This window comes from Suncus etruscus, chromosome 4, assembly GCF_024139225.1.
Source record: "Suncus etruscus isolate mSunEtr1 chromosome 4, mSunEtr1.pri.cur, whole genome shotgun sequence".
In the NCBI taxonomy this organism is placed as follows: Eukaryota; Metazoa; Chordata; class Mammalia; order Eulipotyphla; family Soricidae; genus Suncus; species Suncus etruscus.
The window spans coordinates 6,971,023-7,040,754 of NC_064851.1; the positions used below are offsets into that span (position 1 = coordinate 6,971,023).

Sequence of the window (69,732 nt, forward strand, 5' to 3'; positions counted from 1 at the left end):
TCAGCTTCGAGAATCTGAAACATAAAACTATATGGGACCCAAACTCATTAGAAAGGAGAATGATTTTAAACAAGACCAATGCTGTGGTTCAACCAAACACAAATCCTGACCATCATTCTGAAGTTAGAAGAACTTCATGTCACCATGCCTTGAGTGGAAGGAACTAGCAGTATCCTTCTGGTATTGTTGGCAACTTTGGGGTTAATGGGTTGACTTGAAATAGAAAAATGTACTGAGGCCAGAGCAATAGTACGATCCCCAGCACCACCCCAAATGGTACCCCAAGCCCACCAGGAGTGATCCCTGAGCACAGAGCACATCTGGGTGTAGCCCAGAACCAAAAGATCAAAGAAAAAAATATGTAAGTAATTCCAGTTTTTCAGGAATAGACTTATGGAACAAAGTAGAGCAAATCAATACCTATATTGGCAAGCTCAGAGATGGGTTAGGTGCAAAGGGTTACCATCCACCCTAATTTGGGTTTGGGTAGGGAAGAAAAACTGGCCTCAAAGCCCAATGCCACAGTGATCAGGCAGTGGCCCACTTCACATATTTGTCCTCTGCCAAGGATTCAGGTACAGAAAGAACAGAGGAGGAGAAAAGGGAGAGGAGACACAGCAAACACTGGAACGTTCTGGATGACCAGACACCCTGAGCACCCAGGAGGAGGAGGCCTTTCAGATGTAAACATGAGGGAGTAGGAGGGGAGAGGGAAGAGGAGAGAGAATAGGAAGGGGCCATAAAACCGGGGTTCTGGAGGGGAGACAATAATGTGTAAAGGAAACAGAAAGTCAAAAGCAGAGCTGGGGAGTCGGGAACTGTCCGTCTGTCTGCCTCCCTCCTGCCTCTGCTCCCATCCTCCACGGCACCTCCCCAGAGGTTCTGGCTCTGGATGGGTGGTTTTTACTGCTTCGTTCCTGTTTGGGTTCTGCCGGCAGCAGGATTCATGGGGCTTCTGGAAACGACTGTTCCTACTTTAGGAAGCAATCAGGATAAAAGGAGCACGTCGAAGGCAAGTCATAGATCCGGGTGCTTCCAGAGGGGGAGCGGGGCTCTTTGACCCTCCTGTCCGATGTCTTCCTGTCAGTGTGGTGGCTTGGAATTGATGTCACCAGGCCTTCCTGATGTGAGAGGTGCAACCCTGAAGAACAAAATTGTTTTAGAGACACTTTCCCTAACCAGACTCATGGCAAGTGACTGAGGCTGAATTCAAGGAACCACTCAAGAAAGAAAAACAATATACAGCAGAGTATATTGGTGGGTGGGGGTTGATGGTTGAGAAAGAGGGAGGGAAGAAGAGAGAAAAAGAGAGTGTGGGAGAAAGGAATAGTACCTTTTAAGTTTATTAACTGAAATTTCCGTCTCTGTGATTGCTTGGTCTGGGGTCAGACCACTTTATTGCAGTCTTGGCCTTCCTGGCCAAAAGATAATGGGCTAGAATTTTGTGGGGTTGTGAAAATTGCTCCTGTGGATTCTGGGCTGAAGAGCCTCCAGCTGGGATTCCGGACCTCAGCTTGTCAGTCATTACCCCGAGCAGGTGGTCTTTGGCACCTTGCCACGGAGGCTGTTTTGGTGAAGGGATGCCAACAGAGATGAAGAGTAATGCACGACCTGGGGTAAGCACTTCGGAAGCCTTGGCATGCAGTGGCCTGGGAGGTAGGACCAGGGTTAAGGTTCTTGCCTTGCATGTGGTTTAATCCTGGTCCCCTGTACACTGCCCAGTCAGTCTAAACCACCCCCCGCAAGTGCAGAGTTGGAAGTAGCCTCCAGAACCTTTGGACGTGGTTCAAAAATGACAGAGAGAGAGAGAGAGAGAGAGAGAGAGGAGAGAGAGAGAGAGAGAGAGAGAGAGAGAGAGAGAGAGAGAGAGAGAGAGAGAAATTGAGATTTGAGTGAGAGTAAGCCAGATCTGTTGTGGGGGGGCTTGGGTCCCTCCTAGCAGTGCCAGGGCCTGAACCTAGTGCCTGAGCCCAGGCCTCATTAGAATGATCACAGGCTGCCCCCTAACCCAGACCCACCCCCACCCCCAAAATAGCTGGAGCCTCACCTTCACCCTGCAGGTTGGAAAAAAAGAGAATTTTCTAGAGTTTGCAGGAAAAACACATACTACCCTTCAACAGTGATGTGTTTATTATGAACAAGTTTGAGACAAATAAGATCGTCTTTGAACTAAAAAAAAAAAAAAAGTTGTGTTTTTCTGTGCTGATTAAGGCTGAGTAATGCCAAGGGCTCTTTGTCTTGGGTCTCAAGAAACCCCAAGGCAGGGAGGGGAAGGGGGGGGGGGGCTCCAGATTTGTCTCTTTCCCCTCTTGCTTCCTTCCCCTTGACATCTTCCTCTTCCCTATTCCAGAGAGAGAGAGAGAGAGAGAGAGAGAGAGAGAGAGAGAGAGAGAGAGAGAGAGAGAGAGACCTCCCAAACCTGCAGCAGGTATAGAGGAGCTATTAAAAGGGAGAAAAGTGTCCTTGAGATGTCCATAATCCCAGAGGGGGCTGGGGTGGGCGTGTGGAGGGGGGCAGGCCTCGGAGGGTTTGGTTAAATAAGGATCCAGAGGATTTAGCTGCCTCTCGGATGTGTGTGTTGGTCTGTGCATCTCACACAGGCCTACTTGGCTTCCAACCCTGGAAACTAAGCTGCTTTCTAACCTTCTGACCTAGAGATGCACCTTCCCCTCAGGAGAGCAGAAAAAAAAAAAAATAGCTGGGCAGGCTATAGGGTCTTGTAAAGCTGGACTCAGGCTGTAGTCAGCAGAGTCTGTGGGTCTTTGGGGGCACCCTGGTGGGAAATCAGGCAGAGCCTGGTGTTTCCTGGGGTGGGAGACACCAGAACAGCATCCTCCCTCCTTCCCTGGGTGGCTGTTGTCCCTGGTGGAGCCTGAGAGGAATCAGCAGTGAAGCAGCTGGCTCAGGGATGGGAGCCCTGATGGTTCAACTTGGGAGACGCTTCCTGGTGTTTGACAAGTTGGGATCCCACAGTCCTACCCACTCCCTTGCCCTCCACACCAGGGGCTATGACTCTCTAGTCTAGGGTTTCCTAAAAAAGGGGAGAGAATAAGAAACTGGGGTCAAAAGAAGAAGAGAGTGTCCCTGCCTGAAAGAAGCTTTGAAAAGGCTTGTATCTGGGGGGGGGCGCATGTTGCCCCAAAGTACCCCCTGCCTTGTGTGTTTGATGCTCAGAGTTCTATCCTAGCATGGGGGAACAGGAGTGAAGCAGGTCTTTGGGGAGCAGTAAAATGGCAGCCACCAGGCAGAATGGGTTGATAGGCAGTTACTGTTGTCCTTATCTGGAGGCAATGAGATCATAAATGTCTGGAAGCACCCCTGGGGGGACAGGACAGGTGCCCTCCGAGAAAGCTGTGTGCTCCCCCGGGAGGCTGGATCTCATGGGGATGGAGGTTCTGAGCCTTGAGCCTTTGCTTTGGGAGGCTCAGGGAGAACAGGAGGTGTGGAATGAGAGTCTTGACAAGCAGAGGCTCTGCTGGGCTCTGCCAAGTTCATGGACTCCCACAGGCTTGGCCGGAGCTATGCTGCACCCAAGTCTGCCCTCAGTACTAGCCACAGAGCTCATCTCTTGAGCAACCAGTGGGCATAACTTGGTTGGCCTTTTTTTTTCACTGTTACTTATTGCTGTGGGGCCACATCCAGCCCTTCATCATTCGGTGTTAGCAACAGAATCCAGGCCCTCCACATGCTGTGTGGGGTGTCTATATTGGGAAGATTCAGGGGGTGAGGAGGAAGGAAATACCTAACCTGATTGAACTCAGCCAGAGGGTTGACCCAGGCCAAGGGCAGCCGATGAAGGCAGCCTGTGAGAAGGTTCCAGTTCTTCCCGCTAGAGGCCTGACAAGGAAAAGACTCCTCTCTAGGTTACTGCCAGCCTCAGAACCCTATAGCTTGTCCAAAATGGACTGGCTTGGGTTTCTAGAAGGATCTAGAAGCTGCAAGTGACAGGAAGACCAGAAAGGCAGGAGTCCAGCCGATGAATATTCACAAGCCTCTGTGGTCTTCCTCAGGGTTCTGTTCCTATATCCCTGGCCAGGAAAAGGAACATAGGACTAGGATTTTATGTTCCAGTGTTTACCCTATGATAAATTATGATTGAAAAGGTGGCTTAGATAATGGAAAAACACACAGTAGGATTTCGACATGGATCATGAAGCAAGACCCAGAAGCAGGAGGGAGGGCCCCTCACTTTGGGATGATGGGATAAGGCCACCTTTCCTGATTGTTTGGTGGAAATGAGAGTCCCTGAAAAGGCAGAGGAGCAATACTCGACTGTCTGGGCTTTAGACTTTCAAAAAGGAAGGTTTAAATGCCTTAAAAACACACAAAAGACGATACGGACCGCTGCAAATCCTGTCTAGGTGAAGGTGACTAACTCTAGGCACAGAGGAAAATTTCCAGGCAGAAAGAACAGTTTGGGGTGCACCATTGCCCTCTATCGGATGAAAGAAATCAGAAAATTCGAAATCAGCTCCAAAGTGAGGGCATTGCTTCACTGTCTCCAGCCAGCACCTCAGAGAAGCCTGGGTCCCTGGGTGCAACATTCACTGATTCTTATTCGAGGGGCCTTCTGCCCGAGGCCCCTTCCTTGAGGAAAGTCACAGCTGTGACTCAGACTGAGTCTTCTTCCGTGTTTTTATTCCTGCCCACAAGCATTGATGATGTGGAAGAGGGCCGAGTAGTAGAGGGCAATCCAAGAGCAAGGAACAGCCACGTGGACTACTCAGGGGTTGCCTGGCATATGCTCAGCTCCCATTGCAGGAGGGAAGTGTGGGGACGTTCATGAGGAGGAAACGGGCACATGGAAAGCAAAGAGCATATGTTAGATTCAAATTCATCTACTGAGAAGACCATGCTATGAGTCTCCAGAAGTTCACACGCTCGGAGAGGAAGGTTTGGGGAGACAGGCATCGGGGAGAGTGCTTGCCTGGCACCAGGCCCACCAGAAACTCTGACAGGAGGGGCCGGGCGGTGGCGCTGGAGGTAAGGTGCCTGCCTTGCCTGCGCTAGCCTAGGACGGACCGCGGTTCGATCCCCCGGCGTCCCATATGGTCCCCCAAGAAGCCAGGAGCAACTTCTGAGCGCATAGCCAGGAGTAACCCCTGAGCGTCACAGGGTGTGGCCCAAAAACCAAAAAAAAAAAAAAAAAAAAAAAGAAACTCTGACAGGAGAAACAGGATAGATCTAAAAGGCTAAAAGGCGAGGCCAGCAATTCTCCAGCTACTGATTAGGCTGGATCCCTGTACATTGAGCATCTAGCTGAGATGGGTTTTTACATTTTCAAATGGTTGGGTGAAAGGAATTCTCATAATACCCCGTGGTTTGTCAAAGTCACGTGAAATTTAAATGTCAGTGTCCACAGAGACCCTGGGAAACAAACCAGTTACTACCCCTGACCACTTTCTGGTATCCTAGGCAGCTTTCCAGACTGCCAGAAATGGGCCCACAAAGCCAAAGACACTGTCTCTGTCTGGCACTTTCCGAAAAGGTTTGAGGCTTTAGTAGTCCCTACGGCACAGCAGAATGTTAGAGGTTTTTTAAAAAGCACTTGGGGGGTTAAAAAAAAGAAAAACACATTTATTTAACCCAAGGTGTGAGGCACTAGGAGAGACTACAGGTGCACTCATGAAAACTCAGGCTTTAAAACAAATAAATGAAAGGTAGTTATTTGCATAACAAATTCTCCTCTTTTTTTTTCTTTTTTTTTTTTTTTTGCTTTGGGATGGGTTTCACTGCAGGGTTTCTTTATAGAATGAGCCTCCATAATGCATGCTAATATGACGGCATTTACAAATACTCTTATTCCTCATAACCTCTCTCCAGAACCGATCTATTGTGTGTTTGGGGGAGGTGGGCTGAACAAGAAGCAACTTTGCTGTTCCTGAAAAGTAACTTGCCTGACCTTGAGGCAGGAAGGAAGCCCTGTCTCTCAGGGTGGTGGTGAAACCTTGGTCTGTGTGTAAGGGAAGGAGGTGGCTGCCCCAACTTTACATTCATAGCTCAAGGCCTCTGGCCAGCTACAGCCAATGTCCCCAAACATCTACCCCACCCACCCACCCACCTCATTTCACAAGGGAAACAGAGAAATAGCATGTGTTGCTGAGGGACTAGAAACAGCAAAGTGGTGCCAGAAACAGCAGAGAGTGCAGGGCAATGTTGCTCTCCCTGCCTCCACCCCCAAAAATGCATCATCTTCGCTGAATTAAAAACAGAAAGGGCACAGCCATGGAACATTCACCATAGAGCTCTGCCCAGCAAGAGAGGAGATGGTTCCACATATTTCCATTTCGGACCCAGTGCCCCTCTTTTCATGGGGCCCGAAGTCTGAATCTTTCTCCAGCTCCGTGCTGTTATGTAATCGCTCTTTTTAAGCATCGCAGAAAAGGCACAACCTTGCCTATTCACAGCCCATTCCGGAGGAGCCCAGGCAGTTGGAGCCGTTTCTGCTCCAGTACCATTTTGATGGGAAGGAACTGGGGTGCCTGAACATAGCCTGCATGCAGGCACTTCAGTGGAGGTTATTTTCAAGAACCGTCTTGTGGGTTTTTGTCTCTGTGGTGACTCTATTTTGGAAGTTAATAAGGCATTCCCGGTAGAGATAGCCCAGGCGTGTTTCGGGGCTTGGGGTGGCAGAAGGAACATCCCTGAAAATGCAGAAATGGAGCGTGTTATGCTGGGGTGATTGGGGGTGGGGACACTTCCAAGTCGTTTTTGTTTTGTTTTTAGGCCACATCCGGCAGCACTCAGGGATTACTCCTGGCTCTGTGCTCAGAAATCACTGGCAGGCTCAGGGACCCTATGAGACACCAGGGATTGAACCTGGGCCTGCTGTGTATAAGGCAAACACTCTGCCCACTGTGCTATCGCTCTGGCCCCTTCCATGCCCCTCTTAAATGGGAGAAAGAAGAGAGTACCTAGGGGCTAAGTGCAGAAGGGAAGGCTCCTCGGGCTTCTGAGGTGAGATTCTGGGGTCCCAAGCATGGCCAGCGAGACTGGAATGGCCTGGGAGGCTGTGGAAGGGGCTCAGGCCCAGATGCTGTTACATCTCCTCCACAGGCCCTGGCAGGTTAGTACTGGAGCCCTCGTGATGCTGGTCACTCAGTGGCAGGGGCAGCAGATTCCCTCCATCTGTATGTTCTCTGAAAAGGGGTCTCTGCTCCCCCCCCTGCTGGGCTGAGCCTCCCCTCCTCCTCATCCCTCTCTCCCTCCCCTCTCTCAGGTGTTACTACTGTCTTTTATCTCCATCATGGTTTTAATTTCCCAGATACAGTATACAGGGTGGCATTAGGAGCAGATTATCCAGCAAATTAAACATGACTGAATAAGCACTGTTACTTTGATTTTCTTTTTCCCCGTTGGTAATTCCCAATTTTTCAAAATTCAAATAAAAGGATACCAAGGAACAGCGCATGTGTTTGCATGCATTTTTTTTGCAACAGAACAGAGGACCCGACCCCCCAGGGGTGCCCATTTACCACGTTGCCATTCTCTGCCCTTAGGAAGCATTCAAGGGAAGAATTCGCAGAGCCCTGTGATTTAGAGAAGACGCCAGACTCCACCCTCCTACTAAACAGCAGCTGAACAGATTTTATTTCACAAATGAAAATGGGATGCAAACCATTTTTTTTCCAAGTGATTTCATGACGAGTGGGCCTGCTTAATTGGTTTCTCTCTCCCCTTTATTTTTTGGAGTCAGGATTAATATTATCAACTGGGGAGCTCTGTGACGTGCTGGCGTAGCCGGGTTTGCCACACCACCTTCCTCCTGGGGGCAGGCGGAGAAAGGTGTTTGCTATTCCCAAGAACAATTGCACTTCTGTCTCCGTCTTTTCACCTGAGTTATAGGTCACTCGGGGAAGCTTTTCCCCCAAACTCAAGGTCGTGTTTGGAGTGAGCGGGGACGTATTTGCATCCGACTGTAGGTGGCTTTCTAATGTGTTTAGCATTTGCCCTACCCTTGTCTCCATCCTGCTTATTAAGGCCCATTTGCATAGAAATGGGAACTTGGCTTTCAGAGCCGCTCACCTAACACTTGATCTCCTGAGGTGACCGGTGTCTCTCGCTGCTTTCCTGAGGGTGACCCGCAGAAGCCTGCATTGCCTGCAAACATGAGGCCAGGCCTTAATGAGAGCAGCGTTGCATTGTCCAAATAACGGGTGGATGGAATCAGCAGCGGCACTGTGCCTTTCCCACAGAGAACGCAAAGACTATAATTCCTCTAGACTGGTCTGGTCATCTGAGGTCAAGACATTCTCCTTCGCTTTTGATGGACAAATCTTGAAGAAAATGCTCTTTTTTGTTTGTTTGTTTGTTTGTTTTGGTTTGGTTTGGGGCCACACCCGGAGGTGTTCAGGGGTTACTCCTGGCTATCTGCTCAGAAATAGCCCCTGGCAGGCATGGGGGACCATATGGGATTCAAACCAACCACCTTAGGTCCTGGATCGGCTGCTTGCAAGGCAAACACCGCTGTGCTATCTCTCTGGCCCCGAAAATGCTCTTTTGTTTTTAAAAATAATGCACAACTTTTGAAAAGGCATGCATTTTTTGGTTTGGAAATAGGTTTGGACTGAGAGATGGTTGAGAGGGTTAACTGACCTTGAATTATTTCGGCACCTGAAATGCATTTCATCCTAATATTTATCTTTAGGATGGGAAATAATCATCTCTGCAAGTTAGCTTTGGGAAACTGAGCAAATGTGGAAAATCAGAGCATTCGTCCCGGGATGTCGATAAGGTGGCACAGGCTTTAACCCACCCCCTTGCCCTCCACCATGCCTCCTTCTCTGCCCAAATCTTGTGACAAAAACGTCCAAGGAGAGGACACCTGTGACTACTTCTCTGGCCACTGAGAATGGAATGGACCCTCCCTGCTACACTAGGGTTCTAGGCCCAATAAGCACCAAATTTCAATGAGAAAAGTGTTCTGGAGAGGAGAGAACCCTGCAGAAAAGTTTGTGCTACAGTTCAGTTTCATTGGCTGAGGACAGGTTCAATTATTAGGAGAGGAATAATGCAATTATCCTCTTGTAATAAATAGTACTTAGCTCATCCTCATGCTGTGTTTGGCCCCTACTCCGGAATTCCATCTCACGGCCTTGTTCGTTGGGTACTTTGACCCCGTTTTACAGAAGAGGCCATGGAGACTTTAAGAGGTAGAGTTACCTACTCAGCCAAGACCATTAACAAGCTAATATTTTTAACTCAATATTAACACCTCCAATATTTTTTATTAATGTGCTGGACTGGCACAGTAACAGAAAAATAAGCATCTGGTCGCTCATCTCCCAACTGTGCAGGACTCCAAGTTCCCCACTGACCAGTGCTGTCTAATTCTCTTAAATGATTCAGATGTACAAGAGAAATGGCATCTGCCTAATTAACACTGCCTGATTCAACAGAGCTGCCAAGGGACAGCCTGGGACAGTGTTTCCCGAAGCTTTTCCAGCCCCTCGGGCCTCAAGTCCATGATAGCAGGGTTCCCCCCTTATCCACCGGAAACAGAAACTCCAGAAACAGGCCCTGGAGGAGGAGAGAGGGGTGGGGGGAGAGGCCGCCTTGGGCCTACATTTCCTGCTCTGGGGGTTCCTGGAATGACCCTGGAACTGGATCCTAACAGTTCTGCCAATTCTAGCCCAGAAAAGCTACAACCCTGAACTGGGCCCGAGGCTTGCTGCCCTTCCCTGGGCAGAAAGGCACCATGACAAGTTCCTGTCTCTTCCCGCAGCAGCTGACACATGGAGGCCATCGCCAAGTTTGACTTCACCGCCTCAGGAGAGGATGAACTGAGCTTCCACACGGGCGATGTCCTGAAGGTGGGTCTCGGGCAGGGAATTGGGGTTTCCTCTGCTCCTTCTGGTTGCCGAGTGAACCTCACAACCAGCACCTTTGTTTCCTGAGAACAATACTCGTTTCCTTTCCAAAAGAACTGCTCACCTAGGTACAGAGGATGTCACCAGGCCGGGCACATGCCACCATCCTAGTCCCAAGTAGCAGGCTTCTTGGAGGAGGTAGCAGGTCCATTGGGGGGTAGAATTCTCGAGGCCCCAGCAAGGGAACAGGCAGTCCCAGCTTGAGATGGCAGGTGGGAGGAATGTGGGGCTGCTCCGGTTACAGAGAGAGGTGAGTGGGGCCTAAGGTCAAGTTCAGAGCCGAGGAGGATTTGGTCCTTGCTGGGGGCTGAACCTGTCTGGATGGGGCAGCGGACAGACAGCACAGGAGGTGACAGCAAGGAGGAGACAGGACCTGACAAGGCCATGCACATCCCCACTCAGGACTATTCAGAACTCGTCTCTCCTGCCTGGGCCGGCGACATAGTACGGCAGGGAGGGAGCTTGCCTTGCACCCCAGATGGCCCCCCACACAGGAGTAAGCCCTGAGCACTGCCGGGTGTGATCCAAAACTATCACCACCACCACCAACAATAAAAATGAAACCCTCGGGGCTGGAGAGATAGCATGGAGGTAAGGCATTTGCCTTTCATGCAGGAGGTCATCCGTTCGAATCCCAGCATCCCATATGGTCCCCCGTGCCTGCCAGGAGCAATTTCTGAGCATGGAGCCAGGAGTAACCCCTGAGCACTGCCGGGTGTGAGCCAAAAACCACAAAAAAAAAAAAAAAATGAAACCCTCTGGGCCAAAGCATAGCGCAGCAGTAGGGCATTTGCCTTTCACGAGGCTGACCCCGGAGGAACCTCAGTTCGATCCCTGGCATCCCATCTGGTCCCCGAAGCCAGAAGCAATTTCTGAGCACATAGCCAGGAGTAACCCCTGAGAGTCACCAGGTATGGCCCAAAAACAAAACCCAACCCTCATCTCCCACCAGCGCTTGAACTAGAGAAGCCTTGGCTTCTCCCCGACTCTACACCACACGGGCCAAAGCTGTGTCTCACAAGAGACCTGAGTCCCTCAAGCACCAGTGAGGTGGGGGAAGCTGAGCTTAGACAGCACCCTTGGATCTCCTGATCCCCACACTTGCCAGGAAAGGAGGCTGCTGAGAATCTGAGAGGGCCCCTGGGAGCATGTTTGAGGGCCCAGGATGGGCTGGGTGACAGCTCCAGGGTGCTCGCTCTACAGGGCGGAGGGGCTTACGAGAACAAAATCCCCCAAAGCGACCTGGGCCAGGATGTGGCTCACTCAGGTGGGCGTTCGAGACCCCAGAACCCCCACAACACATACCACTGGGTGTGGCTCCTTCTAACAAAAACAACTTTCCTCAACTCTGTTTCTCAATTTCTTGCCTTTGTTGCCACCGTGGGATGAAATATCTCGCTCCTCTTCCTCACTTACTTGGTGCACCGGAAGCTGCCTTTTATCCCTAAAGACTCACTAGTTCTCTCCTGCAGAATATAAATAACCTCAAATGCCTAAAGGGGCTAAGAGGGCCTTTGAAGGGCTGACATACGGGCTTTGTGTGCTGGAAGCCAAGGTATTAGCCTGGACATCACATGGTCCCCCGGGCACCACTGGATATGGCCTAAAAGCAAAAACCAGACATCACTACCTGTCCCTCTCCCTCGAAATCCTTTCTCTCTCCCTTCCAGAACATTTCCAGAGAAATCTTAGTTTCATCCTCTTTGTCCTAAACAAAAGTTCCCTGGAGGATTTTCTCTTTTGTCATTTTATTGGGATGGTGCAGAATGGGGGCAGATGGTCCCAAGCAGTGCGCTCAGGGCATCCAAGGTTATTCTAACTCTGCCCTCGTTTGTGAAGTCTGGGCCCACGTTTCAAACTGCCAACTGGATGCCACTCTGTGGGCACCAGCTCCTGACTCAGGATGTCTGAAATCTGTGTCTGCTCCCCACAGCCCCTCAATATTCTGGAGTATACCCAGTTCCTCCCAGTTTGCCAGTGTGAACACTGGGCTCAGGTGGCAGATCCCAGACCCAATGCCCCATGGCTGGATGCAACCCAGACAGGATCTCCAAATGATGCCTTGACCCCTGGATTACTGTCTTCAGTGAAATGGGCCCTGGACTCAAAGCCTGACAGATCTGAGGGTGGATCTTAGCTCATTAGCATTCAACCCTGGGCCAGTCTCTTCTTTCTCAGTATCAGCATTTTCATCTATTAGAGGATTCTGTGCCTAGCTGTCAGGGTTGTGGAAAGGACTAGAAGTAATGTCCTCAGCAGATACTCAATCAAAGGTGGCCTTAGCATCAGTGTTTCCTTCCCTTCTGCTTCCTCTTATCCTTCAGTGCTGAGCCCCTAGGTTGACCTCATCACCCCCTGTCTCTTCCTCCCACAGCCATTCTGCAAACTAGTCCTAGAAAGATCTTTCTAAAAGACAAATCAGATCATCTCCCTTCCTCACTCAGAAGCACTCAGTGGTTGCCCATTACCAACTGATCAAAAATCTACACCACCTGGCCCCGAACCCCTGCCCAGCCTCCTCAGGCTATCTCACTCCTCCAAAATATGTCTGTCTCAGCGACACACACACACACACACACACACACACACACACACGCACGCACACACACACGCACGCACACACACACACACACAGCCGCCTCTGGACGTGCTCTGACAGGAGACGTCACCGGTCCCCCCTCCCTAGCAGCCAGCAAGATGAATCACTCCATCTTCTGCCTGCACAGCGTCTCACAAACACTTCACTCGGGGCACTTACCATCTCACCCTGCGTGACAGCTGTTTACGAGCAACTGCTCTTCCGTGCTCCTGTGTTCCCGACACATCCATCTCGCATCTCCGCCCTTCCCGGGGGACCCACAGGGCCCATTCTGCATGCCCTGGGAGGGCAAGGCCCCGTCTGCCCGGGGTCGGCAGGGCAGGAACCTGTCCCCTCTCTCCTGTTTGACAAATGAGTGAACAAGTGCTGCTGCCTCCGTGCTCAGTGAGCGCCGAGTACCAACTGTGCAGCTACAGGCAGCCCCCAGCTCCTAACACCAGGCCCAAACCCAAACAGGTGCTCAGGACATCGGCAGTTGGCAGACTGTGCTTCTACTCACTTAGGATTCTAAGGCCATTTGCCCCACCCCACCTGCTTCCCCATCCCCCCAAATTCTAGAGCAGAGTTGCTGATTGGCTCAACCTCACCCCATTATCTGTGTCAGACCCAGCAGGACCACAATGCCTCCCCTCAACTCTAGACATGGGCGACACCCCAGAATCCTCACCATTGTTTCCAGAGATGGTTCCTCACTGTTCCCCAGCAACTCATTCCCAGGGAATCATTTTCACTTTGAGCCATTAGTGCCAAAATGGCTCACATTTTCATTAGAACATCCCCCAAATCTGTGATGAACTCACCATCAAGCTACCCACTGCAGACCCAACTCCTGGGGTGACCAGCCCCCCCTTTATTTATTCCTCGATTCCCTGCATGATCCATGCCTCGATGCAAACCGTTGGTGCCCCCTCAATCCTGATCTGCAGTGAGGGTAACCTGGGTAATAAACAGAAGACTCCAGACCCAGTACCGGGTTCCATTTCTGGGGTTTGCCTGACCTGCCTGTGTTCCAATTACAAGCTCCCCTGCACCCGTACCTGCCCCAGACACAGGACATCGGATCCCACTGCACTATGTCCTCTAAGAAAGTGACTCTTAACTGGTTCTACTTCTCTCAGCTTGGGTAATGCATCCAACTCGACCCCGTATCTTCCTACTCAGTCATCAAAAAGCTCCGAGTTCATCCTCCAGTAATTAACTTAGCCAATACTTCAGATTTCTGCTTTGCTCCTGTAGCATGAAATAATTAACGATGGGGCTGGATGGCGGTGGATGGAGGCCTTTGTGCTTAGGCCCCAGCCACGTGGCTTCATCCCCCATCCAGCTGGCAAGTTCCAGGCCCAGGTAGTTGGCGTAATCAAGACTCACTCACACGTATGCTTCAGGAAGAATCATCTTTATTCATGCCCTAGCCACCACAGGTGTGTGGCCTATGTCAACCTTTTAAGCATTCGCCCTGCATCTTATCTCCTGTTAGCCATCTTCCCTTTGGGCTCCATGCGGCCCAAAGATCCAAAAGCCAGGAAGCCAAGCCGGGCCAAAAGAGAAACGGCAAAAAGGCACCAGCCCCGAATCCCCTGGCTCAGAGGTTTATCTATCCTTTTCCAGACCCCTCCCAGAAATGGGAGGTCTTGCAGGTAGTTACACCTATTATCCGGTTCCCAAAACTCCTCCCAGATATGGGTGGGTCTTGGGGTACACCACAGCTCCTAAGAGCTGTAATTCCATCCAATTTAGAAATGTCCCAGCCGCACATCTTGTCCTCTTCCCACGTTTAACTTATTCTCAGGCCAGGCAACCCAGAAAAAAAGCTTCTCGTTATAGTCAACCTTATAAGGATCAGGGACAGTAAACTGAGGCGTGAAACTTGTCGTGTTTTCCAGCTTGAACTCCTTGTTCAGGATGCCACGAGGGTGCACGAGATAGGGGCAAGACAAGGGGATCCAAAGAGATGGGGAGATGAGGCGAACAGGAATCCTGTTCGGGCCCCTGGGCTGGCAAGAGAAAGCCGCTGCCCCCTCCCCTTACTCTTCATTACAGAAGATGAGCTTTCTTTCAAGCCTGGCCTTTTACATGCCATAAAAAGCCTATAAATTCACCTCCCTGGGAACAGGAGCTGAGGCAGACTGAGCACCAGGTGGTGAGAGAAATGGCCAGCGCGGAGGAATAATCTCTCCGTTTCTAGAGGAGGTACATGAGTGGGAGCCTGATTACAATTACAGCCGTTTTCAGGTCAGAGAACTGAGTACAAAGCGAGTTCCTACCGTGATGAGCCCCTATTTCCAAATGGCCTCCTTCAACCACATCCCTGCACACACGGTTACTTCACCTTTGCTCCCCGTGTGATGGGAGACAGGAACCCCAATGCCACCGAGGCCAAGGGAGCTGGCCTCTTAGGGAGGCAGCCCAGGCTCTCTGCACCAGCTCTGGTCCCCAGCTTCCTTGCTCTTCCTTCTTCTGACCTAGATTCTCAGCTTCCCGCTCTCCACCCCCTCGGCACACACATACCCACACGTCCTTAGTGATACCAGCAGCCTCTTTGATGTTAGAAACGGTCGCGTTTTCTGTTCTCAGCAATTCTAGAACTCAAATATGGGACACGCTCTGATTTCCTCAGAACAAATGATTAAATTCAAAACATACTAGTACAGGGCCGAAAGGCACTTAGAAACCCTCCACCTCCTTTCCTTCCTAAGGGATCACTTTTTACTCTGCTTAAACAACAGCATCCTTGTTCCCAGGAACTCTGGGGTCCCAGGGCTTCTGAGAGCTTCAGGGCAGCTCCATGAACAGCCGGCTGGTTATCATGACCCCATCTTGCAGCTGGCAGATTGGTTTTGCCAAAAGGACACACAGCTTACTTCTGGCCAGGCTAGAAACCAGGTTTTCTCATTCTAAGCTCAAAGCGATGTCTCTTCTCTTCATTGCTTCTCCTCTGCCTTTCTTCCATTTCTAGGATCCCATTTTCAGTTCCATCCACTTTTCTGAAAATGCAAACAATCTTAGCCCCCAAGACCCTCCTGAAACCAGACATGGGCCTCCAGCTGCTCCCCGACCTTTTCTTCCTGGGCAATCCCAGGGGTAACCTGGGTTCCCCAACATGCGATCTGAAGCCCAAGAGTTCCCCCTACTCCCGGCCCGACTCCTTCTCCTGCATGTTCTATTTTAGTGAAGGAAAACCACCCACTCAGTCTCCCAAGCCAGGGAGCCCGTCATTCCAGAACCTCCTTCTTTCTCCCTCAGCTCCCTGATCAGTCACGAAATCCTGCCACTCTCACTTCCTGGGTCCCTCCAAAACAGGCCTCCCCCGTCCTGGAACCCTTCGCCACGTGCCTACATGCCTGCCTGGCTACATATGAAGGCTCGTCACCTTCATCAACTTCTCCTCCAACTCCCTCCTGCCACTCAACTGCCATTCCAGTCCCATAGGACTCTCCTCACTGCTGTTTCCCTCCTGAAAATTCCCCAATGGTTCCCCATAAACTTCAGCATTGACATCCAGGACTTTCAACATAGACTGTTGAGTCCTAGGCCTCTAGTTTTCCTCTCTTTACTTATTTCTATCCCCATTGAAATTCCCGCCTGCAGGAGGTGCTTCCTTCCCAAAGGGAAGTGTGCCTGGAAGTGCACCTGGAAGTTCCCAGGCTTCACGACCAAAACTCGTCTCACTTTCCTCCCAGGATGCACCAGGTTCACTTCCAAAAAGAGCCTCACTTTCTTCCTAGGATGCACCAGAATTCACTTCCAAAACATGCTTCACTTTCCTCCCAGAATGCACCAGGCCTCCTTTCCAGGATGCACCAGAGTTCACTTTCAAAATGCACCTCACTTCCTTCCCAGGATGCACCAGGCTTAGTTCCCAAAAAAGTACCTCACTTTTTTCCCAGAATGCATCAGGCCTACTTCCCAGAACGTACCAGGCTTCCTTTCTAGTATGCACCAGGCTTTCTTCCTAGACTGCTCCAGGCTTCACTTCCAAAACGTACCTCATTTTCTTCTGAGAATGCACCAAGCTTCCAACCCGGCTTGCACCGCACTGCCCTCTTTCTAAAGCTCTCTTGCCCCCCTATTTTTTATTCATTGCCTGGGCCATCCAGATGGTCTCTTCTCCAGTCTTTCCTGTCCAGTTTCTACTTTCCTTTATGACAGCTTTCCTGACTGTCAGGACATTTTCAGCTACAAGACAAAGAAATGAAGTGGCTCAACAATAAAGGAAATTTATTGCTTTTCATACCAAGTTCTGGAATGGGAGGGCTCCTGTGTCTACATGGGTGACTCAGTGACATCAGGCAGGTTATTTCCACCTGTTTGCTTGCCCAGCCTTCTTTGGAATTATTGTTCCTATCTTTGTCACATGTTTTAGAGATAATCTTGGCGGAGGGATGGCAGGAAGAAGGAACAATTTGTCTTTTAATGATGAAACTTATTTTCTGAAATAACCAGGAACCAGTTAGAGCCAAATCGCATAAGTAACAAAAATAGGTAATAAAATTCAGGACAAGTTGGACCATATAGTAAAAAGACCGGACTTCTGGTTTTGCCAATGATCTCGTTCTAAAAGCAGGTTTATTTATTTTGGGGTACTCACAGCTTGCATAGTACTCAGAGGTGACTCCTGGTGGGGCTCAGGAAACTATCCGGGGTGCAGGGGATAGAATCCACACCCATTTCACACAAGACAAGTGTTTTACCTGCTGTACTCATTCTCCCTCCCTTAAAATCAAGTTTAGAAAAGGCTTTCCAAATATCTTGAATTATGTTCAAACTGTGAAACACATGAAGTGTGAAAACAAAGAATTTCTGTTTCCAAAACTGGCCCCATTTGGATGTTTAAGTTTTCATCAACTTGTTCAGAGAAATAAGAACACATTAAACTTTAAGAAGATTCCTGTTTACCTGGCAGAAAAGCAAAAATGATGGAGTAGCCTGCCTCCCTTTCCCACTCAGACAAATGACTTAAGGTTCTGGGATCTGGGACAACTGAATTCAAAATTAGGAGAAAGGGGTTCAGAGAAGGCCTGAGTGCTGAGTCTGAGAGGCCCTCTCAAGGTGGGGGAATCCCATGAGTAGAGGATCAAGTAGTTAAAAATAGCCTGAGGTCAAGAGAAGCCTAAATGCAAAGAGATAAACCGCTGCTCCTTTCTGGAACAGCTGCCTGATTTCTTTGGCTTCTTTTCCTCTAAGTCCAGAAGGTTTCTCCTTTGACCACCTCTCTGTCTCCCTCGCTCCTGGGAGCCTCCCAACGGTGCTGTTCTTTCTTCTCTCCCATGTAGATCTTAAGTAACCAAGACGAGTGGTTCCGAGCAGAACTCGGCAGCCAAGAAGGATACGTGCCCAAGAATTTTATAGATATCCAGATTCCCGAGTGAGTATTTCCAGCCTGCTGCGTTGGGCCTACCCACACACGCTCCCCCTTTCTTTTTTTCAGTAGCTAAATTTATCTGTGCAGACCCAAGGCGCTGTGGAAAGTGATTGTCTCTGGAGAGGGAACCACCCAGCTGAAGGTCAGGGGTGGGAGGGAGGCTGGCATTTCCTCACGTTGCCTTTTGAGTTTTACGTCATGTACCCAGATCACCTATTTTAAGTCGATAAACTCCCATCATCTGTCATTCTCATCCCTGCGTTTCCAAGAATTTCAGCCAGGAGCATAGTTGACCACCCCACAGCCTCTTCTCTGGTCCGTCCCAACCTCCCTTCCTTCCTCATCAAGAGTCTCTCATGGCTCTCTCAGCCCTTGATCCCCAAGAGGCAGCTCCTGGGCACCCTCCTGGGGTGGAGGAGAGGCTATGGTGGGAAAGGGGAAATTCCCTTTAAAAGGAGGAAATGAAAACTGGACATTGAGTCTTGTTTGTCTCCAGAATTGACCACAAGGGTTAGATAATAATCTCACCTCTTGGCCAGTCTCCCCTCCGGCACAGGCTTCTTAGCAAAACCAGCCCATGAGGCACAGCCGGTTCTGTGAGGTGATCCCTGACCTCAGCCAGGCTGCCTGAACCACACAGACCCTCTCAGCCCCATTCATGGTGGAGCCTGGCTTTAGGTTCTGGGGATATGGGGAGTCTCCAGAAAAGCCCCTCCAATCCAGCCTCCTCCGCATCTGTCTGGGGGAGCCTGAGCTCCTAACCGGATTCTCCCACATCAGCTCTCCCTCCCTCGGCAAATAAAGGTGCAGCGGCCACTTCCTCCCATCTCAAGGCAAACCCTGAGCAGCGCCAACCCTCCAGAGCCCAAATCCCCGTCCAGGGCATCTGTTCTGTTGTCACCCCCTCTGCCCTTCTGAAACCTTTTTCTGCTCTCCCTACTGGGCCTTCAGCTCAGCATGGTTTGATAGGAGGGATCCTTCCCATCCTTGGACCACTGTTCTTCACTTGGCTTCTAGAATATCCTTCCGGCTCCTGCAGATCCCATTCTCTGATGTGGTTCTTCCACACGGCCCCCATCTCAGGTTGATTTAGAATGTTCTCCTGTAGAAGACCACACCTCCAACTCGGTGCTTGAAGCCACACCCCCACACCCCCACTTTCTCTCAGGTCTCCTTCCCGGAGAGGGCTCTGGCCTCCTCGCTGCTAAACGTTTGTCCTTGAGAACACGCTTAGCCTTTTTCTTCTTCATGAAGCAGCAGAGCTTGTGGGTCTCCCCGGAAACAGCAGCTTCCCTGAAGTTCCTCCTTTTCAAGTAGGGATCCTCTGGGGGTGAAAACCCAGAGCTGGCTGTATAGACAGCATATGCTGGCTGCTGAAAGTCTGGTCGCAGTGAATGCAGTGCTCATAGAGTCCTGGCCTGGCTGTCCAGCTTGTCAAGTGGAGCACCAGTCACACAGACACACACAGACACACAAATACACTCACTCATTCACATCCCAGATGTATAGTTCCCTACCCTATGGCTCCCCTCCCAGGTCATCAAGTCTCAGCTGGCCACAAATCCCAGGCCCAAGCTCTCTCCTCCCTTCAGCTGTCCCCCAGCATCAAGTCTCAGCTGGCCACAAATCCCAGGCCCAAGCTCTCTCCTCCCTTCAGCTGTCCCCCAGCATCAAGTCACTCCCAAGGATTCCCTCTGGTACAGGAATACATTTCCAAGATTCGGGCTTAGAAATTGGAAGGAGGCTTCCAGAGGGAAGTCACAAGGCTGGGAAGGGAAGGCACGGAGCTCTGGTTTGGTTCCAGAGGTGGCTCCACCCTGGTGTCTGCCACTTTCCAGCCCTGTTCTGCTCCTCCATCTCTTCTCTTCACCTTGTCACACACAGATTCTCTGGTTTCTCCCCCTTATAGATGGTTTCACGAAGACCTCTCCCGACATCAAGCTGAGAACTTACTCATGAGCAAGGAGGTCGGGTTCTTTATCATCCGGGCCAGCCAAAGTTCCCCGGGGGAGTTCTCCATCTCAGTCAGGTATGGCCCATCACATGTCCCTGCTCAGGCTGCTGAAGCTTCAGGACTCATGACATAACCTTGGCAAGGCAGTCAGGGGGGTACCAGCCACTGGGTTCTGGCCTAAATTATGGGCCCACTTCTCTGCCTCCCCATCTCAGCCAGGACATCTGGAAGGGCAGGATTTCCCCACTGTGCCTTTCAAGTGCCTCACACCCACCCATGCTCAAAGACTATTTGTGGAAGATGAATGTATGCATGTCTATGGATGTGTGGATGTATGCATAACAGAGAGGAATGGAACCCCATTTTTCACATTCACCTGGGCTCTAAATCTTAACCTGTGTGTGGGTCAGAAGATAGTATAGGAGGCAACATACTTGTTCTAACATCCCTGGCACTGCAGAAACAGAATAAACCCTGAACAACTGACAGGTATTATTCAGTATTCCCCATCCCCAAAAAACCAGGATGCTCAGAGGGTAATTCCTGGCTCTGCTCTTAGAAATTATTCCTGGCAGTGCTTGGTGAATCATATGGGACCATATAGATGCCAGGGATCAAACCTGAGTTGGCAGCATACAAGGCAAATATCCTTCCCACTATACTATCTTCTCAAGCTCCGAACTTTTTTTAAGTGCTCAGGGATTGAATTTGGAAGTGCTCAAAGCACCATGTGTTGCTGGGGATAAAAGCCTGGCTTGCAGCAGGCAAGCTTAACTGGGTGCTATTGAAAACGCCATTATTGTAGTTCACCCCACAGAAAGAACTTTACCTCGGAGCAAAACCAAGAGCCTGGGGACAGAAAAAAGATCCTGGCAGGAGGGGCTGTCACAGCTGAAACTCACTGAGGCACATCCCTATAGCCCCCCGAGGAAGTGACTCTGTCTAGGTTCACCCCTGACACAGTTCACACTCTAGAGACCCTTGTCTGCCCATACGGTGCCTGGCCAGATCTCAGACCCCGAAAGAACAAATGCCAGCCAAGGGAGGGCAGCAGAAAAGGTGCATTGGATATCCCTGACAAGTAAAGGAAATGTCTCAGATCTGCAAAACACTTTGCAGACAAGAAGTGCCCTAAGTCCATAAAGCCATCTCAGGCCTGAGACTGCTTTGCTCTTTGGGAAGAAGGGCTGTTCTGAGGGCTAGGACGGCTTCATGAATAGCAGCCAACCTTGCTGTGTGCCTCTGAGCATTCAGAACTAGTGGGAGCTCGAGAGTGAAGTTTCCCTGTAATCCCACAAAGCCTTGCTCTTTGTGGAAACATCCCTTCTCACAGCAGAGGCACTGGGCCATTTTTAAATCCTTTTTTTTTTTTTTTTTTTTTTGTTAGCTGTGTGGTTTGGTTTGGAATTGGGGAAATCACACCTTGCTATGCTCAAGGCCTAGTTCTGACTCTGTGCTCAGGGACTATATGGGGTGCTAGGCTCAAAAGCTACATGCAAGGTAAGTGCTTCACTGACTCAGTCATCTCACTAACCACAGCAGGTCAACTTAGTTTAGGTCAGTGTTACCATGTCTCACACTGTAAACTCATTAGATCTTTTTTTTTTTTTTGAGGGGGGCATACCAGGAGGTGCTCAGGGGTTATTCCTGGCTCTGCACTCAGAAATTACTCCTGACAGGTTCTAGGGGCCATATGGGATCAAACCAAGGTCAGCCTCGCACAAGTCAAACTGCATACCCCACTGTACTATCGCTCTGGCCCTATCATTGGGTCTTTTTTTTTTTTTTTTTTACTTTTTTTTGGGGGGAGATAGAGGGTCATGCCCAACAGCATGTGCTCAAAAATTCTTCTGGCGGTACTTGAAGGACCAATATGGGATTCCAGGAATCAAACCCTGGTCAGTCGCATGCCCACTGTGCTATCACTGTAGCCCCATTGTTACATTCTAATGAATGTGTTATTTTGCGTTAACAGTACATCCTACAAGTCAAACCTATGACAGCTGTACGGAGTCCAGGCTTGACTCTTGGGCATCTCTTGGCCAGTTTGAATCACATAAAGTTGACTCTGGCTTTTTTTCTGCCCGAGCTGGTGGTTTCTGTGCCCTTCAACCAAGTAAGTTAGTTCTACAAAGCACTCAGGCTCAGCTTCTGCCCCCCCCCATCCCCTGCAGCTCTTAACTCAGCTGGTCATTTCCACAGTCGCTGTCAAGTGTTCTGCAGGAACGTAGTATAATAGATTCCAAAAGCGATGTCATTTTAATTTTTCTCACTCCTGCTTTCTGTCACGAGCACAGATTATGAAGCACTAACTGCAGTTTGATCCCTGGGCCTTTGTGAGGATTCTTTAAGCTTGGCTTGGGTGTAAGTCACAGCCCGGCCTCTCCCTCTCGGCCCCTCTGCTGACAGTCCTCCCCACAGTGGAGTGAGACCGGCTGTTCTGTACTCTGGATTCTCTGACTAAGAGGCAGTGGATGAACAATCAGATCACAAGAATGTGGCCTTCCCCTCACCCAGATGTGAGGAGTAGTGACTAGATTGAGTCATAGTCTCAGCGTGAACATCTCAAGGGGCCAGACGGAGAAGATTCAGCAGTGGTTGCCAAGGGTGGGCCCCCACCCCACAGTGGGCCAGAGCTGTCACCTCATGGCTACAGCCAAGTTTGAGCACAAGATGGAGGTCAGACTCCCAGCCCACCTCTGGACACAGACTAGCTCGTTCTCCCACCAGTCCTCAGCGCTTTTTCTCCTCCCCAAGACTCATGACATTTGGGGCAGATAGGGAGGAGTTAGGTCTCACCGGGCAATACTCAGGGGTTCCTCTTGTCTCTGTGCTCAGGAATCCCTCCTGATGGTGCTCAGGGGACTCTCTGGGATACCAGGGATCGAGCCTGAGTGAGCTGTATGCTGTCCCCACTCCATCCCCAACCCACAACACTTTGCTCTCTCTGCTGGGTCAGGCACTTGGTTTTACTGGCACCAATTTATAAATGTGTGTCTGACTGACCAATACTCAATATCCAAAAGCCTCTCAGCTCTCCAGCCGAGAACCAGGACCCGGAGCTCTGTAAGCTCTGCCCTCAGAACTGGCAAATGCCAAGCCTCCCCACAAGGACATCAAGCTAAATACCCCTGAGGGCCCCCCAAGGAGGACTACACAGTGTTCTAGAAGCAGTACTTGCCCCAGTGCTCACGACACTCTGTACTCTTCCTATGCAGAGCCCAAGGCTGCATCAAGGCTCTTGTAAACCCGCTGCCTTCATGATGATAAAATAGAGTGAAAGATAAAACAGAGCTGAGACACAGAGGCCTCTGTGGCGTAAGGAGCGCAGCAGGCCCCACTCAGCCTGGAGTCTCTTCTCTTTCAGCTTCAAAGCACTTCGGAGAATGGAGACAGTGGGAACAGAGAGACTTTCGTGGAACGTGCCCCCGGCCCAGAGTCTGAGTCATGTGGTCAGAATCTGTAAAATAAATCCCACATTTTGAAATCACCCCACACTCCATATTTCCAATCCCAGGTGAACAAGTCTGAAGCAGGTAGCTACAGAGAATTAATAAACCAAGTCATACACAGGAGAGAATCATCAAGTCAATGGCTTTTCACCTCATGGTCTCTCTATGTACCAAGCCAAACTGATCTTTCTTTATTCTCTCAGTACAAATGCAACCAAGTGTTGGAGTGGGGGGATTCAGGTGAGATCCAAATGGTCTTTTTATTTTTGGGGGAACCACACTCGTTGACGCTCAGGGATTACTCTTGGCTATGCACTCAGAAATTGCTCCTGGCTCAGGGGACCATATGGGACGCCATGGAATCTAACCACAGTTCATCCTAGGTCAACGCATGCAAGGCAGACACCCTACCACTGTGCCATCGCTCCAGCCCCCCATGTGGACTTTTTCATATAAAATGTTAGGTGAAAGGGAAAGAGGAAGTTGGGGGAACAGCTTTGTTTGGGTAATAGCTAGGTGTCATCTAACAAGAGTCTGCAGCTCAGCATGGCTGGGGGCCACTAGGTTTCACCTCAACATTGGAGAAAATCTCTTGAAGTCCTCCTCACATCTGTCCTTGTGAGAGTCGCTCCCATGTCTGAAGATAGCTCAGCGCCATCTTCCTGTTGGAGTCCTCTGGGAGCTCCCTGCTTCTATCCCCACCCCTAATCTTCCCATAAGGCTATATGGGGCTCATCTACCTGCCCAGCAATGCCTGAGCCATCCAGTGTGTTTGCTCCTGTGCCCGTGTGGCCTCACCTGTCATTTGGCTTTCCCGGGGGTCTAGGCACGAGGATGATGTTCAGCACTTCAAGGTCATGAGGGACAACAAGGGACACTACTTCCTGTGGACTGAGAAATTCCCATCTCTCAACAAGCTGGTGGCCTACTACAAGACCACGTCCATCTCCAGACAGAAGCAGGTCTTTCTTCGGGACAAAAGCCAGGAGGACAAGGTATGTGCCCTGGGGTCCAGGTCTCCCCTATTAAGATCTTGGAGGCCCCGAGTCTACCAAAATGCCAGGACAGTGCATGTGGTGGTTCGCCCTGAAGTGGCCCCTCAGCTTCAGTCACAGCTGTGTGACCAGGGAAGGTTTTAGCTTTTGGTTTCTGGCCTGTGAACCCAAGTGACAGTGACAAGTAAAGGTCAGAGAAGCAGAGGTGTCTCCTCGTAGATGCTGCTTCACCCATAGTTCTGCCTAAGGAGGAAGCAGGCTGGTGATGGGTTGGCCTTCAAGGATGTTTAGCCCAGAGACCAGCAGGGAAGGCTTTGTGGCAGGGCATGACTGGGAGAAGAAAAAGCAGAGGTGTGGAATTCTGAAAGCCTTGGAATCTGGAGTAGCTGGAGCTTGGTTGGTTAATTGGCTTTTGCTTGGGGACTATAGCCAGAAGTGCTTAGGGACTCCCAGCTCTGCCCCCAGTGTTTCTCAGAGCAGGTGTTTCCAGAGCCAGAACCTGGGCCTGCCACAAGCAATGTGTGTTCATAGCCCTTTGAACCATCTCGCTGACCCCAGAGTAGAGCTTGAATAGAAATGTGGCAGCAGACCTTCTGCCTCCCTCGATTTCCTTATTCCTAGATCAGTTTTCAGCTTCTAAGGGTCAGGTTTCTCATCCCAAGGACAAAGGGCTACCCTCATATGCCCTTCTGAGAATGATGTGAAATCCAAATCCACTAGCCCCAGAGATACCCAAGGCACTAAGGAAATGTTGACCTACCTTTCTAGCTCCACACAGAGAAAATTCATGCACAATAACATCACTTTCAAGATAAATCTCAGTTATAAGAGATAAGTATTATAGGGGCTGGGGCGATAGGACAGCAGGAAGGGCGCTTGCTTTGCAAATAGCTGACCCAGGTTCAATCCCCAGCAACCATGTGATACTCTGAGCACTACCAGGAATGATTCCTGAGTTCAGAGCTAGGAGTGAGCCGTGAGCATTGCCAGGTATAGAAAATAAAGAGAGGAGAGGAGAGGGGAGGGGAGTGGAGGGGAGTGGAGTGGAGTGGAGGGGAGGGGGAGGAGAAGGGAGGGGAGGGGAGAGGAGGGGAGGGGAGGAAGAAAACTTTAAAACAAGAGATAGGTATTATGGGCAAAAGCACAGTCTGGAGGAGCTGAAATCCAAGGATAGATTATGGGGGGAAATGCTGATCCCTTTGAGGCAGCCTAGGTTCAGAGCAGTCAGGAGCCCAACCCTCCTTAGTATTTAATTGGCTTTAAGATGAGAAACTGCCCATCACAGGAGGAGAGGGGATCCTGCCAAGTGCACACAAACGTCCAGAAAGCAAAATGAAGTCACCAGGGCCCTTGTAAAGTATTGCACTCAGGAAGCAGATGGGGGGATTAATTGACTAGGATGTGCGTGTGGAGCAGAAAGAAAACATCAGGCTGGACCCAGTGATTCATGTTGGGAAAGTGCTTACAACCGAGCTGCCTGGCAGAGGCCAAGCCCGGGGCCCCCTATAATGGTTTGTGAAATTAAAATAAGCAGGAAGCGGCTCTGATTCATGAGGAGGCAGCAGTGGCCAAGCCGAAGGGTCGCTTCTTTGCTGGTGCCTGGTGCCTAGCAGCAGGCCTATTCTCCCTGGCACTGCCACTGCAGGGCCTGGGGCTCCATCACCAGGCTCCATGGGGGCAGTTCCAAGCCTTGGAGGGTCAATGCCCAGTGAGGAGCCTTGACACTGAGGATGGCTTCCTGTCCACAGATGCACTGAGCCCAAGTCTGAAGCTGTCTCCGACTGAGACGGAGGGAATGATGCAGGGGCCACTTTTGGGAACATGGGGACTAGAACTGTAGATGGGTGTTGCTAAGGACGCCCCCTGCCTATGGTTTCTGGGTGCTGCTGGGAACAGAGTGAGAAACCCCATTGTCTTTCTCCAGGGTCCTCGGGGCAGCAGCCTGGACCGGAGGCAGCTGGGAGGCCCACACCACAAGGGCGCATCGAGCGAGGAAGTCCGGCCATCCATGCACAGGAAGTTGTCGGACCAGCCTGCAGCTAGCCCTGCCCAACACAACTCAGGGCCACCACCCCCGCACCAGCGCTACCTGCAGCACCCCCATTTTCACCAGGTATCAGCAGAGAAGGAAGGGGAGCAGAGTGAGTGGGGAGGACCTGATCTCTCTCTCTCTCTCTCTCTCTCTCTCTCTCTCTCTCTCTCTCTCTTTCTCTCAGATACACACACACAACACACACACACACACACACACACACACACACACACACACACACACACACACACACACCCATAACCCAGTCCCTACTGCTTCAAGTGCAGGTTTGCAGAGTGCTGGAGAAGTCACCACAACTCAACACCGTCTGAAGACCCTACAGGGAACAACTTCTGCACCCTACCTAGACACTTGGGGTTCACCCAAATCTGGCCCCCCAGGCAATCCCAAAATGTGGAAACTTCTCTTGACCAAGGAGTCTGTGTGTCTGAGATGGACAGGGGTCCCCTCTACACCAACCCCCACAGCTAACAGTTGTTTTATTTTCTTCTCCGCAGCTTTAGATTTATTCATGCCTCTTCACCCATCAGGCTGTCTCGGTCCACAAGAAAAACAGATTAACTCAGGCAGTAGAGCCTGGCTTATTCTGTGTGCCTTGCCTTGTTCCTGTTAAGATCTAGGCGGCTTACGGGGATGAACAAGGCCCCAGATAGCATCAGCCTGAATTTCTCTGGCCCAGTCAATGTCCTCCGTGCCAGAACACTGGCTACCTGCCTTGCTCCCCCGCCTTTTATATTCCAGCAACTCTGCCCTGCCTTGAGCTTCTGGGGACCCTCTGTGCTTCCCCCTTTGTTTCCTCTGCCTATTCCTGTTGACCCTCCTCTTCCTCCTCCTCCTCTATGCTCCAGTCGAAGCCTCACCACATCTGGGAAGCTTTCCCTGCTTACTCAGGGTTGTTCCCACGCTCTTCTCAGCTTCTCTGCCCAGGACTGACTGTCGCACAAGCCACATGGCAGGGACCCGAGAAAAAAACCCTGGACTAAATTTGAAAAATTTGCTGCTGACTTGACCAGAAAGTCCCCTAGTCAGCCTGCTGCCCCACCCATTCCTGGCATTTCCTGTGCCCACAAGCAAGCATACCTGGCATGCTAGTTATGTACATGCCCCCCTCGGCAGCACAAGGGTCCCAAGAGGAAGCCCCGCCTTGCCGTGATGCGTCTTGTGTGACTTTCCAGGAACGCCGAGGAGGCAGCCTTGACATCCATGATGGCCATGCAGGCCTGGGCCCACCTAGCGAGATGAACACGGCGCTTATGCAACGCAGACACACGGACCCAGTGCAGCTGCAGATGGCCGGGGTACGCCTCTCACAGACTCCAGCCGAACAGACAGGGCCGGTGGGTCCTCAGGAGAGATGCGGGAGGGGCTGGAGTCATAGGACAGCCAGGAAGCCACTGGCCTTGCACATAGTCCACCCAGATTCGACTCCCGACGCCCCACAGCATGCCTCCCACCCAGCATCGCCAGGAGGGATTCCTGAGTGCAGAGCCAGGAGTTACCCCTGAGCATTGCTGGGTGTGGACCCCCAAACAAGAGGATATGGGAGTGCACAGAGTTTCCCAGAAGAGGCAGTGGGAAGCCAGCAGGCAGACGGGGTTGGGAGACTTCGGGGCCAGATCACCCTGACCTCACACCAGCCAGCGGGCTGTAGTCAGTTTTTGGCCTGTAGACCTAGTCCTGTCCACCCCTTTCCCAGCTCCAGCACTGGCAGAGAAAGGGTCTTTGCCTATGTGACAGCTCTGTGCTTATATGAAAGGGTCTTTGCCTATGTGCCAGCTCTGTGCTTATGTGGTGGTGGTGGTGGCACCAAGGTCTGGTATTTTGAGGATGAAGTTATCCCTGCCGAGGTAGGGAGAGAGCTGGAGCAACTTCACAGGAAATAGGGCACTGTCCTTTCATGAGGCCAACCCAGGTTCCATCCCGGGCATCCCACAGGGTCTCCCAAGCCTGCCAGGAGTGATTTCTGAGCACAGAACCAGGCTTAACCTCTGAGCATCGCCGGGTGTGGTCCAAAGATCTAAAAAAAGAAATGAGAAAGAGTGTCTTGTGGGTCAGAGCCCTGAGTCCCAGGACTGGCCTCCAAGCCCTGATCCCGGGTATGGGGTGCGGCCACCCGACTCAGCAGTGTCTCCTTGTCTCCTCCAGCGAGTGCGGTGGGCCCGGGCACTGTACGACTTCGAGGCTATGGAAGTTGATGAGTTGGGCCTGCGCTGTGGCGAGGTGGTGGAGGTTCTGGACAGCTCCAACCCATCCTGGTGGACCGGCCGCCTTCATAACAAGCTGGGTCTCTTCCCTGCCAACTACGTGGCCCCCCTGAGCCGATGAGGACCCCGAGGGGTGAATGGGCCGGAGTCTGGTGGGTCGGAGCTCTGCAGATGCACATGTGTAAATGGGGGCAAGTGGACACTGGTGACCTGCAACATCGAGATAGTAATTTATTGGCGATTTACTTGGATGATTGGCTGAGAGGGAAGGAACTCGGGTGGAGAACTGGAATCCTGCAGGCTTTTCTACTCCTTAGCAGACGTGGGAAAGGCCTGGAGGGTGGGTGGGCTGGAAATGAAACTGATATTCTCCCCATCTTGTCAATGACCCTCTTCCTCCACATCTGGGGAGCTGTGGCACTGCAGGCAGTGGAACCCAAGATGAAACAGGGTCTTGGGGTTCTGGGGGACCTGTTCTAGCAGACCTGCAGGCCTGTCCACCTCCCTTCCTATCATCCTGCCCCTACCCCACCCTGATGTACACACCCCCCCCTCCGGCTCTCGTAAACAAAAGTGCAACACAAAGTGAAGGAGGGTGGGGTAGAACACCTGGCTGGTCCTGGGGTGGGGGCAGCCACCTGCACAAGGGGGCCCCACCCCAAGCCTTCGTTCTTCCCTTGCTTTGTCCTCTGCCTTGTAGCTGAGGCTGAGTCCAGGAAAGGGGTGTAGTAGCTTTTCCCCATATCTCTTAGCGGCTTCTTGGGTGACTCCGTCTCCTCAGCCCCCCAGGGAAGCAGCACCCCAGAAAGTCTAAAGTGTTTGCAGAAGCCGCAGCCACACTTGGAGCCCCCTCCGTGTCCCCTCGTTGTACGGGTCCAAGGTGTCTTTGAGACTCAATTTGTTATTTTTGGGGGGCCACACTCAGAAGTGCTCAGGGGTGATTCCTGGCTCTGCACTCAGGGATTACTCCTGGTGGTGTTCAGGAGACTATGAGATGCTGGGGATTGAAGCTGGGTCAGCCGCATGCAAGTCCCACCCTTACCAGGTGTGCAAAGGCTCAAAACCCCAGACTCAGTTTCTTTTCCCTCATTTCCTGTGCACAGAGAAATCCCCAATCCCCAATCCCGGAGCACTGGCTAGTGAGTGCCTGAACAATACCCCACCTGGGTGCAAGCTTGGCTTTGAGAACAGCTTCCTGTTTGCTCTGTCCACTGAACTACAGCCCGTGCCTCCTCCTGGAGCTGCTCCCAAGGGAAGGACCTCCCCCCCCACACACACTACTCTTCTCACCATCCCACAACAGCCCAGCACACAGCATCTGCACCAAATGCTGACAAGGAAGCTCCACTTCATGTACAGGGAAGCCTGGGAGTAACCAAGCTGTGTGTGTGTTTGCAGGCGTGTGCTCACAAGTTCTCGTGTGTGTGTGTGTGTGTGTGTGTGTGTGTGTGTGTGTGTATACATCCTGTGTCTGCATTACATGTGTGTGAGCATTCTCAACTGAGTGCTGAGGTACAAAGGGAGCATTGACCAGGAACTCCAAGTGCAGGATGGGGACCTCCCAGGAACAAAGCCCCTTCCTTTGTTCTCTCGGTGCTCAAAGGAGGGACCGATATAACCACAGTGCAGGCAACAGAGGAAGAAAGAGCTTCTGACTCCGACACAGCTACCCACGGACCCAAGGCCCAGTCCCTTTAACTCTGGATTTCATATTTCTCTCATCCCCATGTTGTCTTTAGAGACAAAAAAGGGGAAGACAGACTTGATGGAAGGGCAGAAAATACTGAGAGAGGTGGAATGGGGAGAGTAGGGGGAGTGAGCCCTGACATTTCCGAAGACTGAGGAGCAATGTCACAGCAGGCAGGAGACCACACACACACACACACACACACACACACACACACACACACACACACACACACACACACAGAGCAGGTGAAGAAGGAAGATCTGGAGCAGAGAAATAAAGTAGGGGCAGGGGACGAGCTGGACGGAAGACTGAAAGCCTGGGGTGGGGAGGAGTGAAGGCTATTTTGGTGCTGGGTTTTGTGGACGCATCCCGGTTACAGTAAATAAAAGTCAAACGCTTGTGTCTGGTGTCCCCGTATTTACTGCTTTGAACAGCTCCCAAGCTTCTGTATTTGTGTGAGGCTGCAGGAGGACGGGGCCACCCCGCAGAGACCCAGGGTGGGGGCTGGGGAGCAACTGAGTTCTGGCCTGGATTTCCACCTGCTGGAAATTCCAGCTGCTTCAGAGGATGGCAATGAAGCAAGTGGCCTGGTTTGGGGGGGGGGTGTGTGTGTGTGTCTGTGTGCATGTGTGTTTGTGCAAGGTCCCTTGAGAGTTGGGGGATGTGGGGCCACTGGAGAGATGACCCCAAGTATGGGTTGAGTTTCCTGATTCCTTAGGATGAGGGTCCCCTCAACACCAGAGAGAGTAAGACCCCCTCAGATCTGAACCCAGGAGACAAGTCACCATGCACTCTGGCCAGGGACAAGAAAACCAGACACTGACTTGCTCGGCCCCTGCTGCCGCACAGCACTAGGGCTGTGGCCTTCCATACCTCTGCCCAACCACACATCTGGTTACAGGTCAGATGATCTCCTGGATTACAGCCAAGGTACTCAGCTTGGCCTGGTGCGAGCTGCGAGGCGCATTGGAAAGAGTTGGGCTCCTTGCCCCCCACTTTCCAGCCATGGCCCACCCCCTTTCCCACAGTCTCAAGGTGTTGCTTCTCAAAAAATAAATGTATAAGGGGCCAGAGAGAGAGAGAGCTCTGTGAGGAGGGCACTTGCTTTGCATGCGGTTGGCCCAGGTTTAATCCCCCTGCTCTTCCTTTGTGCACTGCCAAGTGTAATCCCTGAGTATTGCCAGGTATGGCCCAAAACACAAGACTGAATGCATTTCCAAGCTGCCCAGGGAGCCTGGGGAGTTTTGCAGTTTCTGGCTCAGTCTCAGATTTCTGCTAAGCTCTGAGATGCTGCGACTGTGCCCAAGACTGCACATTTGAGAGGCTGGAGAGATAGCACAGCAGTAGGGCGTTTGCCTTGTACACAGCCAATTCAGGTGAGATGGTGGTTTGAATCCCGGTATCCCATATGGTCCCCCGTGCCTGCCAGGAGTGATTTCTGAGTGCAGAGCCAGGAGTAACCCTTGAACGCCGCCGGGTGTGACCAAAACAAAACAAAACAAAAAGACTGCACATTTGAGGAGCTGGGACAACAGGCAGTGAACTAAGTAACATGAAAACCAAACTGGGACCCCAGAGAGACAGCACAGACCAGAGAGTGCTTGCCTTATACATGGCCAACTAGGATTTGATCCCCGGTATCCCATATGGTCCCCTGAACCCTGCCAGGAGTGATCCCTAAATGCAGAGCCAGGAGTAATTCCTGAGCATCACAAAGTGTAAACCTCTCAAATACATATACAAACACACATACACACAAACTAATCTAATAGGACCCCTTTCCATAGAGCCATGCAGACACATTTTCCTTGTTGCTAAAGTCTCAGTCACTTTGGGGTGCAGACAGGCATGAGTCCAAACGCTCAGGTCCTCTTTCCCATGTTGGCCTCTTCTCCTTTGAGAGTCAGACCAGACCCTCAGGGGAGAGGTGTGTCATGGGTGGGAATTCCCTCATAGGAACAGAGAAGTTGCGACATCCCTTCCACGGAAATCTTAAAAACACTGCCCATGTCAACTCAGTCAGTACCTGGCTGGTGCTCAGAAGCAGGGAAAGGCCCAGATGACATCATTAAATCTCAGCTACCCCAAAGCAGAAAGGACCACCAAGCTGCGGGTCACAAATGGGCCTGCTGCCAACAATCCTAGCTCACACTTTTGGGGTGCTGTAGCCCAAGAAGAAGGCTCTAGAAAGCATATGCAACTTTGTAATTCATGATGATTTAATTTTTTAAAACTGACTGAAAATAAAAACCCCATATGAGTAATTCTCAGGCAGCAAAGATTTTGGGGGAAGGGTATATAGCACTTGCCTTGTATGTATGTGGCTGACACTGGTTCAATCCCCGGCACCACATATGACCCTGAGTATTGCCAGGGGTCATTCTTAAGCACAGAACCAGGAGTAGCAACCCCCACTTTCACATTCCTGAGGCTTCCTGGTTCTGCTTCTACTTCAGGGCTCTGAACCCCTTTGTGGGCAAGGCCAATAGCTGGCTCAGCACTGGTCATCATTGGTTGTTGCATCAATGGGTTGGTCCACTGCAAACAACCGGTCCCTCCAGGGAGAGCCTCCGATTTGTCTGTTTGTCTGCTATACCATGTAAACAGTCCTACCCATTAAGAGAATGAAAACTGTTTTCCAGAATATACAGGGAATTCTTTAAACTTCACAGTAAGAAAATGAATCACCTGGTCAAAAAATGAACAGAAAACCCTCGTGGAGGGAGATATTGAGTGAGGAAACCCGTGAAGAGAATCCTACCAGGCTGGGTCACTGAGAAAACACACATGGAAATACAGAATCTAGATCCTGTTGAAAAGCCAATCTCTGGAATTACTGACATCCCCAAGTGCTGGCAAGGATGTGGAGCAACAGGAACTCCCATTCATTAAGGAGAATGAAAAATGATACAGTGGTTTTGAAAAGATAGCTTGGCAGTTTCTCACAGAAGCAAATATACACAGACCAGCAATTATGTTCCTTGTCATTTGCCCAAAGGAGCTGAATACTTAGGGCCACACAAAAGCCCAAACATAAATACTTACAGCAACTTTCACATCTGTCCAAACTTAGAAGCAGCCAAGAAGTCTCTTCCCTCTTGGTAAATGGATAAACAGTAGAACACCCAGACAATGGATTTAGTGCTAAACAGAAATGAGCGATCAAAGCAGGGAAGAATGTAGAGGAGTCCTTTCTTATAATTTTTACGGAGGCACTATAATTTACAATACTGCTAACAACAGAACAACAGGGGCCAGAGTGATAGCCTGGGTGTGTGGGGGCAAGGCATTTTGCCTTGCAAGTAGCTGACCCAGGTTCAATCCCCAGCATCCCATATGGTCCCTCAGCATCACCAGGAATGTGGTGAGCAAAGAGCCAGGAATATCCCTTGAGCACCATGGGTGAAACCCCAAAACAAAACAAAACAAAAAAACAGAATTTCAGGCCAACTCTACACCCATGGTCACAGTGTCAACATCCCGCCACTAATATCTTAAGTTTCTTGCCCAGACCTAGCAGATTGCTGTCAGTTCTGCTGGCTAACTCTCATAATCTGTTATTGTTGGCCAGTTCCCTCACTCTGTTTCTTTATATTCCACATCTGAGAGATTATTCTATTTCTCTCCCTCTGGCTGACTTTGCTCAGCATGATCCCCTCAAGTTCCACCCATGTAGCTGCAAATTGCATGAGTTCACCTTTTCTTATAATCGAGTAGTGTTCTATTGTGTATGTAGACCACAGTTCCTTCGTCTACTCATCTGTTCTTGGGCATTTGGTTGTTTCCAGTTGGCTGTTGTGAATAGCGCTACAATAAATATATGCATGCTAGGGCTGGAGCGATAGCACAGCGGTAAGGTATTTGCCTTGCATGCAGCTAACCCGGGAAGAAACCAGGTTTGATTCCCGGCATCCAATATAGTTCCCTAAGCCTGCCAGGAGCGATTTCTGAGCACAGAGCCAGGAGTAATCCCTGAGCACCACCGCTGTCGAGTGTGACCCAAAAACAAACAAATGAAAACATATGCATACGAATATCTTTTCAACTTAGTATTCTGGGGCTCGTGGCTTTGATGTCAGGAAGTGGAATCGCTGATTCATAAGGGTATAGAAGTACAATTTTTAATTTCTTGAGAAGTCTCCAAACTCTTTAGATATTGGGGAGCCCTGTGTACATATTGCCAAGAAACCGGTCTGATGGGGCCAGAGCGATAGCACGGTGGGTAGGGAGTTTGCCTTGCACATTGCTGATCCTGGTTTGATCCTTGGAACCCCATAGGGTCTCCTAAGCCTGCCAGGAGTAATCTCTGAGCACAGTCAAAAATAAGTTTTGAGCACCACTGGGTGTGGCCCCAAAATAAAACAAACAAGCAAACAAAAAAAGAAGCCAGTCTAAAAAGACTACAGTTCGATACTATCCCAATCAATTGAGTCTGGGAAAGGCAAAACAATGAAGACTATAAAAAGATCAAAGGCTCCTGAGGGAAAGAGGTGTGAAGAGATGATTCAGCAAAACATAAGGTTTTTAAGGCAGTGAAGACCTAAATAACTGATACTAGAACCGCGGAGATATGACTGTCTACCTTTCTCAAACCCACAGCATGGAGGTTCAACTCAAGGGTGACCCTAATATTAACTCTGAGCTGAGGGTGCACATTTATTGGCTCCAAAGTTGTACCAAGTGGCCTACCCTGGCAGGATTGACTGATACTGGGGTTGGAAGGCTGGGCTTGGTGGGAATAAGAAACACTTGGACCATTCCAACTTTCCACACATGCTATTTTGCTATGAACCTAAAATTGCCCTTAAGAAAAAAAACAAATGGGTGGGGGTGGAGAGATAGCACAGTGGTAGGGCGTTTGTCTTGCAAGTGACCAACCCAGGACCAGCATTGGCTAGAATCACAACATCCCATATGGTCCCTCATGCCTGCCAGGTGAGATTTCTGAGCACAGAGTCAGAAGTAACCCCTGAGTGCTGTCGGGTGTGCCCCCACCCAATAAAAAGAGAGAAAGAAAGAAAAAACAAACGGGGCAGAAGAGATAGCACAGCGGTAAGGCATTTGTCTTGCACACAGCCGCACAGAACAGACCGTGGTTCGAATCCCAGCATCCCGTATGGTCCTCTGTGCCTGCCAGGAGCAATTTCTGAGCGCAGAGCCAGGAGTAACCTTTGAGCGACGTCAGGTATGACCCCAAAAAACCAACCAACAAACAAAACCCTGAAACCAACAGTCTGTGTTTGAAGAATGTTCCCACCAAGGCCAATTTCAAACTACCATGGTGACAGTGCCATGGACCCTGAGTGGAAAAGAAATGTGTCTGATGGCAAAGAGCATGTCAGAGCCTGCCCTGATCACACCCTGCATGACTGAGAGAAACAAATGAATGTCTGCACTGCGCTAGACACGGGGAATATGAGATGTCGCCGGCCCCAGGAAAGTGTCTGCTCAGACCTGTACAAAGTGAGGCTTGCAGCCACAGGCCCAAGTTCAGTTTCATTCCTGGACATGAAGGAATAATGACTCAGATCTTTGACCTGTGGTAGAAGAACGGAAACATTTACTTTTTTTGTTTTTGTTTTTGTTTTTTTGGTTTTTGGTTTTTGGGTCATACCGGTGGCGCTCAGCGAGCACTCCTCTTGGCTCTACACTCAGAAATTGATCCTGGCAGGCTCGGGGGACCATATGAGATGCCGGGATTCGAACCACCGTCCTTCTGTATGCAAGGCAAATGCCCTACCTCCATGCTATCTCTCTGGCCCCTTTACTTTTTTCTTGAGACTTTACCATTAGTACCAAGTTTTGTAAGGACATCTACAGATTAGGCCACTCAGATTAAAGGATCTAACCAGTAGTTTCCAAGCAAACCAGTTGGGCAGAAATGTCCCGCCAGAGCACAAAAAAAGTCTATGTCACCTGGACCCAGAGGAACAATGTAGTGACTTAGGACCCTTACCTTGTTTTTTTGTTTGTTTGTTTGTTTGTTTTTGTTTTTTGTTTTTTTTTTACCACACCCGACGGTGCTCAGGACTTATTCCTAGCTTTTCACTCAGGAATTAGCAAAGCAGCGCTAGGGAGAAAACCTGTATTGGAATCATGCAAGACATGTGCCCTCCTAGCTATTCTCTCTTTCTCCTGCCTGCTGCTCTCTCTCTTTCTGTGTATCTCTGTCTCTCTTTTCCTCCAAAACCTCCCTCCAAGCCCCCTGCCTTGCAAGCATGTGGTCATGACTTCAACATCCCCATTGGTCCCCACACACAAGCCTGCGCCAGTAGCAGCAGCTCTGTGGTTTGTGCTCTCTGGCACCTGAATCACAGGCTGCACCACAAAAAGGGCTGCCACCCCCAGCAAGACTGAGACTGAAAGAGAAGACGTGGAGCAGCAGAGCCTCGCTCACTGGGCCTGTGTGAGCACGTGTGGGAGCGGCACAGCAGCCCTGGCCCAGCACCCCAACCGCAGCTGTGTGCCTCAACCAGCAGCGCACCCCCAAAGAGCACCTGCACAGTCCCATGAACGAAAGGTGTGAACCTCAGTGGTGCCACAGCCAACAAGGTGTGAGCACCCGGGGCAGGTGCGTGTGACCGCATGGATGTCCAGGCCTACTGGGAATCAAGGGAGAGGAAAGCAGCGAGAGTGAGCAGCGTGGCAACCGGGTGGAAGGGCCCAGGAGGGGGTACATACATCTGCACCCACATGCACCTTGCACATGCAGACACCCACATATATACATGCACATGCATGTGCATGGACCCTGGCACCGACGTGCTTCCAGTCGGGTCTACTGAGTAGGCCGAGGTCACCTGCAGTCTGGACCAAGCACTGGCAGAATAAGGCCAGGTGCAGCCCCTTAAAGCTCTTTGCAGACACCCAGCTGTGCCAAGGTGCCAGCACCTCGCTGGTCTGCGTGTGTGTGTGTGTGTGTGTGTGTGTGTGTTTGGGGGGGGGTGCTTTGTGGTCCCCTTCTGACGTGGCATCCCATTTGGACACGTCAGCTTTCTGCCTCTCCCCTCCCTGACCTGGTTCTGGGGGTGTTGCTAGGTAACGGCTCTGAAGCCCTTTTCCCACGCCAGAGCAGGCTCGGTTACCATGGCAAGTCCAGGGGAGATCGGAGAGGGGTGCAGGGTGAAAAAGGAGCCAGTTGGGTTGTACAGCCGGAACCCCTAGATCCTAAGGCAGTCTCATCTCTTCCCCCCACCCAGCCCCCATGTTTCCTAATTACCCAGGTGCTGGAGGAAGCTGGTGTCTTGCCCTGAGCCTTTGATGCTTACAGATGAGACGTCAGTGAGAGAACCTGGTCCTCGGGTCCTCGAAGGGAAAGTGACTCAAACGGGCACAGACAAGGATGAGGCTGAGCTGTTTGTCTCCCGAATAAAATACATCAGCAGGAAAGCCTGTTTGGACTGAGAAGTGTCACAGAGCTCTTGGCTTCCTTTGCTGGAAATAGAGCTGAAGGCAGAGGGTTTAAGGGGGTTGAGCACAGGCTTTGCCTCGAGGATGCTAGAGCCCATCCTCCACACAGTCTGGATCCCCCAAGAGCTGCCAGGGAGAGACCCCCCTGAATTCTGTGTCCAGAGGAACTCCCAGACAATGCAAGTGTGACCCTAAAACCAAACAAATTAATCCAGCTCCTGACACTACTACTCACAGAAGTCCCTGAACGCCCCACAGATCCCTTTCCAGACCTGGGCCTCCACAGAAGGGGTTCACATGGAGCCCTTAAACATGGATCCCTGGGCCCGGAGAGATAGCATAGCGGTGTTTGCTGAGTGCAACCAGGTGTCGCCCCAAAACAAAAATAAAAACAAAACAAAACAAAAAGGTTCATGATTGAGTTTCAGTCATTCAATGCCCAACATCCTTCACTAGGGGACATTTTCCGCCACCAATGTCCCCAGTTTTCTTTTTTTGTTGTTTTGTTTTTGGGTTACACCCGGTGGTGCTCAGGGGTTACTCCTGGCTCTGCACTCAGAAATCGCTCCTGGCAGGCTCAGGGGACTAGATGGGATGCTGGGATTCAAACCCCCTTCCATCCTGGGTCAGCTGTGTGCAAAGCAAATGCCCTACTGCTATACTATCTCTCCGGCCCCAGTGTTCCCAGTTTTCTGCCCACCCTCTTTCCCCTGCCCTCTCTGCTACCTGCCTCTCTGGGAGACATTTTTCTCCTCTCTCTCTCTCTCTCTCTCTCTCTCTCTCTCTCTCTCTCTCTCTCTCTCTCTCTCTCTCTCTCGTCTCTCTCCACCTCTCTCTCCTCTCTCCACCTCTCTCTCCTCTCTCCACCTCTCTCTCTCCTCTCTCCACCTCTCTCTCTCCTCTCTCCACCTCTCTCTCTCTCTCTCTCTCTCTCTCACACACACACACACACACACACACACACACACACACACACACACACACACACAGACACTGGTTTGCAATACCTGTTAATGAAGGGGTGTCCTGCATCTCACTTTACTCCTTTTAGTCACCAGTTCTCATCCAGAGTGATCATTTCCAAATCTCATTGTCCTAGTGGCCTATCCCAGTTCCAAATTATCCCCCTTCTCTTCTCCCCAACTGCCCTCCACATGGACCCATAGACTCGTCAGGGTGCTTTCTCCACCCTCTAGGAGCCGAGACTATTCTAGGAGGGGGCAGATGGGGACTATGAGTGTGAGCCCAGGGTGAGCAGTCTGCTATGCTCTGGATCCACTGAGAAAAATCCCTTGTAGAGTCTCTGAGGTGCTCTGGGTCCCTCCCTCTCTTCCAACTCTCCTCCACCTTCCTGCAGGCCATGCGGAAAGCTCCAGAAGACCGTGGCTGAGTCAAGACACCTCAGGTGAGCCTGGGCAAGTCTCCTGGCCTTGGCAAGCCGGAGGCAAAAGCCGTGAGTTGTCTGTGCAGTAAACAGGGTGGTAGGAACCATGGGGTGGGGAGGGGCCCTTGCACACAGGGAGCGTCTACTTGGGCCCTGCTACTTGGCAGGAGTGTTTTTGGGGGCTGAGATGAGAAGGACAGGGTAGAAAACTTCAGACTATAGTGGGGGCACAGAAGAAGGGGGAGTTGAAAGGTGGTTAAAGTGCTCAGCATGAGATTGGAAAGAGAGAAAAGTGAGTTGCATGAGACCCCTTCAGGTACCATATTGCAAACCACAGTGTTTAGATAGGAGAGAGAGACAGACAGACAGACAGACAGACAGACAGAGACAGAGAGAGCAGAGAGACAGTGAGAGATCTGCCATAGAGGCCAGCAGCGGGAGGGTGGGAAGCAAAAGGGAGATTGGTGGCAAGAAATGTACCTTAGTGAAGGGTATTAGATATGAGTGACTGAAACTCAATCATGAACAACCTTGTGATGATATCTTAGTGATTCAATAATATTTTTTTAAGAAAAGACATTGAAAATACTAGAACAGTATATTTAAAAAAGTGTTCAGTTTGAAGCCCCACCAGTAAGCCACAGTGCCAGACATTTATACCAAAAAGGTGCATCGAGGCAGGCTAGTGGAAGGAAAGGAAACTCAGGATATTGGGGGGGGGGGGGGAGAGGACACTGATTATAGATGGTGCTGAAGCATTGTGTGCTTGACACCCAATTGTGAGTAACTTTATAATTCAGGGAGACCAAAGAAAAAGAAAAAAACAAACAAGAAAAGGCATCCTTCATGTCACCTCCAGACATGCTGCTACAAAGGAAAAGGTTCAACCCTTGCTCCAGTTTGAGGTCTATACTGAGCCCTCACCAGTCCCTTTGTCACAGATGCTCTGTCCTGGCAGCCTGTCTGTGGGGGGCAAAGCTGATGGCCTAGAAGAGACATTTGGGGGGAGCAGCAGTTACTGTTCCTGGCATCAAACCTTCCCCTGCCCTCTCTGCTTGGACCCTCCAACTTCCTCCCAGAGGCTTGGCAGAGGCCAGGACAAGAAAGGAAGACAACTGGGCTCCTCTTTGCCCTAACCTTGCCTGGCTCTTCTGTCTTAGCAACCAGGCTCGGGTGTTTTCTGTGCTTTCTGTCCTTTCTGTGCTCCTACTTTCTTCTTTCTGTGCACACCAGAGCCGACCTTCAAGTCCAGGGAGATGCCTAGTCCTCCCCACAGTCCTCCTTGATTGCATCCATAGCCCAGAACACCTGTCCGTCTGCTCTGGCCCTAGCAGGGTGCCTGCAGTTCTGACCAGGGCATTAAGCAACCCAATTCCCCAAGAAAGAGTGGAGCATGAAGGAAAGAAACCGCGCCTGCCCAGATCCCTTGATTGAGGTCAGAGTTGTTTGAAAACATGTCTGAGACTGTTTCCCACAGGGCCTAGTTCCCCGAACAGGCAGCACAGCAGGGCGGGTGAAGGAGTCAGCAGGGCTGTGCCCTGGGGGTGAGGCTGGAGCTTGATGTGCTGCCACTCACAGCCCAGCCCCAACAGCCTGCCAGGAGGAAGTGAGAGAAAACTGGGGCCTTCCCCAGTCTCGCACCCCCTTCCTTCTCTGCACCAGGGACGGAGCTTCCTGGGGTTCACTCTGTGCTCTTCCACCTCAAGCACCTTGGTCTCAGCATTCCTTACTCTCCCACAGGCCACCACCCCCTGGCATAGAGAGCAAATCACCATGGGATTTAAGGGTTCAAGAATTTTCTGGAGGGGCCAAAGCAGTAGTACAGCAGTGAGGTCGTTTGCCTTGCACACAGCCAACCTGGGTTTAATCCTGGCATCCCGAAGGGTCCCCCAAGAACTGCCATGAGTGAAACCTGAGTGCAGAGCCAGGAAGAAGCCCTGAGCAAAACCCAAAACATTCGAGAGGGCAAATTGTGTTGTTGGCCTGCCTTTTCTGTCTGTACCCCTTTTCTGAAACACACATGTGTACATGTACAGGCACACAGGCTTACAAACACACACAGCAGACCCCTGAACTATGTGACCTTGGCCACGTTGCTGAATCTCTCTGAGCCTGGGATTTCCTCTAGTTATCACAGGAGCAGATTGTCACCACATCCTAAGAAGATTCCGTGACTCCGCGTGTGCCTGGTGCTTTTGCCAGTGGTTTTGAAATTGAATAATCATTTGTGGATTCACATGAACCACATCCGGCTGCCCTTCGGGTGTCAATATTGTCCAAGGTTTAGAGATCTATTCAGTGATTGGGTTTTTTGTTTTTCTTTTGGGTCACACCTAGAAAGGTGTGGGTCAGGGGTCACTCTTGGAAGGACTCTGAGGATCATATGGGATGCTGGAGATCAAATCCAGGAGAGGTCTGTTTGGTAGACCTGCCTTCTGGAAGCTTCCTGGGAGAGTGAAGAGCAGGAAGTCCCAAGGGCTTTGCAAGGCCCTTTGTTTCCTAAACTGCTTTTGAGCTGGGCCCAGGTGGGAGGTTTCTCTTCAGTTCCCAGGAACAGAGACGCTGTGAGGCTGTGAGCCCTGCGAGCATCAGGGCCTGGACCAGCACCCTGGACTGGGTTAGGCAGTGCCAATGCTGGTGCCAGGAGCCTGGCACAGCCTCACCCAACAGGGCCTAGAAACAAGCTGATGGTGAAGACCACATCAGATTACTGGGGGTTGTGCCTTTCAGGGTCACCCCATGAAGTCTTCAGGGAACCCATGGGGCAGAAAGTGGCTGGGCTTATAGCCACCCTGGTCCAGAATCTTCTGTGCAGAAACAGAGCCAGGGCAGTGGGGAGCTGCAGGCTCATCCCCCAGTGACCAACTCTGCTTGTAGCCCACTCCACCCCAAAACACATATGGGAAGGAGCCAAGGGCAAGCGGAGTGCATGGGGAGAATCAGCACCCATCCCCCACTGCTTCTGGGCAGGTCTCTTGAAGTAAACTCTGCCCTCTGTTCTGGGGCCCAAACTGCTCCCACCCCATCCACCCTAGCACCAAGTCCCTCCCAGGAGATGGTGGATGTGGCAGCCCAGTGCCTCCTTTATCTGTAAAGGAAATCAAATCTGTCCACCATGGCCTGTACCGGGCCGCCTATGGCCTCTTCTGTCCAAGCCCACAGCACCCCGTCCCACCCACACACACATACACACATTCCTTGTTTGCTTTTTCTCTGGCCAAGGAAGAACATCCTACCCAGTTTTTTTTTTTTTCTCTAATGTGTTTGTTTGCTTTTGGGGCCACACCCTGTGGTGCTCAGGGGTTACTTCTGGCTCTGTGCTCAGAAGTCGCTCCTGGCAGTGTTCAGGGAACCATATGGGATGCCGGGGATCGAACCTAGATTGGTCACATACAAGGCAACTGCCATCCAGGCTGTGCTATCCTCTGACCCCTAACTTTAAATTTTTTTTTTTTTAATTTTCCTTTCCTGTCTCTCTTTTGTGCTGTAGTCATTGTCATTGCTGAGAGGACAAGGAGGGGTGGGGGGAAACTGCACACATGCTTCACAGGTATGTTCCCACTCTCATGCACATCAGTTCCCAAGCTAGGTGCCCCTGAGATGGTCCACAGGGCCAGGGTGGGCCCCCAAAAGCTACTGGGAAACCCTCAGCACATAGGCAGCAGCGACACTCAAACTCTCCACCTGTTTCTTCTTTTCTCTCTCTTTCTTTCTTTCTTTCTTTCTTTCTTTCTTTCTTTCTTTCTTTCTTTCTTTCTTTCTTTCTTTCTTTCTTTCTTTCTTTCTTTCTTTCTCTCTCTCTCTCTCTTTCTTTCTTTCTTTCTTCTTTCTCTCTTTCTTTTTTCTTTTTCCTTCCTTCCTTCCTTCCTTCCTTCCTTCCTTCCTTCCTTCCTTCCTTCCTTTCTTTCTTTCTTTCTTTCTTTCTTTCTTTCTTTCTTTCTTTCTTTCTTTCTTTCTTTCTTTCTTTCTTTCTTCTTTCTTTCTTTCTTTCTTTCTTTCTTTCTTTCTTTCTTTCTTTCTCTCTTTCTTTCTTTCTTTCTTTCTTCTTTCTTTCTTTCCTTCTTTCCTTCTTTCCTTCTTTCCTTCTTTCCTTCCTTCCTTCCTTCCTTCCTTCCTTCCTTCCTTCCTTCCTTCCTTCCTTCCTTCCTTTCTTCCTTCCTTCCTTTCTTTTTTTTATTTTTTTGGTTTTTGGGTCACACCAGCAGCGCTCAGTGGTTACTCCTGGCTCTATGCTCAGAAATCGCTCCTGGCAGGTTCAGGGGACCATCATATGGGATGCTGGGATTCAAACTACCAACCTTTTGCATGCAAGGCTAATGCCTTACCTTCATGTTATCTCTCTGGCCCCAGCCTCCACCTGTTTCTTACAGGTGATTTTATCACAAACATTTCCTGTGCCTCCATCCATCACAAATGCTCTGAGTTTGGGGGTTGTATTGGGGGGGTGCTGGGGACAACATCTGGTGATGCTCAGGGCTTACCCTTGGCTCTGTGCTGAAGGGCCACACCTCATAGGCTCTACTACTATATGGGATGCTAGGAATTGAACCTGAAGTCAGCTGCGTGCAAGGCAAGCACCCTCCCCTATGCCCTATGGCTCAGCTCAACAGCCCTAGTTTTAAGAATTTCAGTCTGAAGTCAAATGAGGACAGGGATGGGGAGCTCGGGGTGAAGTCCTGTGTTTGGAGGGTTGTGCCTGGAAACCCAATGAACCACCCATTGTCCTCCAGAGAAGCCACCCAGGACCCTAAGTGCTAATAACTGGACTTGGGCTGAAGTCAGAGCATCTCGCCCAGCAAGGAGCCTTAGCAGGGCTGGGAAAGATGCCCAGAGGGAGAACATGGCAGTGCAGAACAGTAAGTGCTCCCGGAAGCATCTGAGGCTGGAGAGGAGGCGTCAGCTGTAGCAGCTCCCCCACAGAGACCTGCAGGGAAGGGAAGAGGCGGGTGGACAGAGCGACAGGCTACAGGGACAGGCCTGCCTGTCCTGCTGGGTGACCAGAATGCTGGGAGGAGCTGATGCAGGAGAAACCCCTTTTCTCAGCCAATCGCAGTCACCCTGCGGACAAGGTGGTGGCCTTAGTGGGGGGCGGAAATATAGCCAGGATGAGCCCCACCTCGCTTCAGGACGCTCCAGCACCAGAACTGGAAGGACTGGGGAGGACTCAGGGCTTTCCGAGGTTGTCACCATGGCCCAACTGACTGAGTCCTTCACCAGCTCCACGGGGCCTGGTCTGACAACTCAGTTTCTCTGCGAATAAGATGCTTTATTTGTGTGAGAGAATTGTGTGTGGGTGAAATCGTGTTGGGACTATGCTAAACTGTGCTCAGGGGCTACTTGGGGGTTCTCAGGGGAACTATATCAGGAATTAAATCTGGTCAGGTGGGGCTAGAATGATAGTACAGCAGGGAGGGGTTGCTTGCCTTGTACGCAGCAGACTCGAGTTCCATTCCCCATGCTCATAATGATTCATCAGGCACTGCCAGGAATGGTCCCCGAGTATGTGCCCCCCAAACAAAACAAAACTGGGCAGACACATTCTAGACAGGTGCTTTCACCCCTCTCTTGCCTCCCCACCCTGGCATTATTGTCAAGTTGCTCTTTATTAATATCAATGATAAATCCAGAGTGGCTGCAATGTCTGGCTGGGCACCAGGGTCTTGGTATTCTTGCTGCCTGGTGGCCTGAGCAGGGATCTCACCTGGGAAGGTGAGCAGATCAGACACAGGAAGAGGCCTCTGAATCTTCCCCACCAGGCAGGGCTGCAGCTCAGGAATCAGGGACATGCCTGGGCCTCCTCCCCTGCATATCCCCTCCTGATGGAATGATTTCACATGGCTCCGGGCTGGGCTTTATGTGAAGGGTTGGCTCCTAGTTACTCTGAGAGTCCCAGCACATCACTGGAAAGAAACATCCCTGCTTCCGTGTGCTTCTGTGTCAGGAGGGAGCCTGTACAGTGTGAACTGTTACCAGAACTTTCCACCCTGGTTTGAGCCTTTTATCCCAGGCTAACTGGTGTCATGTGACTCCGGAGCTGCCTGAACTCAAAGGCCACGTTTTTCTCCTTCCACTGAGAGCCCAGTGCCACGCCTGCAGAGCAGGGGGATGTGCAGAGCTGTAGCCCGGCCCCTGGAGCAGGGTTTCTGCTGACAGCGGCTCTGAACGGTTTGGCAAGGAGCTTCCAGCCTCAGCACAATGCTACAGGCATCCAGCAAGGCCGGCTCGGCTGACTGAGAGATGATTAGATATGGGAACAAAGAAAGAAGCTCTCAGTGCCCCTCCTCTGCAGTCTTCACTGGAACCGGGGACAAGATTGGGGGAGCAGGCTCTGGAGTGGTCGAGCATGTGTCCCGGTTTCTTGACTTACTAGTGGGTCTGGATGGGGAGTGAGTAACTGAACCGGTGACAAATGGGGATAATAGTTATTTTCAGAGAGAGAGAGAGAGAGAGAGAAATGTCAGGAATGTAAGATGAGACCCAGCAATTAACCCAAAAGTGTACCCCCATCTTCCCCTTTCCCTGTAACCTCTTCCTTCGAAATGTAAGAGCCCACCTGGATAGATGGGCTTCTCTCTCTCTCTCTCTCTCTCTCTCTCTCTCTCTCTCTCTCTCTCTCTCTCTCTCTCTCTCTCTCTCTCTCTCTCTCTCTCTCTCTCTCTCTCTCTCTCTCTCCTCTTATTAGAAATTGGAAATTGGGCCGGGCGGTGGCGCTGGAGGTAAGGTGCCTGCCTTACCTGCGCTAGCCTAGGAGACGGACCTCGGTTCGATCCCCCGGCGTCCCATATGGTCCCCCAAGCCAGGAGCGACTTCTGAGCGCATAGCCAGGAGTAACCCCTGAGCGTCACCGGGTGTGGCCCAAAAAACAAAAAAACAAAAAAAAAAAAAAAAAAAAAGAAATTGGAAATTGGTTTAATAAAGAAAGAAGAGGGGGACGGATAGATAGCATAGCGGCCTTTGCCTTGCAAGCAGCGACTCAGGACCTAAGGTGGTTGGTTCGAATTCCGGCTTCCCATATGGTTTCCCCCGTGCCTGCCAGGAGCTATTTCTGAGCAGATAGTCAGGAGTAACCCCTGAGCACTGCTGGGTGTGGCCCAAAACCGGAAGGAAGGAAGGAAGGAAGGAAGGAAGGAAGGAAGGAAGGAAGGAAGGAAGGAAGGAAGGAAGGAAGGAAGGAGAGAGAAAGAAGATAGAAGAGTTCTGGCTTTGGCTCAGGGAGAAACCATGAAGCAAGAGGAGAAGATCACGATCTATGGTGATTCAGTTTAAAAAAATTATTTTAAGGGCCCGGAGAGATAGCACAGCGGTGTTTACCTTGTAAGCAGCCGATCCAAGAACCAAAGGTGGTTGGTTCGAATCCCGGTGTCCCATATGGTCCCCCGTGCCTGCCAGGAGCTATTTCTGAGCAGACAGCCAGGAGTAACCCCTGAGCACCGCCGGGTGTGGCCCAAAAACCAAAAAAAAAAAAAAAAAAATTATTTTAAAAATAGTGATTTTCCTATTAGAATCACATGGAGTCATTCAAAAGATGCAAACCAGACTGAGCCTGGAGCATTTGCTGCTTTGCTTACCTCCTCTTAATAATCTCAGGGCCTCCTTCAGGTGACAGGACCAGAGCAAAGTCCTCTTTCCCAACACCTATTTCCACCTATACCCAGGTCCTTCAGGTCCCATCTTTCAACGTGGAACACTCAGCACCCTTTGTGGACACTTGGGGCAGCTAGCCTCAGGAGGTGGGACTGATAATTGCCTGTGAGTCTGTGAGCACTGATGAGTCTATTGGGGTTCAGAAAAGGTTCCGGGCTCTCACTGGAAAATGGGGCTTCATCCTAGGCCTCTTGAACCCAGAAGTCCAAGTTTGAAGCCCCGGACTATGACATGAGGCCTTGAACCCTGGAGCCTGTCAGCTCTGCTCAGAATCAGAAGCTAAGATCCCAAGATGCCCCAGGGGAGCCTCTGTAAACCACTTTCTGGTGTCAGTCAGCAACACCAGCACTAATTATGAGGACTGCAAGCTTGAGTCTAATTCCTTCACAGTGGGGAGGCCCTTGGAGGTCAGTCAGCATTATTATCCCATTGTGTGGGCCTGACACAGGCTTGGGGGCGGGTGTGTGTGTGTGTGTGGGGGGGATTCTTCTGGAAAGAGCCAAGTGTGTGGATGCCTACAGGGTGCTGTGCCTCCCTCCTCAAAGATCCTGCAACCCTGAATTCTCCTTTACTTCCCCAAGGGGGGGTGGGGGGGAATCCCCTCTAGCTGGGGGAAGCCATCATTTTTTAATGGAGAGTTTGGGGCCACACTTGGCTTTGTTCCTGGCAATGCACAAGAGACTGGCTGTATGTGCTGCCCGGGATGGAAGTAGGGTCTGTAATCGCCTTCACCCCTGTACTTTCTTGCTGACGATCTCATGCACGTTAGTGGAGAACTTGCTTCCTCCCCGAATTCCTCCTACTTTTCTTCTGGTGGGTCCTACCTCATTCCTTTAATGTTTGTTTGTTTGTTTGTTTGTTTTTGGTATCACACCCAGTGGTGCTCCTCCAGGCTCTGTGCTCAGGGGTCATTCCTAGTGGTGCCCAGAGCGAATCATGAAGGTCAGACCTGGGATTGCAGTGTGCAAAACTCCACAAGTCTCTTCCAGCCTTCCTTGTTTTGTTTTTGTTTTTGGACTACATGTGGAGGCGCCTAGGGCTTTCTCCTGGCTTTGCCCTCAGAAATCGCTCCTGGCAGGCTTGGGGAACCGAAGTGGAGCATGCACACAGGTTGGTCCTGCTTTGGCCACATGCAAGGCAAACACCCTACCTGCTGTGCTACCACTCTGTCCCCCATTCTTCTTCTTCTTTTTTTTTTTTTTTTTGTGTGGTTTTTGGGTCACACCTGGCAGTGCTCAGGGGTTACTCCTGGCTCCATGCTCAGAAATTGCTCCTGGCAAGCACGGGGGAACATATGGGACGCCGGGATTCAAACCGATGACCTTCTGCATGAAAGGCAAATGCCTTACCTCCATGCTATCTCTCCGGCCCCCCATTCTTCCTTCTTAAAAAAAAATCTGCACTGGGGTGGGGCCAGGGAGTGGGCTCAGCAGACCACAGGTTGAAGCCCCCATTTCCTCCCCAGCACCTCGGGGTTCCCTAAGAAGCACCACCAGGTTTAGCCATTACCACCCCACCTCCACACACCAGCATTCCTAGGGGTAGATTCTGAGAAATCTCTACTGAGCACTTGGTGTGAGATGAAGCACTTGGGAGCCACCGAGTCACCCTTCCTCTCCAAGCACACCTGATGGGAACGTTTGATCATCACACTCACCATGTCCCTCAGAGTGGCCGTGTTTCCCCACCAGTGCTTGAGCTGCTCTACATCCTAAGAACTACAGTCTAGCATCCTATATGGCCTGTGGTCCCCAGGACAAACCAGGATGTGCTCCCACCTCAAGAGCAGTCTGAGCAGCTGAGGACACGCTGGAGGGAGGTTGACTCAGCCTCCACACCTCCCTGTACCCCCTTCAGGGCTGGCCAGAACTGCAGAAAGTGACAAAAGAAAGTCACAAAGGTGCAGGTGTTGGAAAATCTACAGAGGAGCCAGGAAACAATGGGAGACTTCTTCCAATGCTCCAGAAGTCATCAAGGGTGATTTACAAGAGAAAGGGCAAAGGTGGCAGCATTTCAGGATCTCAGAGAAGCAAGTCTGCTCCACCCTCAGGCAGACAGGCCTTTCTCTCCACCTGTGTGTGTGTGTGTGTGTGTGTGTGTGTGTGTGTGTGTGTGTGTGTGTTCCTTGAGCTAGATATATATTTGGCATCATCAGTATAGTAATCAGGTCTCTAGCGGTCCCCTTTGCCTAAACACACACAGACACAAAGTTAAAATTGGGGGTACATTTCCCCGCCACTGCTTCCATCTTTGCTGTGTTATTGGTCTAGTCTTTATATTTCCATTTCCCCCTTAATTTTTTTTTTTTAAATCTGGTCAAGATCATCCAGAATAATCATCCAAGCCGGACTGACAGCCCCAGGGTGTGAGCTCTGAGCCCAGAAACGGGGCTCACGGGGGGTGGGTGGGTGTCCCTGTAGATCAGTGCTTCTCAAATAGAGAAGGCTCGAGACTCCGCAAAGGGGGGCGCATTTGATCTCGGCAAACACTATCAGAACAAGCTAAGCCCCGTGTTTATGTCTCTGTATGTCTCTGGAGCTGAGAGCTGCTGTGTCCTGCTTCAACCCCCTTCGAAAAGCTATGCATTGCAAAGCATGCTCATTGGAGCCATTCATCCAGACATCACAATCAGCTCAAATTAGTTTATATATTTTTGTTTTGCAGGCTATAGGTTTTTGTTTGTTTGTTTGTTTTTTTGTTTTTTGGGCCACACCCGGTGGTGCTCAGGGGTTACTCCTGGCTGTCTGCTCAGAAATAGCTCCTGGCAGGCACAGGGGACCATATGGGACACCGGGATTCGAACTAACCACCTTTGGTCCTGGATCGGCTGCTTGCAAGGCAAACGCCGCTGTGCTATCTCTCCGGGCCCAGAAAGCTATAGGTATTTTTTAACTAAAGATACTATTTACAGTCGCGCGGGGCCCTCGCCAGGGTTCGAGGGTCTGGCGGTGAAGCGGAGTCGTCTCCGGGGAGCGCCCAGGGGTGCCCGCAAATCCCTTCCGACGGCCTGACAGCCCGACGACCGCGCCTGCGCCCAGCCTCGCGCCCATTGGCCGAGCCGCCAGGTGCGCCCCGGGCCACGCCCCCGCCAGGTGCGCGCCCGGCCAAGCCCATTGGCCAAGCCTCGCTCAAGCTCCGTCCCAGCCAGGGGCACGCCCCGCCAGGGCCGCGCTCATTGGCCTAGCTCCGCCCTGGGCCCCGCCCCCGCCCGGCCCGCGATCCTTGGCCGAGCCCCGCCCCCCAGGTGCGCGCTCGGCCTCGCCTCGAGCCCCGCCCCCGCCCGGTCCGCTCCCATTGGCCGAGCCCCGCCCTGTCCCCGCCCCCTCAGGTGCACGCTCGGCCCGCCCCGAGCCGCGCCCATTGGCCGAGCCTCGCCCCGCCAGGTACGCACCACGCCCATTGGCCGAACCCCGCCCCGGCCCCGCCTGCCAGGTGCGCTCGGCCCCGCCCCTCGCCTCGCCCGGCCGTCCAGGTGCGAGGCCGGGGCCGGGGCCGGGCCGGGCCGCGGCGGCCTCGCACGCCATGGCCGAGTCGCAGCTGGCCTGCCTGGACGACGCGCACGTGAACGAGCGGCCGAGCGAGGCGCAGGCGGCCTTCCGCTACTGCGAGCGGCGACGGGCCGCGCTGCAGGCGCTGCTGGGCGACGGCGCGGGCGCGGGCGAGCGCGGCTACCGCGAGCGGCTCCGGCAGGAGCGGCTGCGGGACTTCCTGTCGGGCCCCGAGCGCCTGGCCCTGCGCGCCGCCTGGCGCCCCTACGAGGACGCCGACGCGGACGCCGATCGCCGCGCCGCCCGCGCCCGGCCCGCGCCCGCCGAGTCCCTGGCCTACTGGCCCGACCGCTCCGACACCGAGGTGCCCCCGCTCGACCTGGGCTGGACGCGCGCCGGCTGCTACCGGGGCCTGAGCCGCGTCGCCCTGCTCACGCACCCGCCCAAGGACGACGGCGCGCCGCACCTCAAGCAGGTGGCCCGCGAGATGATCCAGCAGGCCCAGCAGGTAGGCCCGCCCCCGTCTCGCTGTCTTCGTCTCTCGCAGTCTCTCACTCTGTCTCTGTCTCTCTGTCTCTGCAGTCTCTCACTCTGTCTCTGTCTCTGCAGTCTCTCACTCTGTCTCTGTCTCCTGTCAGTCTCTGGCTCTTGTCTTTCCTCACGCAGTCTCTGTCTCTGTCTCCCTCTGTCTCTTCAGTCTCTCACTCTGTCTCTGTCTCCTTTCAGTCTCTGGCTCTTGTCTTTCCTCACGCAGTCTCTCTGTCTTTGTCTCACTCTGTCTCTGTCTCCTGTCAGTCTCTGTCTCTGTCTCCTTTCAGTCTCTGTCTCTTGTCTTTCCTCACGCAGTCTCTGTCTTTGTCTCTCTGTCTCTTCAGTCTCTCACTCTGTCTCTGTCTCCTTTCAGTCTGTCTCTTATCTTTCCTCACGCAGTCTCTCTGTCTCTGTCTCTGCCTCCTTTCAGTCTGTTATCTTTCCTCATGCAATCTCTCTGTCTCTTCAGTCTCTCACTCTGTCTCTTCAGTCTCTCACTCTGTCTCTGTCTCTTGTCTTTCCTCACGCAGTCTCTCTGTCTCTTCAGTCTCTCACTTTGTCTCTGTCTCTCTGTCTCTTCAGTCTCTCACTCTGTCTCTGTCTCCTTTCAGTCTGTCTCTTATCTTTCCTCACGCAGTCTCTCTGTCTCTGTCTCTCGCTGTCTCTGCCTCCTTTCAGTCTGTTATCTTTCCTCATGCAATCTCTCTGTCTCTGTCTCTTCAGTCTCTCACTCTGTCTCTGTCTCTTATCTTTCCTCACGCAGTCTCTCTGTCTCCTTTCAGTCTGTCTCTTATCTTTCCTCATGCAGTCTCTGTCTCTGTCTCTCTCTGTCTCTTCAGTCTCTCACTCTGTCTCCTTTCAGTCGCTGTCTTTCCTCTCACAGTCTTTCTGTCTCTGTCTCCGTCTCTCACTCTGTCTCTGTCTGTCTCCGTCTTTCTTCAGTCTCTGTCTCTACCTTTCCTCTCGCAGTTTCTCTCCTCTCTGTCTCCATCTCAGTCTCTGTTTCTCTTCAGTCTCTCATTCTGTCTCTGTCGCCTTTCAGTCTCTGTCTCTGTCTTTCCTCTCGTAGTCTTTCTCTCTGTCTCTCTGTCTCTTCAGTCTCTCACTCTGTCTCTGTCTTCATCTCAGTTTCTGTCTCTGTCTGTCTCCGTCTCTCAGTCTCTCACTCTGCTCTGTCTCCTCTTTCAGTCTGTCTCTCTTTCCTTTCGTAGTCGCTCTGTCTCTGACTCTGTCTCTTCAGTCTCTCGCTCTTTCTCTGTCGCCTCTTCCAGTCTCTGTCTCTATCTTTCTTCTCTGTCTCTCCTCTCTTCTCCATCTCTCTTCAGTCTTCCACTCTGTCTGCCTCCTCTTTCAGTCTCTGTCTCTCCTTCTCTCAGTCTCTTTCTCTTTGTCTCCTCTCTGAGTCTCATCCGTCTCCTCTCTCTCAGCTTGGGTCCAGCCGCCTGGCCCAACCAACCTCACAAAGAAAGTCCCCCCAGTTCCTCCTTCTGTCATCCCCAGAAAGGACGCCAGTGACCGTGTTCCCCAAGTTACTAGGCATCATTCTGTCAACTTAAGGCACCTGCCTTCCCCCTTGCAGGGCCTGTGGGAAAAGGGGCCCCGCTGGGTAATCATTGACCAGCCCTCACGTTTCCCATGTTTTCTCCTTGGATCCTTAAGCACCCTGAAGGAGGCTGGCATGGGTTCCTACCTCCAACACGTTGCTGTAAAGGAGGCACCCCAGAGCCAGTCTGGCCCCAATTTCTGCCTCTCAAACTCTTACCCAAGCTCAGAGGCCCGGGAGAAAGAGATCTGAGCAGCCACTAGTGCCCCGGCTGCTGGACTGTGTGGGCAGAAGAAGGGAATTGTTCATGGTGGGGCGACCCGGAATGTGCTGGCCAGATCCCCACCTTAATAGTCCATGCCTGGCGGGAGCTCTGTAGGGTAGGGCCCAGGTCACCTGGGGGGACCATTGGTTCCGTCTTCATCTCAGAGATGCAACAAAGACTTTCTTTAGTGTTCACCAGACCTGCTCATTGATACTGAAGGGCTTGGTTGTGTCTCGGAAATCCGAGTTGAATGGGGCATTCTGTCTATCCTACTTCTATTTGTCCTTGTCTGTGCTAAATCTAGCTTCTGACAACGCTCAGGTTTGTGAAGACGCACCAGCCTCTTTGGGATGCCCAATTCAGAATACAGAGAGAAATGGAGGCCAGAGCCCTGTTTGTTCCTGGAAGCAGAAAAGGCTTGCGTAAAGTGAGAAAATTCCCCTAAGAAAGGCTAGTCCTAGGGTTCCGCTTCCTGGAAAGGGTTGGTGCAGACAGCTGGCTAGACTAAAGGCCAGAAGAAAGTTGTTTTTGCTCAGCTCCATATTCCATATTTCTTCCCTAAGTCAGTCTTCCTGGTCCACCTGAACTTTCTTTGTTTGCTTCATCCTGCCGGAGAAAAAGGGCAAGTTACAACAGAGGAGGAGAAAGGAGAAAGGACGTGGGTGACACGGCAGGGGCAGGGCTTGGGGTGAAATAAATATACCCAGGCCTACAGCTATCACGCTAACCCCTTGCCAGCTGCTACTTCGGGGCTAGTTGCCTTAATTTTCTCTTGTTGCTTTTCCCCCACAACCAGGTGGCACAAGTATCTGCCCTAGTTAGGGGTTCAGAACAGTCACGTTATTTGCCGAAGGCCACACAGTGAGTCACCAACTTCACCAGGGCTCGTGCCAGAATCCTGGCTTCTGTGTGTCATGATGCCGGCCCTGGGGCTAAGTGAGGCTGAGCTTTAGCCGTGTGGGGCTGGCTGATCCACAGGGTTTACTTAGCTAGCCGGTTGGCAGCCTGGGGTCCAGCTTGTGAACCGGCACTCCAAGAACAGAGACCTCTGGGACTTATAGTCAGCCTACTGAGATATGTTGGTGTTTTCTGAGTGTGTTCTGAGTTCATTTGAGTATTTTGAATGAGTTTTTTTTGCTTGCTTTGGGGCCACATCTGGTGGCACTCAGGTTACTTCTGTCTTTAGGCTTAGAAATTACTCCTTGCAGGCTCAAGGCTCAAGGCCTGCAGTGCTATCACTCCTGCCCTTGAATGAGTATTATGGACCTGGCCGTAGGATCCTATTTAGCCAGTGGCCATTTCCTGGGTGCTGCTGGGTGCCAGCCAGAAGCCCTGAAAAAATTTATCTATGGCCTTTGCCCTTCCAGAGCTATGCGAGTGCTGGTGGGGGATGTGCTGCAAAGGCCAGTCTGGGTACTTTTCCTGATTCCTTTGTTTGATGCTGTTGAGGTGTGGGACACACACACACACACACACACACACACACACACACACACACACACACACATACACACACACACACACACACACACACACACACCGTGGTGCTCATACATGCCACAGGGTGCGGAGAGTGCTCTCGGCATTTGAGGTGCTCTGTCCTACCCTGGTTGTATTGCTTACTTTCATCCCTGTCTCCCCATCTGTCTTCCCAGCAGCTTCTCACAGGCCCCTCCAAGAAGGAAGGGTTGGAGTCTGACCCCATTTCATGGTGTGGAAACTGAGGCATAGAGAGGGAAAGTATATTTGGTTAAAAAGAAACCCTGGAGGTTTAAGTCCCAGTGACAAGCCAGGATTCCCAGGGATCAGGGAACGTGGCTGGCTCCAACCCTGGACCCCAGGAAATGGAGAAAGGAGTCCCCTGGAAGATCCTCTGAAAATGACCCCCTTGTGGGGGCTGGGGAAGGAGACAGCTAGCAGTGGGGTGGAGGTGAAGGCTAAGAGCAGGCTGCTGAGGTCCTCGGGTCACTGCTGTCTGGTCCAACCTGCCTGCGGGTTTATGTGAATGGTGTTTACTGTGGGGCAGAGTTTCTTTCCATCCAGGACTGTTTTTCTACATTTTCTACATTTTTCTACATTTTCCCTCTGGTGGATCCTCTGACTCTTGTGTACTTTGCTTAAAGGAGGGCAGAAAGGGCACCTGCAGAGACCCAGGAGTGAGTTCCTGGTCTGTGCTCCTCAGGCAGAGTGGGGAAGTTCTCCCAGTTTGACCTGTTTAAACTGGAAACTCTGCAGAGTGAGTGAGCCCCAGCCCAAGTCCTACCCCTTGAGGTGCCATAAGAAGGACCAGGCCATCAGATATTTCTGGGTGCACTGGGTGCGGGGCGCTGGGGTAGGAGCAGACCTAGAAGCCCCCACATCTGCTGGGCACAAGATAGAGAGCGAGACCTGATGGCATGGCGGCAGTGGGAGGTGGGGGCATGACCTAATGCTGAACAGGGGAGAAAGGCCCTTTGATGCCACCTGCGTGCCCAGACATGGTGGCCAGGCATGTGTGCCCCAAAGCACTCTCCTGCTTGGATGCTGACTGCCTGGTGCTGCCTGGCAGCTACTGCCCAGGGAGGCCTCGGGGCGGGCAGGACTCCAGGAATAGAGAAGCTGCCGCCTTGCTCAGACGCTGCCTCCGGACACGCACTTTCTTGGCCACCGTCCCCAGGTCCATCAGCTGCCACTCACTTGATTCCTGCTGCAGCTGGTTGAGTTTGGGGGTGGGGGACAAGTTCTACCCTTTCTGGGGTGTCTCTTCCCTCTGGGGTCCAGCTCAGATGTAGGCTCTCTTTGGGTGCTTGATCACTTTTTTTTTGGGGGGGGGGTTCATACCTGGTAGTGTTCAGGGGTTACTCCTGGCTCTGCACTCAGAAATCGCTCCTGGCAGGCACAGGGGGCCATATGGGATGCTGGGATTCGAACCACCGTCCTTTCTGGGTAGGCTATGTGCATGGCAAACGTCCTACCACTGTGCTATCTCTACAGCCCCCAATTGATCACACTTTTTAATCCCAAAGGGATCTATTGGTTGTCCCAAGGGACTCTGTGGGTGTCTTCGAGCTTTGGGGCTCCCCACTGGGACTCTCCTCTGAGAAGGGAGTCAGAGAACTTTCACCACCCAAGACTGGGCCCTGCTGGGTCCCCCAGAGCCTAGAGCAGCAGCTGTCTGGAAGGGTCCCTGTCCAAATGCACACCCTAGGCAGTGATGTGCCCAGAGTGATGTCCCAAGTGCCCAAACTGCCGCACAACCAAAGAATTTCCTCAAAGTGCCAAGCACATCAATTAAACCTTAATAACAAGATTTTAGTATCTAAAAACTCTTTATAAATGTATTAATTGTGAGGGCCAGAGAGATAGCATGAAGGTAAAACGTTTGCCTTGCATGCAGAAAGACAGTGGCTCAAATTCCGGCATCCCATATGGTCCCCCGAGCCTGTCAGGAGCGATTTCTGAGTGCAGAGCCAGGAGGAACCCCTGAGCGCTGCCGGGTGTGACTCAAAAAAGGGCCCGGAGAGATAGCACAGCAGCGTTTGCCTTGCAAACGGCCGATCCAGGACCAAAGGTGATTGGTTCGAATCCCGGTGTCCCATATGGTCCCCCGTGCCTGCCAGGAGCTATTTCTGAGCAGACAGCCAGGAGTAACCCCTGAGCAATGCCGGGTGTGACCCAAAAAAAAAAACAAAACAAAAAAAATTATTAATTGCGAACTTCCCATGCCATAGGTTCGCCATCGTGGCCCTAGGGGCTCCATCAAACCCTGCTGTGCCCTCGCACAGCTGGCCCTCGCAGAGAGTTGTCAACTCAGAGTGAGGCCTTTGGGGAGAGTGGAGGGCTTTGGAGAGAGGCTCAAATAGGGCAGGGCAGTAACTGTGCAGGCAACAACCCTGGAACCGAGTGTCCTCCATTCCATATCCTACGGTCTTTCTCGGAATGGGCTGCCAGGGGTGAAGAAGGCCCTGAATAAGACGCTCGACACTGATGAGAAAGAAAACAGGGAGCACCCAGAGCGTCCCAGTAGCGTCCTTGTGCAGGGAAGTGGTGGCAGGTCACTGGCAGCCTCCTGGCCTGGCCTGTGAGCAGCTTGTGACTTGCTCCTGAGGCTTTTCCCTGCTCCCTCCCGGCAGATCTCAGCTGCTGGGCCGGCTACATGGGCTTCATCTCCAGCATCTGAGCTGACTCATCACAAAATTCAAGGCTCAATTTTCGAGCAAAGTTCCAAGTTCCCTGCAAGTGGGTGGGGCCGGGAGGGGCTGTGGCTTGACCTTGCTGGGCCCCTGTCACCACATCACTCAGGTTGGCAAAGGGCCCAGTTCTCCCGTTTCTTGCTTAAATCCCGACTCTGGACCCCAGCAAACATAAACGCGGCATCTGAGCGGATGAGCTGTATGGCACTTCTAGGGGTGCCCACTGAGAGGGCCCCAGTGCAGGGACGTGGGGGCCATCGTGCACCTGCTTTCCTTTTGCTTGGTGCTTCTCCAGGGAAACGACTTGGGTCACAAGGAAACTCTCTAAGGGTCAGCAAGAGCTCAGGCCGGACTGGGCCTCTGAGTCCCTCGAAGTGTCCAGAGCCAATGTATTTGCTGTCAACTGGTCTGACCAGGCCCTGGGAACTTGCTGGACATTCTGGAGACAGACAGGAGTGAGCCGAGCTGGGGCTGGGATACAAGCAGGGCCTTCATCACCCCCTTCAGCAGCCCAGCCTCGTCCCCTGAGGCTTCTGAGACAGACAGGCCTTGTTGGGAATTCCTCAGTGTCTGCCTCCTGAGTAGGGCCTCTGGTCACCTCTGAGCATCCGGGCAGCGCATGGGGCCCAGATTTGTATCCTGTCGGCACCTGGGTGTCCTGGGCAGGCTGGGGCAGAGTATGTCTCTCTCATCTGCGTCCTTGCACCTCTGATTTCTCTCTCTGGGGACTCCAGCAAGCCTCTGGCCTTGAGCCTCATGGGGGGGGGGGGGCAGTGGCGCAGCATGTGTGCAGCAGTGGATTTGCCGAGCCTGCAGATACCCGGCCTGCATGTGTTTCATTTTCCTGTTAGGTGAGGGTGGGGGGGGGGGTTCATGCCCCACCCCTGGTACAGACTGGGGTTGGCTGAGTCTGATCCCCACTGTATGAGAGCAACTTAGGGTCCAGAGGCCTCTTTTTTTTTTTTTTTCAGAGGCCTCTTCAGAACTGCCCCTGACACATTCAGAGCTTATCCCTGATGCAGAGGCCGGGATAGTGGATGCAGGACAGGTCACCCTGTGACCCCCAAGAACCTCCAGGTCACCCTCCCCATATCCCAAGGGAAACCCGGGGAGCATCTTGGCTCAGTGACTTCCCTCTCCTCTTCTCCTATGCTCAGCACCCCTATCTCTTCCCATGAGGAACTCTCTGGCAGGGCCTTGTGTATCCCTGAACTTCTTGAAACTCCTGCTAGGACTCTGTCCACGTACGTAGTGTCTGGCCTTCGGATCCCCCCAACCAGGAACCCAAACCAGCAGATGATCCTAAAAGTCATTTGTGTCTCTTCACTGAGGTTTCTTCAGCAGCTGATCTATCTTCTTAATTATGTTTAGCTTTAAGCTAATGTTAAAATGAGCTTGCATTAGATAATTTTCACTAATTAACACCAACTTAGTGATGGGGAAGTCGCCCCAGAAGCTCGCCCCTGGGGCAGGGAGACGCTGGCGGGGATTAAAAACACAAAACCCTGTCTGCTCCCCCCTGGACTGCTCTGGTCTAGTGCTTTGTGGCTGAATATACTTTGTCCTTGCTCCAGAGGACACAGGGTCTGTCCTCTGCTGGAGAACTCAACCCGCACCGTTTCCCTCCATCCACCTAGTTTGGGATCTGGGTGACCTAGTGATGGCCCCACCAGATCTGGTCCACAGGGAGGCAGCCTGGAGGTGCCCAGTGGGGGTTATGACCCACAGGAGAAGGCTGCAGAGTGTGGGAGCACTCCTGGGTGGGGTGCTGACAGCTCTACCTCCTGCCTGCAGAGCTCAGTCATCCCATGGAGGACACTGGCCCTGGTGGGAGCAAAGGGACACGGAGCTGCCTGATGTGAACAGTGGTTTGGGCTGGGGACAGGGACGTTGAAGCAGTTTTGCTGCTACAGTTTATGTTGTCACCTCTCAGGGTGTCGGTGCCAACATAGCACTCAGCATCCCGCCATGCCCAGGACGGCAGCCCCAGAGAAGGCCCTGCATTGTGGCTGAACATAAAGCCTCAGGTAGCCAAGAGCAAGTGGGGCGTTGCCATAGGTCGTCCTGCAGGTCACTCAGCAGTGACCCAAAGGGTAGAAGGGAGAGGCCTGGAGCCTGGGCTTGCGGGTGGTGGAGCTGAGGGGCTTTCAGGCTGCTGGTCTTGGCTCTCTACGCTGGAGACCCCAGGAGCAGGGGCCAGCCAGTCTGGGTTTCTCCCTTGCATCTGGTGTACCATCCCCGATGCTCCTTAGAGCTGCTGTGGCTGTGGGCAGGCGGGAAGCTGGAGTGTCTTTGGTCTCTGTGGAATAGTCTCTGCGGGGTCTGGCAGGGAGTGGGAAAAACGGCAGTTTAATTAAAGTGGAATGAGAGACACACAGGGACTCCCCAAGGTTCACCCGCCCCTGCCCCCCCACCAGCCACCGGGATGGGGAGATAATGAGGGCAGGAGCCACTGCTTCGAACTAACCAGACACCCCCCAAGAAGAGGTGGGGCTTCATCAGAGCCTGGTAGAAGCCCGAAATTAACCTCCCACGGAGGTCCAGGCCCCCTGCACAGGTGGAGGGTGACTTTATGCCCCAACTAATGCTGGGTCCTGGGCTCGTGAACCAAGCCGGGAGGCCCTTCCTTGGCACCCTGATGAATAGCAGAGGGATGACCCGTATACCCCAAACCTGCCAGGTCCCTGGTAGAGAGTCACATGTGTGCGGGCAGGTGGCGGAGGCGGGCGCAGGCTCCCTCCACCTCCCACCCAGACTCCGTGGAACTGAATGTCAAGCGGTGCCCTCAGAGACCAAAGCGGTGGTAATTATCACCTTCTCCTCCACAACGGGATCGCAGGCAGGAGGCGGCGAGCAATTGATTTCGCTTTCCACCCTGACTCCAGATATTTCATTGTCTAATTGGTCGGCACGCAGATGGCTGGGCTCCACCGGGGAGCTCCACCATAGACCCAGCTTCTAAATTCGGGGAGGGTGGGAGGCAGGAGGTCTTTGAGGGTCCCTGGGCACAGTGGGGAGGAGTGTCTGACTCCCTCCACCGCAGCGGGCCAGCCCCTTGTGTCCTGCTTCGACTCCCATTTTGCATTCTCCATCCCAGCACGGCAGCCGGGATGAGTCCTGGAACCAGCCAGGCTGTGCCCAGTGTCTCCCCAGCAAGCTCCAGGAAGGAAGCGAGATGCTATAGCAAACAAAGGCCCAACCTGCCTAGAGATGAGCCATGCACCTGGGCAAGTCTGGCTGGGAGACCAGGCGGCCATGGAATCGGGTTCAGATTCTGACCCTATTGGATCTCATTTGCTGAGCTGGAGCTGGGCCGCTCTGGAGGGCCTGTGTGTGGCTGGGCATAGAACTGAGCAGCTCACGTCCCGCTCCAGGCCTCTGCCATTTGTCAGTGCCCAGTGGTGTCCCTGCTGCAGCTTCCTCTTTGGCCATCCTTGCCCTGAATCCCTGAAGTCGACTGTGTTATTTTTTTCATGCCTTTTTTTTTTTTTTTATCCCCCTTCCTTCTTTCCCTGATCTTTGCTGTTGTGATGGTGAACATTTGGGATTTGCACATTTGGTCACGATGCAGGGCTTGAGGGGAGATGGTCACACACTGTGATGCTGGGGATTTGGGGTATCAGCTAGACAGAACTTTCCCTCCCTTTGGGCCATGACCCCGATCACAACTTTTATTTTTATTTCTAGTTTTGTTTTGTTATTATTCCCCTTCTCTCTCTTTTTTTAAAATTACTTTAGTTAGGGGCCAGAGAGATAGCATGGAGGTAAGGCGTTTGTCTTGCATGCAGAAAGACGGTGGTTCCAATCCAGGCATCCCATATGATTCCCCCGAGCCTGTCAGGAGCGATTTCTGAGTGTAGAGCCAGGAGTAAACCCTGAGCACAGCCGGGTGTGACCCAAAAACCAAAAGGGAAAACATTTCTTTAGTTAAACATCATGATAACAAGGTTGTTCATAATACAAAGAGTTACAAAGTTGTTGATTGATTTTCAGTCATACCATGTTCAACACCCTTTACCAGTGCACATTTGCACTACCAATGTCCCCAGTTTCCCTCAGGCCCTGTCTACCTGTGGGGCAGACATGTATCAGTCTGTCTCTCTCCTCCTCCCTTTTAGATACTTTGCAATATTGTTAGACACTTTGCAATATTGTTAGACACTTTGCAATATTGTTACTGAGGGCTCTCACGCCTATCCCTTTCCCTCCTTCCAGCACCCAGTTTCTGTCCAGAGTGATCATTCCCAACTCTCACTGTCTAGTGGTCCCTTGTCTGACCAAACTGCACTCACTGCTCTTTGTGGCCAAGCTTCCTCCATGGCCTGGTCCTCCTGGCCCTTGTCTCTGCTGTCTCTGGTGGTGGTAGCAGGGGTTCCCAGGCAGGCTGGAGCCCTGAGGTGGTTTGAATGTAACGGAATTGCCTGGGCCAGCCCAGTGGGACTTGGAATCTCCAAGAACCAAGCAGGCAGGGATGGACCCTGAGCCAGTGCTGTCCCACAGCCACGGTAATTGGGGTCACCCACCCTTGGTTTCAGTACTTGCCCACAAACTTGGCTGTGGCACCCACACACCTTTTGTGGTGCCACTGGGAACCTTAGAGAGGCAGTGTCTGTCAGGGCTGGACACATGGGGGGGGGGAGAAGGGGACAATGCCTCCCTGCAAATTCTTGGCCCTACTCTTACTCCGCCACCACTGGGGGCTGTCATCCATTTTTCTTTAAATAAAGGGAATCCGGCTGTAGACACTCCACTCCCTGCTACCCTTAATGCTTGTCACTAAGCCATTCCACATTGCCGCCTATGGAATTTGCTCAGCGCATCTGTTTGTCTGCCTGATATCTGCCCTTGACTGTGTGTATTCCTTGTTCCTCCTGGAGGGACTGGAGAAATAGCATAACGGTAGAGCATTTGCCTTGCACGCAGCCGACCCAGGACGGAGGTGGTTCGAATCCCAGTATCCCATATGGTCCCCCGAGCCTGCTAGGAGTGATTTCTGAGTGCAGAGCCAGGAGCAACCCCTGATCGCTGCTGGGTGTGACCCCTCCCAAAAATCCTTGCTTGGAATGGAATCCTTCTCTTGGAATGGACGTGCGACTGTGGCCCACTCCTTGAGCTCCCATGGGGAATATGCAGTGACTGTCTTTGCTCTTGTGTTCAGACACAGGACTTGTTCTGGGCGCCCCTGAGCTCTGTGACCTGGCCCATCCTCAACACCAACTTTTCAGACACTCCAATCTGCTCCTTCCCTTGTTCTCCAATCTTTCCTAATGAGATAATAAGCTCTCTCGCTCTCTCTCTCTCTCTCTCTCTCTCTCTCTCTCTCTCTCTCTCTCTCTCTCTCTCTCTCTCTCTCTCTCTCTCTTATCTCCTGGCTTTCATTTGAATCTTTTCTTCCAGTGACTAATGAAGCCTCTTCTCTCTCTATTCTTATTAGCCTTTCAGATATCTTCTCTAGGAATTGGCCTATTCATATTCTTTCTCAATTTTTCTAATTAGTGCCCTGTCATTTTTTAAATTTTTATTTATTTTTTTGCTGGTTTTCAGGGATCCCTTGTATGTTATTAATAAGTTCCCTGACAGAGTTGCCTTTGTCTCTGGCATCTTACTTCGGAGGAAAATCCCTAATTTGTCAACTGCATCTTTTCATTTGCTTTCTGATTTCTGCTTGGGGAATTTTAGGAAACCCTTTCTTTGGTAGAAGGTGTTTCCCTGTGACACACCTGTCGGTTGGTTGTTTTTGTCAGCCACGATGTAGGTACTTGGCCTGACTGAAATGTGCCCTTCTATTGGGTGTGAGGAAGGCGGCCACCTTTACTTGCCTTCCTGCTTTCTCCACGAAGTTATGATCTCAGACTTCATGTTGACATATAGGGACAGGGCTGCTTTTGCCCCTTTATTCTGTGCCATTTCATCTCTTTGTCAGTTCCGTCCTGTCTCAGCATCCTAATCCATATTATTGTAACTCTGTAGTATTATCTCTGACTCTCTGAAAGAATAACTTTTATTTTTACTTTCATTTTAGGTTTTTTCCCCCAAAATTGACTTAATTAATACAGATATTCCTCGCCCCCCCCAAAAAAAATAAATTACTCCGGAGAGCCAGATAGATGGCACAGTGGGTTGAGTGCTTGCTTTAATCTGGATTTGATCCCTGGCACCCCCCAAGTCCCACCAGGCATGATCCCTGAGTACAAAGTAAGGAGTAAGCCCTGAGCACTGCTAGTTGTGGCCCACAACAAAATAAATAAATGTTCTTTAGGTTTTCTAAATTTTTATATAAAGGTGCCTCTTTAATTATCTATAATTAATCATACTATATTTTGGGGTGCCAGAACGATAAGTACAAAAGGGACTTTGCCTACAGTTGGCCAACCCTTGGTTTCTATCCCTGGCACCCCATCCCCGAGCACCTCCAGGAGTGATCATTGAGTACAGAGCCAGGAGTAAATACCGAGCACCAAAAAAAACAAAACAAAGCAAAACAAAACCTGAGCAACCACCAGTTGTGGTTAAAAAAAAAATCCAGGGCCCGGAGAGATAGCACAGCGGTGTTTGCCTTGCAAGCAGCCGATCCAGGACCAAAGGTGGTTGGTTCGAATCCCGGTGTCCCATATGGTCCCCCGTGCCTGCCAGGAGCTATTTCTGAACAGACAGCCAGGAGGAACTCCTGAGCACCGCCGGGTGTGGCCCAAAAACCAAAAAAAAAAAAAAAAAAAAAAATCCAAACCTGTATTTTAAGGTTTCATTCAAATGGCTTATTTTCTGGATTTAGTTGATTATATCGTTCATGCTCATTATTTTTATTTTATTTATTTATTTATTTGTTTGTTTATTTATTTATTTATTTATTTATTTTTGGTTTTTGGGCCACACCCGGCATTGCTCAGGGGTTACTCCTGGCTGTCTGCTCAGAAATAGCTCCTGGCAGGCACGGGGACCACATGGGACACTGGGATTCGAACCAACCACCTTTGGTCCTGGATCGGCTGCTTGCAAGGCAAACACCGCTGTGCTATCTCTCCGGGCCCTATTTTTATTTTTTTAAAAAATCATCCCTAACGGGGCCTGAGAGATAGCACAGTGGTAGGGTGTTTGCCTTGCACACAGATGGTGCTTTGAATCCCGGCCTCCCGTATGGTCCCCCGAGCCTGCCAGTAACCCCCTGAGCATTGCCGGGTGTGATCCCCCAAAAATAATCATCCCTAAAGGTCAGAGAGATAGCACAACAGTAGAATGTTTGTTTGCCTTACACACAGCTGATCCAGGAGAGACTGTTTCGAATCCCGGCATTCCATATGGTCCCCTGTGCCTGCCAGGAGCAATTTCTGAGCACAGAGTCAGAAGTAACCCCTGAGCGACACCGGGTGTGACCCAAAAACAAACAAACAAACAAAACTAGTCATCCCTTGCAGGAAAGATGGTACAAAGGCTGAAGCACTTGCCTCGCCTGCAGCTATGGTCATGGCCCTGGTTCAAGTCCCAGAGCCATCTGAGTCCCTCACGCTCTGCCAGGTGTGGCCGCTGAGCACCACCAGGTGTGGCGCAACAACTGCAAAAGTCACTTTCCTGACTGAAATTTATTTTTAATTTCTTTTCTTGTAATAGTGTCTTTGTTTAAGTACCGTAATTATAAACATGTTTGTAATTGGGTTTCAGTTGAAAAAAATTTTTTTAAATTAAAAAAAGGGGCCGGAGAGATAGCATGGAGGATGGGCGTTTGCCTTTCATGCAGAAGGTTATTGGTTCGAATCCCGGTATCCCATGTGGTCCCCCGAGCCTGCCAGGAGTGATTTCTGAGCGTAGAGCCAGGAGTAACCCCTGAGCACTGCCGGGTGTGACCCAAAACCAAAAAAAAAAAAAAAAAAGTCACTTCCCCTCTCTGGCCCCCTTGCTGGATTCTCTTCACTCTGACAGTCTCTCTCTGCCTTTTGCTGGGATTTTATCATCTACTGCAAGTTTTCTCTCATTTGACTAAAACTCGTCTTCTCCGCCCTCATTTCTCTCTTTCTGATCTTATTATATTGGTCAAGGCCTCGAGTTCTCTGGTGAGCACATTCTTGGCCGAGATGAAAGGGCAGCATCTCGGGTTCCCTTTCTGTGGATGGTTAACAAAGCTCCCTTCTGTTCCCAGAACTCTGAGAAGTTTAATCGCAAGTCGGAGGGGTGGTGTTATCTGAGAGTTTTTAATGCTTATTAAGGTAGTATGTTAGTTTTTCCTCCTTATCCATGTGAACTTCATCATTAAAATCAAACATATCTTGATGCTGAATGGCCCTTCAGTCCCAAGATAAGCCTTGTTTGATTGTGCTGTATTATGTTTGATTGACTTTTTTTTTCCTTTGACTTTTGGGCCAAACCCAGTAGTAACTCAGGGCTTACTTCTGGGGATCCTGCAGGATGTAGGGGCTTGAATCCAGGTGGGCCACATGCAGAGCAAGTGCCTCCCCACTGTACTATGGCTCCAGCACTGGCTTTTAATGATTTGTCCAGCTCATTTTCTCAAGCTTTGGGCCCCTCCTTTTTTCATTCTTTTTGACCATGCACCAGCCCACAGATGTGGCCTTTCTGTTTTGGAGCTCAGTACTCATTGGTGTCACTAGGCCACACCCACTAGTCCTCTGAGCACTGAGACCTGGTGTGGGGAATGGCTGTTCATTTCCAATACCCATCTGCGGCAGTTGTTGGGAGTGACAGGTCATTTCTGGACCCTGGAGCAGGCACATCTTCCCCATCCCTGTGGGCACAGTTTTGGGTGGGCGTTGCAGGCAGGGGCTCCTTCAGGCTAGAGTGGAGACATCTGAGACTGACCTTCTGAAACCAAAGTCCTTGACTGAATGTGACCTCCATCCGGGGAGGGTGGGGAGGTTGGGACACAGGTGGGTCCAGGGGTGTCAGCATGGGGGGACACCAAGCTTCAGCCCATGGCTAGAGCTGAGGAAAGTGCCTGAATCCAAAGAATTGGGGCCATCTTCCCCCACCTGCTACTTCTGCTCTGGGAAAAGCTTCTGCCAAGTCCAGGTGGGCAGAGACAGGGCGACGAGGGGGCATTTGTCATGATAAACATGGCACATAGCTTCCTCTTGGGGCTACTTTGGAGGACCCAGAAACATCGCGAGGGTGCAGCTAGGTGGCTTGAGCTCAGCCACCATGTTCCTGAATGCCCTCTCTGGGCCCCACCATGCATTTCTGGGAGCAAGGACTCAGTGTCACCTGACCCTCACATTCCTGCCCTCAGGTGATCGCTGTGGTCATGGACCTCTTCACAGATGGTGACATCTTCCAGGACATCGTGGACGCTGCCTACAAGCGCCGAGTCCCTGTCTACATCATCCTGGATGAGGCGGGGGTGCCATGTTTCCTGGAAATGTGCCAGAGCCTGGAGCTCACTGACTTCCGCATCCGGGTCCGTGGCACTGGGTGGGCGGGGGTGGTGGTGGTGGTGGTGGTGGCTGGAGCAGTGATGGAGGTAACTGGGGTTCAGCCTATGCCTCACACGCCTGAAACTTTCCAGCACCTGAGGCTCTGCAGGGCATCTTGGCCCGGTGCTGGGAGTTGAGTGCTGGCTGCTAGGTGCTGGGTGCTCGTTCAGCCTCCATCACAGGGCTGCGATTCTCCTCAGGGGACTACAGGCACTGGCAGAGACCATCTGGGCTTCCCCACGCCCCAAGCAAGATTTGCTGACCACTCCCTTCTCTCTAGATGGGGCTCCCTCTGCAAGGGCCAGGCAGGGGTTGGGGTGGGGGGACCCTTCTAGTCTGGCCCAGCAGACCAGGCTTAGGATGTTTTCAGCCTGGTGACAGGCCCTCCATCTTCTCCCCACAGAACATCCGTGTTCGTTCCGTGACAGGTGTTGGCTTCTACATGCCCATGGGGCGGGTCAAGGGCACCCTGTCCTCCAGGTTCCTGATGGTAGATGGGGAACAAGTGGCCACCGGATCCTACAGGTGAGCTGAGCGGGCACAGGGAGAATTCTGGGGACCTGTGTCCCGTTCAGGAGAGCAGGAGAGGGCCTAGCTGAATCCACCTCCCAAGGCCGGGGCACAACTTGCCTTCATTAAGCCTTGCTCAAGTGTGAACCACCGATGTCTCATACCCACTCGGGTTGCAGTTCTGTCTGGCTCAGACTGCAGAGAGCCACTGGGTGGTCCCCCTGGGTAGGTGCTCCTCCGCCCCGCCCAGCTAGATTCTTCTAGAAAGAGAATCGGCTCCCTCCACCTGCCTTCAGGGCTCAGCTCACCAGAGCAGTAGGCCCTGAGGCTAGATGCCAGGTGGGCTGTGGGAGGGGGGCTGTGGACTGGCATCCCCAGCACATGACCCTGGGCAGAGAATCCATCTGAGAGACAGACAGACACAAAGAGAGAATGGAGAAGGAGCTGGAGAGATAGCACAGAGGTAGGGCGTTTTGCCTTGCACACAACTGACCCGGGATGGACGGTAGTTTGATTCTCGACATCCCATATGGTCCCCTGAGCCTGCCAGGAGCAATTTCTGAGCACCGAGTCAGGAGTAACCCCTGAGCACAGCCAGGTGTGACCCAAAAAAACAAAAAATAAAAGAATGGAGAATGAGAGTACAAGAGCATGAGAGAGGAGAGAGAGTGAGAGAGAGAAGGTGTGTGTGTGTGTGTGTGTGTGTGTGAGAGAGAGAGAGAGAGAGAGAGAGAGAGAGAGAGAGAGAGAGAGAGAGAGAGAGAGAGAGAGAGAGAGAATGGGAATAGAATGAGAAAACGTGAGAAACAAAGTGAGACAGACGCTGAGCAGGCTCCAGGGATCTGGGGATCACGGCAGGGGAGAGGCCTGTTTTGGGGCTGCCTCTCATTCACATGCTGCCTGAACACTCAAATCAACCCCCAGAGGCTGAGGGAACAGTGGGGGGCTGCAGCACCTCTTATTCAGTGTATGTGTGGGTGCGTGTTGTCAGGGGCTGGGGAACGGGACACTGTATCAGTGTTCCTCCAGCCTCGAGGGTATAATGGACTCAGACCCACCGGGCCAGTCCGGGTCCCCGCTGGGCTCACTCCAGGTGTGAGGCCTGAAGCTCTGGCCCGTCCCCACCTGACTCCATCACCTGTGTCCTGCCTCTGGGCTGAGATCCCCTTCAAATGGAGAGGCTCTGGGGGGGCGCCATGGGTCTGCCAGCGGGTTCCCAGTGCCACTGCCTCGCTCTCTGTGCCCGCAGGTTTACCTGGAGCTCCTCTTACCTGGACCGGAATCTGCTCCTGGTGCTCTCAGGCCAGCATGTGGAGCCCTTTGACGTGGAGTTCCGGGAGCTCTACGCCATCTCGGAGGAGGTGGACTTGTACGGGCATCTGGGCCTGGCCGGGGTGGGCAGGCATGGCCTCGGGTACTCAGCCACCGTGGCCCGCAAACTCATCAACCCCAAGTACGCCCTGGTGGCCAGCAACCGTCCGCCTCCCGGGGAGCTGATGCGCTGGGCCCGGCAGCAGCGCGCAGCGGCTGAGACACCAGGGCCAGAGGAGGACACGGGCACGGGCGAGGGCACTCGGCGCCTGCAGGCTTTCCTGGATGACCTAGTCACTCTGGAGCAGATACTGCCGCCCGTGGAGCCCCTCCCCAGTCCAGTGCCCGCCCGGAAGGACAGTAAGGTGGTGTCACGCCTGCACGTGAACCTTAAGTCCAAGTCTCGGGGGTCTGCGTTGGCCCCAAACAGCAAAGGGGAAGCAGCGGCCAACGGCGAGGCGGGGGTGACCCCGGGCAACAAGCGCTTCAGCAAGATCTTCGGCCATAAGGCCAAGCGACCAGCGGCCCACAACGGCACGGCCGGCTCCATGTCCACCGAGCAGCTGGCTGTGGGGAAGAGGCCCGCCGACGGCTCCGGCTCCAGCTCCAACATCTCAGGTGAGGAGGCCCTGCAGTCAGGTCTCTGCTACTTTTTGTCACACCAAGTCCCTGTCACCACATATGATCCAGGAATGATACCTGAGCACGGCAGTGTGGCCCGTATTCTCCCCACCACAGACACAGACACACCCACAAATTTACAAACACAGAGGCACACAGACAGACTCTCTTCCTTCTCTCCTCTCTCACACTGAGCACTTGGGAGCCAGTATGGCCATTTTTAATTTTTTTGGTTTTTGGGTCACACCCGGCAGTGCTCAGGGGTTACTCCTGACTCTGCGCTCAGAAATCACTCCTGGCAGGCACAGGGGACCATATGGGATGCTGGGATTTGAACCACCATCCTTCTGCATGAAAGGCAAATGCCCTACCTCCATGCTATCTCTCCAGCCCCAATATGACCATTTTCAAGAAGGCTTCCCAAGCAGTAGAGTGAACCCAGGAAGTGCTTAGAAATGGAGAAACTGAGGCACATTAAAGCTGAAGAATGGGGATGCTCAGGAGAGGCCAGTTACAGTGTCACCTGTTAGCAACTCTCACGCCCTTTGCGTGGAGCAGGGTCCAAGGGGCTTTTTAGTCTGTTTGAACCTCTCCCATCCTTGAGCTCTGGCTCCTGGTGGTGAGATCATGCTGGCAGAGTTCATGTGCCTCCATTGGGTTGCTGTACCCCTTCCCCACAGCTGAGTGGGCCTGGGACTCTGCTGCTCCTGTTTCCTTCTGAGCCCTCCCTGGGTCTTCAAAACAGCCCAGGACACTGCAGGTGGCCATGGGGGGCATGTCTTATGGGGAGACAGCAGACCCCATCCACCCAGCCCCCTTGGACTCCAGGCTCCCCACATTTGGAGACAGGGTTGCCATGGATGGGGAGGGTGGACCAGCCTCCTCACCCAGGTGCTGTTTCCATGGAAACAAGAGGACACCGCAGTCCCCTGTCCCTGCAGGAATGACTCAGGCGGGCTGGGGGGGGGGGGTGCCCAGGAGGACTTCACCCCAGGGATTGAGGCAGAAGCTCAGCTTCTGGGTCTCTGTGTTTAAGGGTCGGACCCCCATGTGGAAGCTTATCCCAGGACCCCGGGTGGAGGATCGGAGCAGCTCCCCACTAGCAACCCTCCCCCCTCTCAGTAAACCCTCAGATCCTCCCAACACCAACAAGAGGACTTCCTGGTGGCTTCCTGGAGGTGTGGACAGCTGAAGCTGGAGGGCAGAGGGGCTGGCTCTGTCTGCTGACCTGACACATCGACAGGGAGACTGACAGG

The 69,732-nt window shown here is 52.0% G+C and overlaps 2 protein-coding genes across 2 annotated transcripts in view; both read left to right on the plus strand.

Moving 5' to 3' along the window:
- The first annotated feature begins 9,734 nt into the window (after nt 1-9,734).
- Nucleotides 9,735-28,709, plus strand: GRAP2 (GRB2 related adaptor protein 2). Its single transcript, XM_049771768.1, has 7 exons — nt 9,735-9,812; nt 17,742-17,833; nt 19,740-19,859; nt 24,063-24,231; nt 26,156-26,344; nt 27,460-27,582; nt 28,430-28,709. Exons 1-7 carry the CDS (start codon nt 9,735-9,737, stop codon nt 28,607-28,609), a joined length of 951 nt encoding a protein of 316 aa, XP_049627725.1. The 3' UTR covers nt 28,610-28,709.
- Nucleotides 28,710-50,138: 21,429 nt separating this feature from the next.
- FAM83F (family with sequence similarity 83 member F) overlaps nt 50,139-69,732 on the plus strand; it is a 20,997-nt gene continuing 1,403 nt past the window's right edge. The window contains exons 1-4 of the mRNA XM_049771613.1: nt 50,139-50,612; nt 65,851-66,018; nt 66,438-66,559; nt 67,794-68,473. Coding sequence (XP_049627570.1) covers nt 50,139-50,612; nt 65,851-66,018; nt 66,438-66,559; nt 67,794-68,473 — 1,444 coding nt within the window. The remainder of the gene's footprint in view (nt 50,613-65,850; nt 66,019-66,437; nt 66,560-67,793; nt 68,474-69,732) is intronic.

What these genes read in the sequence shown, in the direction of transcription:
- GRAP2 (XM_049771768.1), top strand. Translation starts at nt 9,735, where the DNA reads ATGGAGGCCATCGCCAAGTTTGACTTCACCGCCTCAGGAGAGGATGAA. An exon ending in AGCACCCCCATTTTCACCAG is followed by an intron (nt 26,345 to 27,459) that starts GTATCAGCAGAG and finishes GTGACTTTCCAG; the next exon opens with GAACGCCGAGGAGGCAGCCT. An exon ending in TGCAGCTGCAGATGGCCGGG is followed by an intron (nt 27,583 to 28,429) that starts GTACGCCTCTCA and finishes TGTCTCCTCCAG; the next exon opens with CGAGTGCGGTGGGCCCGGGC.